The sequence below is a fragment of the Rhagoletis pomonella genome, unplaced genomic scaffold, assembly GCF_013731165.1.
Source record: "Rhagoletis pomonella isolate Grant_MI unplaced genomic scaffold, Rhpom_1.0 Rhpom_scaffold_00866, whole genome shotgun sequence".
NCBI classification, from domain to species: Eukaryota; Metazoa; Arthropoda; class Insecta; order Diptera; family Tephritidae; genus Rhagoletis; species Rhagoletis pomonella.
In genome coordinates this window covers 1-59,409 of record NW_023459420.1, presented here as the reverse complement: position 1 = coordinate 59,409, position 59,409 = coordinate 1, and the positions used below count along the sequence as shown (strand labels likewise).

Sequence of the window (59,409 nt, the reverse complement as noted above, 5' to 3'; positions counted from 1 at the left end):
ATGCATGCATATGTCGTCGAGTATGATTTAATATCAAAAAAAAAAAACATTAATTAGCACTTGATGAAACAAAAAGTTGCCGAAAACAATGCACGTACATATACATGCATAAAGAAAAAACAAAAGACTTAAGCAGCGAACTTCAGTTATTCACCCAACACCGTTGGGGCGCCAAAAAAAAAGATATACATATGTACATACCTACATTCATTTGATTTTTGCTTTTCGCTCAAACCTCCATTTTCTCACCACTCGTTGACGAATTTGTAAAACTAAATGAAGAATATAAAATTAAATTTGTTCTAATACTTAAATATTAAGATATACATACACACATACGTATATACGTATTTATGGAAACATATAGATATGCATGTATGTATGTATGATCATATTCCAGCACAATTACAAAGATGTTCTTAAAAATTAACAATTTTTATGGCTGATTTTATCAACAACAAAAGAGCTAAAGATACATTGACGTAAGCAGCACACAAAAAAAGCGCATGGAGTAGAAGAAATTCTTCGAACGAGTTTGATCAGAACTTGTAGATAGTTAATGTTTAAAATGGTTTACACAGTTGCTGATGTGTTCTTTTTTACATATTTTTGTCTATAAAGACAATAGCTAGAGCTGTTCTGCGTTTGACAAACGTCTCAACGAGTTTGGTGCTTGGTACTTGGTTTTTTTTTTTTTTTTTGAGAGCTTATTCATTCGCTTTTGCTTTTCAACCGCATAGCGAGCCTGAACTTTTGCTTTTAAAACAACAACAAAACAACTGTAAGCATTAATTGGGCAAATTATGCATGGATAATAGCAATCAATAAGTTGTAGCAATTCGTAATTTGGTTGATTGTGTGGCTTTGGAAAGTCTTTAGAATACAGACATTCATATGTACATTTGTATATACATACCAGGGGCGCACCCAGGAAAATATTTTGGGAGGAGTTTATACTTCTGAAAGTTCGCTTAAGATAATATGCTCTTTAAGGTAGATTTATGCAAGTTTTTTCGTAAATTGCACTTTATTTACATAAAATTAGCAAAGAACTCAAACATTTGTAACCGACTTCGAAAAAGGGAGAGGTTGTCAATTCGTCGGAATATTTTGTTTTATTTTTTGTGTATGCTACCGCATAACTTTGAACCACGTGAACCAATCTCAATAATTCTTTTTTTTTATCGGAAAGATGGTACCTCAAGGGTCGTCCCGTAATTTGAAAATTACTTGTTTAATATAAAGTTCTATAAACACAAGATGCGCTCAACTTTCAAAAGTAATAAAAAAATTTAAAAAAATGTTTTAATTTCCATTTTCCTCAATATCTGGTTTCTGGTTTTCGATTGATTTGATGATTTTTGGGAAAAATTAAATGGACTTTCATTTTTATTATTTAGGTAATTTTGGTGGAACGAATTCGAAGTTGGTAAATTAAATCTTCGAATCCTTGTTAAGTACATATCAGTGGTAAACTCTTTTAGGCTGTAAGGTGTAAAAAACAACAGTAAGTGAGTATGCATTGCATATTTTTAGGACAATGGTTTCATTCGAAGTTAAACTTTTAAGAGCTCTCAATAAAAACGAAAAATTCATATAAAATTACGCACAAGAAATGGAATAGAAATTTTCTTCTATCAAAATTTCTTAAATAAGTGTGCATCTCCCAAGAAAAAAATGCTCGTATATTTATTTCTTCAAGAAAATTTACAGCAAAAGCAAAGTGCTTTTTGATAAAAAATATTTCTTGTTATTTTTCTTGAGAGCCGGCTTTAGGATACAGTTTGTATTTCAGGTTATTAGATTTAGGGGGGGTTTGAACCCCAAAACCCACCCCTTGTGTGCCCTTATGATACATACATACATAAAAATGAGCAGAAAGTCATATATAATGTGAATTGAATTGCAAATTTCACTTTTAATAAACGAGTCACAGAGTTAAGTATAAGAAGCAAAGAAGCTTGTTGTTTTTGCTTTCACGAAATAATAAAGCAGGGCGTGCTGATAAAAGGCACTAGCTTCATAATCTATTACGTCACAAGTTACTTTTACGCATGCGGAATGACTTTAATTTGTTGTAATCATTCTAAAAGTGACACTTTAAATAGACGCTCATATGAAACAACAGCGCCACCTACCATCCGTGTCATTTCATAGACTTAGACCGAACACAACTCTCGCACAAAACTCCAAAGATGCATTGACTGGATTCGGGATTGAACAACTCAATTCGGAGCTATCCTTTCTGCTTCCAGACTAGGCAAAGACGTTTGCAATTACGGAAATAGTTAGGTACATCATGCAAACACGAATGGTTGGTTGGTTGCAGTTCTTCATAGTAACGCATATTGCGCTACTTTGATGCACTTTCGTGGGAATTCTAAATACCTATGTACATATGTCTAGATCTCTCTGTCAAACCATCTTAATTCCTTGATTAATTTTCCTATATAATCTATAGTAGATGCTGATATATCTGCTAGCTTTATTTATATGTGACTTCCGAGACGCTGGGCCTTGGCATTCACAAAGGACTTGCTGGACACTTCCTTCTCTACCTTCTAATTGACACGTTCTATTAGAATTCTAAATACTTCTGCCCTTGATCTATTAAGCATATCTAGTGTCTTCATCCTGTTTTATTTAGGCCAAAGTTCCTTGGCTATTTTGCAAGTCTTTATATCCAACTACCTTTTCCTTGCCAGTCCAAAAAAATTCAAACCAATTTCTCTTTGAACGACTGCGCAGCAGCACCCAAGTGCAACAGCTTCGGAATCCTCCAAGTAGGCTCCTGTCTTCGCCAATTCATCGGCCTTCTCATTGCCTTCAATGTTCCTACAGCCGGGAACCCAGACAAGAGCGACGATTATTGACGCAGACACTGAAGATAATTCCATTTTACACTGCTGAACTAGCTGGGATTTGGTGATCGGAATTTCTGGTGCTCACAGCGCCATTTGGCTGTCAGAGTATATTGTTGCTTTCTTTATTCTACCGATGCCGTTTCCTATAACCTTAGAAGCTTCAAGATTGCCTAAGACCTACACTTGGCAGTTGGTTGCATCATTCCCTAGATGGAGAGACAAGGAGACGCCGAGTTCCTTGGAGTACAGAGCTGCCCTCTTTATCTGGTACTCTGCCCCCCTTCCACTCTCTTCTGGATGGGACTCTCACTGGTGTGTTTTTTAAGCTGATGTTGGATACCATATTGTCGGTCTGTTGTTGTGATTGCATTTCGTTGATGATCGTTCCGTGCGTGAATTTGCGAGTTCTCCATAATCCTGCTTCTCTGAGTCTCACTGCATGGCCCGTGGCGCCGTTATGGATGATAGACGCAGTCCCATTGGTAGCCTGAATTATTCTATTGTATAGCATCGTTCGTATCCATCTGCACACACTGTCATCAACATTTAGTTTCTGTAGCGAGTCTACAATGGTATTGATCTTGATATTATTGAATGCGCCTTCAATGTTAAAAAAGGCAGCTAGAATTTATTGCTTGAAGGCTTAAAGGTCTGAAATCTTTGTAATCTCTTTCTTGAATTAGGCATTCTTATCTTATTAAATAACCACTTCGACCCTTGAAAGTTAATCGCCTTTTCCTTTTATACTTCTATAAGTGGCATTCAACCATATATGCCTAATGGCTAATAATCTAAACAGGCAAAAGCAATACAATCAATAAATGTACACAACAACGCATGTACATACATATGTAGTTGTCAGTAATTTATTGGAAAAATATAAAATAGGAAATTAACGGAGGTACAAACATGCAAATATTAGCACGTACGTATGTACATTTATAAAATAAAACACTCATTTTTAATTTAGCAGAATTGGAAATTGATTCCAATGCCAAATATACATATGTACACTGCCGGCAAAATGTATTGGCACAGCAAATTTTTCACAATATATGCAAAAAAAAATTTCTAATATTTTTCCGCCAATTGTTTATAAAAATATGGTTCGTTCTACAACAAAAAACACTAAAATATAATTCCTAAACTTTGTGCAGCTAATTTTAATGCAAATTTTCAACTTTTTAATAAGATTTATTTTGGATTTGTTTGAGTATGCAGGTTTGTAGCCTATTCAATTTTATTATAACAAAGTACAAGTTTTAATTAGTTTGGAATTATTGTTGATTTTTGGCAATTATTTTCACGCAGTCTCTTCCATACAAAGAATTTTTTTCGAAAATACTTTATATGGAAAAAAATTCAAAACACCTTCAACAAAAAAAATTCTCAAAAATCAATGCGATTTTTGACTAACTCAGAGCTCACAGTTTTTTAACTAGAATTTAATGGGCTACAAAACTGCATAAAAATTGAAAATTTCCATGAAAATTTGCTGAATTTTAACAAAGTTTAGGAATTATATTTTTATGTTTTTTTGTTGTGGAAAAATCATATTTTTATAAAAAATTGGCGGAAAAAAATTTATGCATATATTGTGAAAAATTTGCTGTGCCAATACTTTTTGCCGGAAGTGTATTTATATGTATTTGTATTTAAATTCCAATTTCATGAATCACTAGACAGGCTTATTTCGTTAAACATTTAATAATATTATTTATTATTAATATTCTTTTTCGGTTCTTTATTTGCAAGAAACTCGTTTTTATATCGATTACTTCAAAAAAAAAAAAGTTTGATTGACTCAGGTTGACAAATCCTTATAAGCTGTTTTAAGACTACGCCAAATAAGGAAGTGAGAAAAATAAGTCTACAAAGCTGAGTAATAGAGTAGGCATAAATGAGATATTATGCCGCGTAGGTGGTTTACATTAAAGAAAATGTCGAAATTATTTAATTTATTTCCACTTAAACGCGCACTAAATTCAATTTTAAAGCGTGTATACCTAATATTTTTTAAAGATAAAACGAAAACATTCACTGGATATGTTTTCCTAACTTTTAGAAATTCTTTAAACACTTGAGGAGGGTTTATACATATGACTGTATGTATGTATTTATGTACATAAATTTGGCAAAACCAAACGTCCCATGCCTAACGTTTATCACTACAGGAAATCTCTCAAATGTGAGAGGTTGGCATTGAAAAATGTTACTGACTGCCGAGTTCATTAGAACTAGCCATTTTGCTGTTTTTAATAATCATTTAAATTAAATCTTTTTATATGATTTGAAGATGAACGCAGATTTTATGTTAAACATAAGCAAAGCAAATTCATTTTGGGCTTGAATGAAAAGTACAAACTACTCAGCCAATAGCTGGGTTGGCTACGAAATCTTCGGTAGCTAGTATGAATGAGCACAGTTGGCATAACATAACGCTACTTAAATTGCGGACCAATTTATCTTACTACGATTAAGGTAAGCTTTAAACAGCGTTATTTATTTTGGCGCAGCATATAACGATGCCTGCGTGGAAGATCGGGCTATCTTGGCAGCTAGTTCGAAAATGTCGAACACCCTACTGCAGAATTTTAGTGAAGGACGCCCTGCATCAGCTGCCCATTCAAAAACGCCCTATCTCAGCACATTTGCAATGTATTTTTAGCTGAGATAGGGCATTTTTGAACCGAATTCTGAAATAGGGCGTTCTTCAACCAAATTCTGAGATAGCGGATTTTTACAAGAACATCGGAAATAGGGCGTTTTTCAATCAAAAAGTCTGAAGTAGGGCATTCTTGAAAAGTTTTCTTTGATAGGTCGTTTTCGAACTGGCTGCCGAGATATGTTCCCCTCCGGTGACGATATATTCACAGTTAAATATGTACATAAATAAATTTTGTTCAGCAAAAGTTCATCCAAGAAGAAATAAGTACTTTTGACTGTGCGAGAATATGAAGAGAACCTGCCTATACGACGCTATGACCAATTTTGGTATCCACATTCGACTAATATGGTTACGTGGTTATAAGCTGCTTCAGCTTTGCACTGTACGTATATTTGGCAATTCTTCTGAATAATTTTTAACAACAATAGCTGTTGAAGATGTCATAGCATGCCTTCTGGCGTACGCAAATTACAACGATACCGTTGGCAGAGCTTTAAAAAGGCCCAAAGGATTCGTGGAAAAAAATTAAATTTCATTTTTAAAACTTAAAAGAGAGCTACGCAATTTGCTCATCGCTGTTCAAACACACATTGAATTTCTTGCATATGGGGTGTTCCATACCAAAACAGACGGGATTCACACTTGTGTGTTTGATTTGTTTCAAATTTTGAGGGTTGATGCTTTAACATAAATATGAAATTTGAGCTTGTTTAATACATATTTAAAGTTTTTACAGCACAAAAGCAAAAACAAATCGATTTAATAGTTTTCCAAATATCTCGAGAACGGGGCAAGGAAATAATTCGAAAAAAATCACACGTAGACACATCAAAATTATATATGAAAAGAAATATTTAAAAAAAAATTTTCTTGAAAAATTTTTCACATACAAATTTTTTGATAAAAAAATTATAAAAAATAATAATTTTTTGTAAATATGCCATCTCAAAAAAATTAAAAAAAAAAATCACAATGGTAGCTCTGAGCATTATGCAATATTTAATTATAGCATTATGGGGTGCACTCTACAATAATTTGAGTTATGCATTTTTTTACACCGAAGTTGAGTAAAATGAGTATATACAAAAATAAAAATTTTTTTTAATTTTTTTGAGTATGCAGTTTTGTAGCTCATTAAATTTTATATACAGTGCAAGTTTTAACCGATTTTAACCGGTTTTAATTTTTTTTTTTTCTTGGAAAACGGTTTTGCTCATTTTCTTCCATAAGAAAAAAGTGAAAAGAGCCGTCAGCATAAAAAATATTAAAAATCAACTTCAGTGTAAAAACAAAAATCATAACTCAAATTATTGTAGAGTGCACCCCATAATACTATACTTAATATATTTACTCAGAGCTATCATTGTGATTTTTTTAAATTTTTTAAAGATGGCATATTTTCAAAAACTAAATTTTCTATCAAAAAATTTGTATGTGAAAAATTTTTCAAGAAAAATAAATTTCATATTTATTTATTATTTATGTTTATACACCAACCCCGTCCGTTTTGGTATGGAACGCCCCATATGCATTCATAAATATGTTAATGTCGAATGAATACGTATGTATGTATGTATATACATATGTGGAAATGCGTAAAGCAGATAAAAATTCGTCTACGCTTTTATAGTAGTGCCATCTATCTTGGATTTTATATTTTTACCATTGAGGTAAAAAACTAAATATTCTGCATAATTTAGAGGATGTTCGTTCACCCTCATCAAGGTTATGCGTTCGCACATTTTTATCATATTATATTAATCTATTCATATGTATATCTTTTTTTATTATTTGCTACAGTTCTAATTCGAATACCAACGTCGAACTCACAACGCTTATGGCAATAATTATGTATGTACAAACATACGTACATACATACGTATAAGCTGTGAGCTTATAATAAAAACAGCACTAATGGTCCTTTATGGTTTCAGTAAGACTGTGAGTGGTCAAACTCTGTTTGCAGCTGAATGACAAATGTTTAACGTGAATATGTATGTACACATTAAAGCGAAAGTGCTCTAGCAATAAATAACGCAACAAAAACGGACAAACTAGGTAGACAAAAAAAGGCTAACTGATGTTAAACTGAAGCTAAGTTTTATTACCAGCAATTATCGAAATGCATAAGTACATATATGTATGTATGTATATGTATGTATGTACATATGTACGTATGCAGTTTATTCTTATGTCAAAACAACTAGAAATGCTTATGAATTCATAAATGATTATATCATGGGAATTTTCATCTACACCAAATATTTGTTGCATACATTAAATAATTCTCCCAGCTATGAACTTATTATGAGCAGCGCATCATTAAAAAGTAATAAGTTGTGTAAAAAAAAATGTATTCGTAAGACGGCAATTTATTCACATTTCGAAATGAGAACTCAATTAAAAACGTAAACATCTTGATTTTTTGACACCTTAGTTTTTCACGTGAATTTTCTATCAAAAAAATATCATTAATACTCACAGTTTGCTTAAATAAATGAAGTCATGTAAAATCGACCATTTTTGGTTTAGATGAATTTTGGTCAGAACTTTTCTTTAATCATATGACGAAGTTTTACCAAAGGAAAAAAAATATTTTTTTTAACCGACTTCACCAAACGGAAAGGTTATCTATTCGTCGGAAGTAATTTGATTTAAATCCGAGCATTATGTCATGAAGAAATCGGCAATAATCTTAAATTTTTAGATGAGAATTGAAGTCGGTTTTTTTTTGCTTAAAAATTACTTATTTTTTTTTTAAGTTAGGGAAAGTTCTATATTTAAAATTTCCTGAATTTTGCAAGTTCATTTTTCTAATATCTGGAAAACTATTACGGACCCAAAATGGTTTTAATGTTTTAATGGTGATATTTGTGACTATATAAAAAATCTAAAAATAAAAAAATACAGAATTTTTAAATTTAAAAAATCGTAAAGGCAAAAACTTTTATAAATTTGTGGCTCAATTTTTATACAATACGTCTACCTGATCCCAAAGGATACTAGAATTTTCAAGAAGACTTTATTTTTAAAGATATTAAATTTTAAACTTAAAGAAAAACAATTTTTTGCAAACTCTAAATTAAAAATAAATTTTAATTATATGAAAATTGTTAATCATACTTTTATTTAAAGTTTGCAAAAGAAAAAAATTCAAAGCTAAAAAATATAAGGACATGGAAAAAAAAAAACAATTGGAAAATTTCGGGATCTTATAAGCTCAGTTAAACGTATTGAAAACAAAAAATTGAGCTAACAATTTTTATATGTTTTTGCTTTTAGAATTTTTTTAATTTAAAATTTTTATTATTCCCATTTTTTTATATATATTCTTTTATATATACAGTGGCGGTCAAAAATGGATGAATGGTGTTTCGTTTTTAATATTTGGAAGGAAGAAGCGTTGGAAGGGATAATAGGTCATTGGAAGGGATAGAAACGCATTGCAAGGGATAGGAAGGCACTGTTAGGGATAGGAAGGCGTTGGAAGGGATAGTAGGTCATTGGAACGGATGACCTACTGGTCATTGGAAGGGATAGAAATGCATTAGAAGAGGTAGAAAGGCGTTGGAAGGGACAACTTAACCCTTCTACAATGATAAGGTCAAAATGACCCAATTTTCATGAAAAAATTCTTTATTTACAGCGTTAAGTAATTTTATATAAGCTGCGGCGTTTTCTATTCTAAAAATAAAAAAGGCTTTTTATTTTATTTTGCTTTCTAGAAGATGAGATAGTTTTTCCATACACCCAGCGTGTTTCTGGGTCGTTTTTACCCGAATTATTATTTAGTATTTAAGTGCAACTTTGAACCGGTAAGCATACAGCACTTGTTGGAGTTGGAGTGTCTGCATGTGATAAATAAAATATGAACAGAAATCATATTGGGTTCAAAATGACCCAAAACATTATTGGAAGGGTTAAATTCCAAGCACTGCAGAAGGGTTAAACATTAGCTTGGAAATACATAAATATCTGCACACCTCTCCATTAATTCGCATTTGCATTTAGTTGACCGTGAAATAGCTTTTTAAACAATACCAAAATCTTCGACACGAAATAGTATGTTTGTAAATTCCCATTTGGGAATTGGCATATGGTTTTTATTTTGTTGCTTCGATGATGTGATTTTAATAGCGCTAAGTGGGTGTAGATTTTCGGTTTTTTTTTTCTGTTTTCGGAATTTACTTATCTATACTTAAACGTGCCTTTTCAAATAGCCAGCAGGTCGCGTTTACTGTTACTTTCTCCAGCTTTTTATTACTATTTGTCTAACAGTAAAACAAAGCGTTGAAAGGTAAAATGATGTTTTATAATTTTCCGGTTTTTTAGAAGTATTATCTTTTTTTTATTTTTGCCAAAACCATTGAACGTAAATAGATGAGATATTGTTAATGATAATAAAATTAAGCAAATAAGGAGCATTTTCAATTTATTCATTCGAATATTTTGAAAATAAAGCAAAACCTTGCATCGAAAATTATTTACAATTAATTGGTTTTTTTTTATTTTAAAGTGAATTTTAGATTCATTTCATTTTTTCAAAAAAAGAAAAAGTAAGTACGCCTGGGCCGCACGGGAGAAGTGAAACTTACGTTACAGATCTATTTTGTCTCATAACCAATATACATACATATGTACGTAGATACATACATCTGCTTTTGCTTAAGGTTATATTTGTTGTATTTTTTCTATCTAGATCTATACGTCTACCCCTGTTCTTTGTAACTACATTTACGTTATTCGGTTTTCCTTTATCTTTATCTCTATCAATAACAAAATCGATAGTAACATCCAACAAAATATCGATAACAAAACCGATAAAAATATCGATAAACAATCGACGACAAATTCGATGAAAATTTCGATTGTAAAACCATAATAATATTAGTAGCAAAACCGATTAAAAATATCGATAACAAAATCGATAAATAATCTATAACAAAGTCTATAACCAAAATCGATTAGAAAATCGATAAAAATATCGATAACAAAATCGATAAAAATATCGATATTAAAATCAAAAACAATATCGATAACAAAATCAATAGCCAAATTGAAAATTAATCGAAAAGATAAGAAAATCGATAAATGATCGATAACAAAATCGATAAATAAACGAAAAAAGGTCGATAACAAAACCGATAACAATATCGATTATTATATCGATAAGCCCCGAGAATGCCGAAAGTCTCTAAAATCCCAAAATAGTTCCCAGATTGATACTACGTTTATACGCACAGAATAATCGACTTAATTGAAAGCGCATTGACACCGTACACATTTCGCTGTAGTGTTTATACTTACGGCTTTATATCGGCATCAAAGTAACCGTCTTCAAAAGCAAACAAAATTAGCTGTTTTCATTTGACATTTTATAAGTTAACATAGTGGAAAGTGATAAAAATCAAGTTTTATTCGGCATTATAAAATCGTGGAAAAGAAAATGAACGATTATTATTAATCAGCTTTTAAATACTGATCCGATTATTTGGAATTTGAGCGGAACAGCTGATCTCCAATTCGCTTTGAGTGAGAGCGGTGTTTATACACTCTTTCTAACTGTCTGGAGAAATAAACTACAGATTTGAAATGGAGTGTGAGCCAAAACACTTCGCAATTTCAAAGCGAATTGAAATTCAGTTTATACATATGTTTTGAATCGCGGCGAAATGAATTAAAGCGACTTATGCATGCGTATAAACGTAGTATGAGTCTCTGTGTCCCTATCTATGTATATCCTTTTCTCTATAATTACCTTTATTTTAATCTTTCTTCTTCTATCTTCATCTTTACTTTTATCGGTATCCTCATCCTCATCTTTTTCTTTATATTTATATTTATCTTTGTTTTTACTTTTATGTTTATAATTTTCTTCATCTACATACATATTCCCCTTCACATTTGCCCTTATATAAGTAAAGTGTTTAAATTTACCTTGCATCTTTGTTTTTGTGACCTACAGTGTTACGCCGACACCGAACGGCAATTGTATTTTTATGAGAAGCTCTTGATTTTGGTCGGAAACTGGGCTGATAGACAATTATTGTTTTAAGTTATATATGTAAATAAAATTTTAAAAAACAATCGATTTTTTAAAATAATTATTACTCAGTCCCACATTTTTGCTAGGATGCAGTCTCTTTTAGTTCCAAAGATATAAAATGAATGAAATGATATTATAGTTGCAAAGATATAAAATAAGAGAAAATTGTAAGCCGAAGCTAAAATGGGAAGTCTAAAAAGTGTACGATTTATGAAAGAATAACCCATTTGAAGGTTCTCTATACTAAGGCACATCGTATTCATTAGATTTCTTAATAAAAATCGGCTCAAGAAAATATAGAATTCGGTCATTTTTGCTTTTTACTTTCGGCATGAACAACATAATGAAATGCTTCGTAACTTTCTGGATTTTTCGGCTTTTCTTTTTTTCAAAAATTTTCGGGGATCTTCGTGGCATATTTTTAGGATATGTCAGTATTATTCCGGCAGTTCGGAGCAGGTTTTCCGTCGGACTTATAAAAATTATTTTATTTTTTATAAATGATAGAAGAGTTTTTTTTTAAAAGGTCTGCACAAAAATTTTGAAAAATTTTATCGACGGACTTAAAATAATGAGATTTATGGGGGTGTTTTCAAATCGGTTTAGTTTACGTAATTAATAATAACCATGCAACATTTTTTGGTGAGGCACACTACTTTATGTACATAGTTCAAACAAAATAGTCATTTGATGAAATCTTAAAACCCGATATCTCACATGTAAAGGTTATTTTCGAAAACTCAAAACTCGAGGACATGGTTTTTGTATGATTTCAAAAATTTTCAAGTTGGCACTTAAAAATCCCAGCCCAATATGTACATATATCAAATTTGGTACATTTTAGTGAAGTAATTTCTGAGATACACATACATATTTGATATAAGTGAAATTTTATGGAAAACCAATTTTTTGATCAAGAACCATGGTAAATATCAAATCCGCTTATATAAGATTTTAGGCACCTACATATTTGACATGTTTTGCCACCTGGATATTTCGCTTTTGTTTTTCCTTGCATGCTTTTCCTTTTATTCGTGGTAGTGCAAACAATTGGTTTTGTTATTACTTTTTTATACATATGTATATATATATATAGATATACATGTATGTAGATATACATGGGTACATATCACCAGCTTCGAACGAAAAGCCGTTAAGTTAATTTTTTGTTTAATTTTACAGCAGAGTAAAAAACTTGAATACAAAATATTTGCTTATTCAAAGCAAGCCAAGCCTCCATACGAATCGGAAGAATGCCACATTAGTCAAAGGTTTTCGTATGCCTTTAAACTTTCTAATTTTCTTTGCCTTTTTCGGACTTGGAAAATTTGCATTTGTCTGGTAGAAATGCAACTGGTATTTCGACCGTTAAAACGGCGCATGCTTAGTTTTCCTTGCCTCCTTCAACAAGAAGTGGCTTTTTATAAAAAACTACTTAGCAGTTTTTCACTCCAAGCTTGCGACAAGTACACACTTTATGCAAACAAAATTCTAAATGCTATAGATTTCATATTATGATAATTCCATGCATTCGCGTTGTGCATAAAGCAATTTATTATAGTATTCAAAACTGAAGCATAACAAATTGGTTAGAGATGAAATCAGCTGCTTGACGACATCAAATTAAATTGTTCTCATTTTAATATATCTTATTGAGTAGAGTAAGGGTAAAAAAATGAAGAAAACTGTTAGTATTACATGGTGGGCAATCCTTTTTGAACACGTCTGTATTTATATACTTACTTACTTGAGTCACTCTTTGAAGAAGAATATTATATACATACATATGTATGTACATATGTCCCTACATATGCACATATGTGCATATGGACATATTTCTCTGAGTCAAAAAAAAAATATTATTTATTTCTTATTTTTGTTCCCCTAACACCAATAACATTAGCATTAAAGTTTGCAAAAATCATCTAATTACTATAATTATAACTATTGAGCCTATAACTTAATTTCAATAATAACACCAAAATGAGCCGCCAAAGACAACAAACGACAAATTCAAATACGAAAATAAAAATATTAATTTAACACAATTAAGTAATTATGTAGGGTGGCTGACTGACATTGTGGCAGCATACAACACCAGCGCCACCACCGACAAAGCAAATTTTTTCGCGTCTACGACCACCTAGAAAAGAAAGATGTAATTATTCTTAAAAAATATTTTTTGGTAAGCTAAAAGAATCTCATGACTAATAATTATTCAAGCGCTGGCATTTTTTAGATGTTTAACAGTACCGCCAACAGTAGTTATACATACGCATGTATGTGCCATGCAGTGCCGGAGGAAATGTGCCCCATAGCGATTATTGAACGCAAAGCCGTTAAAAGCTTGCAATTTACACAATTTTTACACTTTCTGATTCTTAAAGTTTGCCGCGCAATTTCGTTTTTGGTTGGAAATATTTCCCATCGTCAAAAAAATCTTACTGGGACCTCATCGTGTCGATCTCCTTGTCCCTGGAGTTGCGGCTTAAATTATGATATGTCAATCATACTGGTGTGCCGGGCACAGCACCACGCACCAAGGGGAAAAACCAAGTCTTCTGGAGTGGCGCTCAAGTCGAGGTAAAACAGGGCTGTCTTCATTCTTGACAAGATTTCCAAGAATGCAGTAGCCGGTACTGTGCACCACGAGGATGAGGAAGACAGTCGCGGGTACAATAAGGTGGTGGAGATGTACAGGAGGTGCCTTATTTTAAAACTAACGTAGAAACCTGAGGCCGTTAAACGAAGTAGACAAGAAGAAACGTCGGCGAAACGGCGATACTGTGAGGTGGCCAGGGATCACCTTCGGGTCACCACAGGCAGATTTTCAATTAGAGAGATGAGTTTTCTAGGGAATTCCACGGCAAGGACATGGCCGAGCTCGGCAATGCCTGGAAGGGTTTGAAGGTCAAAGTAACCCCGGCCGGGGAGGAACCTAGGAGACCCAGGGCCTTCATTTCGCTGCCGAAGATGGTCATGAATAGCGGCAAACTGATACGTCATTCGTACCGTCATTCATACCTTCTGAGGCTTAATGAACAATGTACTAAGTCATTACGAAAAATGGACAAAAAACTGCTCTTCGGAGTGAGAATGGCCAAACTATAAATATTCCGCTCCAAAAAGTCGAACCCGGAGGCTGATATCGAGGACGCCAAACAGATGTTGGGCGATATGATTTCAAGGCTATCGCAGACGAAGTGGTCGCCAAGTGGATGCCTACCATATATATATCTTGAAGCTATGGGCAGTTTACCACATTTTTTAAGTATCTAATAATGTTTTTCAAACTGATGTTGCCCACAAGTTGAAAAACGTAGTAAAAATAATATAAAGCAAATTAAAAAAAAGAAATATTTTAAATCGTAAAAAATCGTAGCAAAGTGCCAACGCTGGAAACGTCAAAAAACGGAAAGATTGTGAGCATGCTGTCTGGCGAAAAAAGTTCTTTAAGATTGTACCACAAATTTTGATATGGAGGTCCATTGGTTGTGATGGCGCCACCGGCCCATATTTTAATCCAGCCCTGGTGTCATGCATTGTGCATAATATTTAATCTAAAATTGTGAACCCTAACGCTTACTAAATAAATGCTAGGCTCTGTAAAGGTACAATTTGACTATTGCAATAGTTTTTAATCGATTTGTAGTGCAATTCGCGACAGCGCCATTACTTACTTAGTACTCGCACATCAAAATCAAACGTTTATTATCTTATGTATTCATACATAATTACATAGATATCTACTTATTGTTGTATGTACAAGCTATCTTATATACACGTAAGCATATTTTAAAATATTTGTAGAATCTTTGCAATGAAAAGCTTGAAATGCAAATATTCCAAGGTCATTGAAATATTGGGGTTCATTGCCCAGATATTGCGAACGGAGACTGGTATTCAATTAGACTTCTTGGCTTCGGTTTATTTAAAACTTTTTCTGGTACAGTTTTTGTTTTTTGAATATTCTAGTTATTACTCAAGTTTGCTGTTGCTAGTAAAGTTCATATTTGTTGCGATTTCGGTGTACAACAACAAGCAAATGAAAACCTCTAAACATTTCATTTGAATTTAAATCAAATAAAATTTACATATGTATGTAGTTTCTAGTTTTGAGCCTATTTACACAAAAGATGAAAACGAATGAACCATTCAAAATGGCAATTAAGTAGGATAGATTTATATACTTAATATAAATAGAAGATAGTGGAAAACATAAATTTTGATTTCAAAAGCAGTAAAACGTGATCAGATAATAATTGCGTGCATAAATTAATAATTTGCTAATTTAATAAAGATCATACTTCTACAACTGTTTGTCGATTTGGGACCACAAACAGGGTTGCCGTTGAGAATTTTTAGAAAGTCGCAAAAAAGGCGCCATTGACGCAAAAAAGGGTCACCATATTATTTTTGCTTTCCTTTACTAGTAAAAGAATAAATCTGAGAACCAAAGTCAAAATTAAATTTACATGTATAATAAAGCCTTTTCGCTGCTAGAACGTTCTGCTGTTGAATTTAAAAAGAAAATAGCGGGACAAGCTTTGCACAAAACAGATTTGCAAACTTACACAGAAATCGAGTTGCATTTCCTTTAAAAGTTTTAAGTGATTCATTTTTCGTTCTTACAGTAGGAAATATTTTTTAGTAGCACGGCTCATGGTTAACATTTCCTAAAAAAATCTCTGAGAAGGGGCAAAAGTCGCACATAATTTCGGTAAAGGATCAAAAAATCAAATTTATCAAAAAGTCAAGTCAAAGGGTATTGGCGCATGAAAAGGGTCAAATTGCCCCTTTAGTCGCACAACGGCAACACTGACCACAATAGCATCTCTCCCTCGCAAAGTTGCGCCAGTTGCTTATCGCGAGTACAAAGAGGTCCTTCTTTATACACATGTTCCTTTCATTGTTTTTGTGGTGGGACGCCCACCAGTGTGGAAAATTAATTTTTTGTACCGAAATCTAATATATTGATAACGAGAACAGCTTGCGAAATAAATTTTACAGTATTTTAAAGCTTTTGAGATGGAGAACTCAAGAAAAATAAACTCGTTGGATAAAAGAAAATTGACTTGGCCTTTTAGTCAAAAGTAGAGATTTTTAAATTTGTTCCCCTTTATTGACCTGAAAATAGTATGAAATTAATTTTCTAACAAGTTGTAAGTATGAGTTTTTGCAATACTAGCGTCAAAGAATCCATTGCCATGGCCCAAGGAAACCAAAAATTGCATTTAAAATTTTGTTTAACTGTATGCATAAAAAAATTTTACTTTTGAGTGTCATTATTAACGTCAAAGTAATTTTTCATTCAATAAAATCTTCAAAATTACCTTCAAAAGTAATATTTTTGACTTCAATTCTTGTTCTTTCCATGGAAGTCGATTCCTTGACGAAAATATAGCTAAAAAGTTCATTTGAAACTATTTAAAAGTTCATCGCATACTGTCTTCAGTTCAAAAAAAGACAGGGAATTTAAAACCTATTTTTTTTTAAATCACATGAAAGGTCAAGGTAATTTCCTTTATCTTAACAGCTTTAAAATACTATTAAATTAATTTTGCTGGCTGTTCTCGTTCTTGAGATAGTACATAGATTTTGTCCCAAGAAAGTTCATGGTCCACAATGTGTACCCCTGCTTCATCCATACTTACGAGGTGACCAGGACAGCGCAATCATTGCATTTTTTGCTCTTAACTAGAGTGCCCATGTCCATTATAAAGCACTCAGCTTAAAGGCTGGTCATCCCTTCTTCTGCGATTCCCCTTCGACTACGCGGAAACAGTTAATGCTGGATCCTAGGTAAGCAAATTCTTTCAAATTGTAACTGCCAACACAGACGTGTCTTCTAAAACGCGAAGATAATTTTGTCTCTTTTTCTAAGCTGAGAAAAACTGTGCAAACTGCGCCTAAGTTAAGACCGACCATGTTAATGCAAACGCCAGCAGTCGAACAACGCGAAGAGGTTTTTGCGATTTGGAAGGTGCAAAAAGTTTAGCTCAACGTCACTCTGCATGCAGGGATCCCAAATTTGGAAATAGTTTGAGGAGGTGTCTTCATACGAAATATATATTTTGAAATTGGCGAAAAGGCGCGTGATTGCTTATTCAAGGTCCTTTTCAGGATTTGGCGAGCTTGTCAAAATCTTGTCACTAATATATTTTCCGGGTCTGAAGCCACTGAAGCTGATAAGATCCAATTAGGTGGTTTATGAAGAGCTCAGTCTTTCACATTACTTTCACGCGCTAACAGCTGGTATATGCGCCCTTCGATTTCTTCTCTGCCGATTTTGAACAGGCTTCCCCGTTACTCCATCCGCTTCAGGCTCTTCAAGTCACATTGAGTCAAACCACGCCAACTGTGTCAATGAATTTTCATTGATTTTCTGGGAAGTGAAGACAATTGTGTGAATCTGTAGATAATTATAGAACAAAAATACACTTTGGACGGTTTTTCGAAATTGCACTTCGTTTTTGTTTTTTTTGGTATTATAAGAATATTGCAATTTTTGAGAGAAAATTTCGTAACTCGCGACCCATTTGATGAAATTTAATGAAATTTTTTTTTAGAGTTGCCGAAGCTTTTCCCTTTACAATAAAAATATTTGCGGAATAAGAGTGGTAAATAAACATTGATGTTTCAAGTTATACGTTAAATAATGTACGTACTTGTATAATTATTCATTAATTAACATAAAAATGCTATCACTCACACAAGCTTACATGAAAATAGCTATTTACTCAAAGCTTAAAGGTGAGAAAAAAATCGATAGCGACTGTCAAAATTGGAAAGACCAATTTTTTCTTTTTGGAATTTAAAAACAAGAGTTTAGAGTATATTGTGCCAAAATTTCACTGCAATCGCGGGCCTAGAATATATAAATAATTGCAATTGTTTAAATTATTGTTATTAAAGAATTAATTGTTTTGCAAATTTTATTCTGCAAATATTTTTGTTGTAAAGGGAAAAGCTTCAGCAACTCTCATAAAAAAATTCATCAAATTTCATCAAATGGGTCGCGAGTTACAAATTTTTCTCTCAAAATTGCAATATTCTTATAATACCAAAAAAAAACAAAAACGAAGTGCAATTTCGAAAAACCGTTCAAAGTGTATTTTTGTTCTATAATTATCTACAGATTCCCACAATTGCCTTCACTTTCCAGAAAATCAATGAAAATTCATTGACACAGTTGGCGTGGTTTGACTACATAGCTCTGGGCTCTGCTTCATCAAACTCAACAGCTGTATCGCCATTCGGAAGCATTAAAAAGTGTTCCCTCCATATCGCCAGTGTACCCTCGACGTCCGTTTCCAGATTCCCATTGTTGCCTTTTCAGGAGCTACCCATATCACCGGTCTTGAAATCATTTGTTTACTGCCTTATTGTCTGTTAGAGCCAGGGGGGCTACTCTGTAATGCGATGCGAAAGAGAAATGCGATGCGATAGGCAATTGCCACAGCGTATTTCTTACGACATATTTGCCTATGGCATCGCATTTCGCTTTCGCATCGCATTACAGAGTAGCCCACCAGGTCTTTCTGCCTCTCTTTTCTGCCCCTTAGAAAGACCTCTTTCCCCCCCTTGCCTGTTTTCCCGGTACCACACAATTTTCACGCGCATCGCTGTCGCATAGAAGCGGCGCTCTTCGTCATACCAGTTGTATCTGCAAGACTGATAGTAACCAACAACTATTCCGCAGCAGTACCAATTCTCTGGGATATGGAGACTCACTGTTCATACATACATACATACCTATATGTATATGTAATAGGGTGATCAAAAAAAGCTTAAAATGTAAAAAAACTCTCAGCCCCTAGGATAAGATTTTTATAAATGGAAAAAAAGAATAACCGCATGTTTGTGTTTAAAAAATTTATATTTAGGACTACCTTAAAGCCCATGAAGTTTTCTAAGTATTTTATATAGGGAAAAACCACTTTTCGTAGAAATGGTATAGAATTCCAGAAAATCAATACTTTTCCAATACTTCCAATAATAATATATAATTGTTTATTTTACGATTTTTTAATACGAATGATATTTTATGGGTCTCCACTGCATTTTTTAGGACAAAAAAATAGTCAATATTAAAAAATGGTTAGATTAACAATTTAAACAGAAGTTTTCGGATGGAAAAAATATTGATTTTCAAAAAGTCTATACCATTTCTACGAAATAGTGTTTTTCGCATATAAAATACATGGAAATCTTCAGTAGTTCTAAATATCATTTTTTTAACATAAAAATACGAGTATTCTTTTTTTCATTTAGAGCGTGAGAGCCTAAAATTTTTTTTGGACCAACCTAATATGTAATCACGTATGTACGCATTTTAACAGAAGGCATACTTTCCCATAGAACAGAAGCCAATACACCAACTTTTTCAAAATCCAGTTACTGGAAAAATCTATTCGTTAATTATTCAAAATATTTAAGTAGCACTATTCTAATTATTTCGCTTCTAATAATTTGTTTATAGCTTGGTTATTGTCATTAATCAAAGTCAGCTTAATATTCCAACTCGCTGTGGTTTAAATGAAGAATATATAAGTTATATTATATAACCAATAATTAATACATATCGTCGTTTAAAATACAAAACCGCGTATCAACAAAATGCAAAACCAAGCTCTTGGCTCAATCCTTATCCATTCGTATTGAAATATACTAGCCAGAAATGCGATTGCTTTATTAAAAAAGAGAACCATTTTGAAATATGAGTGTTATTACTCTCTTCTTCTTCTTCTTGTTTGGCGCTGTAACCGCCTAGGCGATTTTGGCCGAGTTCAACAAAGCACGACAGTCGTTTCTTTTCTGTGCCAATTCGAAATTGCAAGTGAAGTCAAGTCCTTCTCAACCTGGTCTTTCCATCTCAGTGGGGGTCTTTCCTCTGCTACCACCAGCGGGTTCCGAGTTGAATATTTTCAGAGCTGGAGCGGCGGAGTCCATAATCGTTGTAATGCTCATACAGCTCAACGTTCCATCGTCTGCGGTACTCGCCGTCGCCAACGCGTAAAGGTCCGTAAATCTTCCGCAAAATCTTTCTCTCGAATACTCGAAGAGCCGCCTCATCGGATGTTGTCATTATCCATACTTCGGCGCTATATATGTATGTACCAACACGGGCATGACAAGTGACTTACAGAGTTTGGTTTTCATACGTCGAGAGATGATTTTACTCCTAAATTGCCTTCACAGTCCAAAGTAGCACTTATTGGCAAGAGTGATCTGCGTATAAGCAGCTCCTTTTACTGTTATCGAAAGCGGCTTTGAAGTGGACAAACAGGTGGTGAGTGTCGATCCTTTTCTCGCGGGTCTTTTCCAAGATTTGGCGTATTGTGAATACCAGGTCTATGGTGGATTGGCCAGGTCTAAAGCCACACTGATAAGGTCCAATCAGCTCATTGACGGCGGGCTTCAGTCTTTCACACAATACGCTCGATAAGATCTTGTAGCCTATGCTTTCTTGTGTATTGGACAGAGCACACTTAAATTCCAGTCGTCGGGCATGCGTTCATCTGACCATATTCTGCATAATAGTTGATGCATGCACCTTATCAACTCCTCGCCACCGTACTAGAATAGCTCAGCTGGCAGGCTATTAGCTCTAGCAGCTTTGTTGTTTTTCAGCCGCGTTATTGCTATTCGTACCTCGTCATAGTCAGACGAAGGAACATCGACTCCGTCATCAATGGCTGGGGGCTCGGGTTCTTCTTCTTCACAACTTTCCTTGTTGCTACTATTCAGTAGGGCAGAAAAGTGTTCCCTCCATAATTCAAGTATGTTCTGAACATCGGTAACTAGGTTTCCATTGTTGTTCTTAGAGGAGTACGCCATGGTATTGAAACTTTCCGTAAGTCGCCTAACTCTCTGGTAAAATTTCCGGGAATTCTTCCTGTCGGCCAGCATTTCAAGCTCTTCGCACTCACGTTTTTGGGCCTCTCTCTTCTTATTGCGGCAAATTCATCTCGCCTCCCTCTTCAGATCCCTATAGCGGTCCCACATAGCGCGCGTTGCGCCCGATCGCAGCGTAGCCCTGTAGGCGCTCATCCGAGGCATCACTGGAAGGGGTTTTTACGTGGCGGGGCCCAAACGCACAACCCATTACTGGGACGGCGGTGGTTTCGCAACCAAATACACGTTTATATAGCGAGCCGCTTGCTCCAAAAAAGCCCCACCCGCTTGGAGCCGCACCACCTACTTAAACCGAATAAGTCGGAGTGGCTCTACCGAAGCTCTGTCTCTTTCTGCCGTGACCCAAGGCTCCACTCGGATTGGTTACCGCATCTCGCACATGGTTTTCTCACGTTTCCCAGAGTGACGCGGTTTGCATTTTGTTGATACGCGGTTTTGTAGTTTAAACGACGATATGTTTATATTCTACTCATAACTCTTGGCAGTGACAGGTGCAAATATGATGGATTTTAAAGTCACCCTAAGTGCAAAATATAGGTGTGTTTTATGTCAAAATAGTATGTAGCTATTAACGAATTGCTAGTAAGCACGCTCCCGTTCCAACGGCAATAGTCAAATGACCTTGTAACTTATGCGCACAGTGTGGATATGATTTAGCAGCAAAACGAGATCATCAGCTTCTGCGTCAGCAATTAGTATGCAATATGTGTGTGTATGAGCTTAACAAAGTCTTGTACGTTCTCGTGCTATAAACTAAATAAAAAAGATCATTGATTTTGTTCGAGTAGCATTTATCTTCGATGTTGATATATTAACAATAGTGAAATTATAGATTTAAACGGAACCAAACCCATAAGCGAAATGTTCTTTCAGTACGATTAGGAATGTAATAAGCACATGTCGCTCGCTTGCAGGAAGAACATCATAATTCTACAGTATTTTTATTTTTATTTTAGGAATGCAAAAATTACCGTTAGCTCTTCTTGTATTTTATAGTAAAAATTCATTATGATACATTCATATCTGCCATTTCGATATCTTAAGGACAATCAATATCACTTAACAATGATGAGGAATTCTTAGAGCGTAGCTGACGAATTGATGACAAATAAATCTTTGTCAATTACCTGGGTTATAATGCAAGGAGCGGAACGTAACAAATCGTGAGGGTCTGTTGATTTTAGATCTCCCTCGTCATGAATATAGTGCTGTGGCGTCATCAGAAGGCATCCAGTTGCGATCTGGAGTGCCGCATTCTGGCATGTCTGTAATTTCATCCTAGTCCCCGGCGACCACACCGACGCTACATAATTTATAACCAGCCGTCCAATTGCCTTGTATGTTGCCAACAACGTTTGTTTGTCTTTGCCTCAGGTGCTGCCGGCTAGCGACTTGAGGGCCTTGTTGTGGTTGTATGCACCGCGAAGGAGAACAGACTATCGAAGCTAACTCCGAGGACTTTTAGGGTATTCACCGCTGGATATGGTTCGCCATTGACGTCAGTTCCCAGCTGTAGTCTGACCTCCTTTTTCCAGCTTGCAAAAATGGTTGCCAAGTGGATTTCGTGGAGGAGAGGGTTAGGCTGCTTGCAGTGAAGAAGCGAGAAAGTTCAAAGATGTAACCGTTTACTTTCGAGTACAAGTCATCGATTGCATTCCCGGACGCCATTAGCGACCAGTCGTCTGCATAAGAGACAACAAAGTCTCCCTCTGGTGGTTAAGTGAGCTTCAAGAAGTACCAGTTAAACAGTCAATGTCTTCTAGTATCGTGGAGTGGCTGACGGTATCAAACGCCTTTGACAAATCCAATGCCACTTGGAGTGTTCTCTCAAAGGCGCGATTTCGCTACAGGCCACGAGATATCTGGGAGTTTAGGACGTTAAGGGCTATAGTTGTGCTGTGCACTTTACGAAATCCATGGCGATGCCTCGCTGGGGTTTCCCAGATATCTCGAACGATGAGAGAGTCACAGAGTGGTGTTGTTAAGAAATTTTTAACGAGACAACTCTCCAACCATCACCACTCTGTAGCGGTGAAAATGGGCAAATCCCTGTACATATGTATGTAGATACATATCGTCGTTTAAATTACAAAACCGCGTATCGTCATTCTGCAGAACCGCGTAACTAACATTGGCTGCCAAAAATTGGATTTGCTCACACAAGCTCTTGGCTCGAGCCTTATCCATTCGTCCTAAAATATACTAGCCAGAAATGCGATTGCTTTATAAAAAAGAGAACCATTTTGAAATATGACTGTTTTTACTCTCTCTAGAAAATAATTTATACAACCTCACATACGCGGTTTTGCATTTTGTTGATACGCGGTTTTGTACTTTAAACGGCGACATGTACATATGTATGTACATGTACGCATTTACCCGGGTGTTCCACAAGAGCCCGCGGGTGCCTAAAACAGCCGAGAAAGCGTTCCCCACACTAGAAAAATGGGTAATAGAGAGCGAATATCTTCCACTATTGGATCGTAAATGTCTTCTTCTTCGTGCCCTAAACAGCCCGGACTTTTTTTTCGGGCAGAAATGTGCAAGAAGTCAATTTTAAATAACAGCTTTTGTTTGGTTACATCCGATAGCAAATTTTGTAAAATACAAAAATGGAAAATAGCACTAAAGGTTCAGAAATGTATGCATTTGCTAATTCTGTGAAACAAACCTATATATAGTAACGTATGTATTACGTTTCTGGCCCGCACATTTTGAAAGCCACTGCATATTGGGGCATATAAAGCTGAAATTAGTCAAGAACGCAGAACGTATACTTAAACGCAGTCTGTATACGCAGATTTTGTCGATTACTGTAGCCCTCAGTGTTGCTTACTACAGTGTTGCCACTTATCAATGCCTTTTCATAAACTTACCCTTTCAACTACAATTTTTCGTGCTATACTTGATTGTAGCTACATATAAACTACTTAGTTTTCAACAAAAATCCTTATTCAATAGTAAATTTTATAAAATTGTAAACATATTCTGCCTTATCCTGAGTTTCGCCTGAAAAAAAATTCACCCGAAAATTTGTCATCCGCCCATAGTAAAACCATGGAAACCAAAAGTGAAAAGTGAATCGGTTCGGTGAAAATAAAACTCATGATAAGTCTGATTTTGAATAGGAACTTATAACTTTTTTACCATCTGCAAAACTGACGAAGTGGCAACCATCTAAAGATGGAAGAAATTAGCTGACACGGAAAAATCTAAATTCCACAGACTTCTGCGCTACGGGCTACAACTACAGAAAAATTCTGCGGTGTGGAGTTTTCATTTACATGGCGCTCTGGTAAGACAGATCGTGTGACTCGGGTTTACGTACCGGTATGTTTACGTTCCTGACTAATTTCAGCTTTAGTCTCTAACCGATTCCGTTAGAGCATTTTGGTCCCTAACCCAGGGATGGAATTTCAAAATGTGCCTAATGGACTGCGAAATAGCGCCGAAAAGGAGATGAAAAAGGCACAAAATTAAAATTGTTTTATTTTGAAGCTTTTTAACAAGAATATATTTTCCGAAATAGTATGGGTCTTCACACCGAGCTTGCCAAACTGGGAAAACTGAGAAATTACTTTTCTTTTTTGACTAATCTTCTCTACAATGATTAGTTCTTATGATTGCATCTAATGTCCCTTATTTTAATTTTTAATTGATTTTAATTTTGACTTCTCGAACCTATAATGTAATATATATATATATATGATTATTTGTTATACATTGGCAGAGTATGCTGAATTTTTGATTCTGAATGAGTTAAGCCGAAAGTGCCTCTGTAAAGTAAGGTGCCAAAAATGACACTATTGTGCCTACTTTTCCATCACTGCCCTAACCGATTCAGGTAGCACTTTCGGTGATTTAGTCCAGACGCGAACCTCTTAAGTTTTTTTGAAAAATAAATTTAAAGCTGCAAAATAAAGTTTTATAAGTAAAAAACGCTGTTAATAATTTAATAATTTTATAATAAACCACCTGTAAAAATTATTTTAATTTATCTAAAAAAGAACGAAAAGCATGGCAGCACTTCGTGTTGCGAACCGCACTTGTGACAGCTGTCAGTGTGTATAGCAACAATCCACCACTCCCCATAAAGAAAATACCAACAGTGCTTGTATCAAAACAATTCAATCGTCGCGTTCAAAAGCATGCAAAAATCCTCGCATATCGTTCGCCAGGATTCGGAAGAGCACTTGCCAACCACTCACTACAAAGTAATTGTTCCAACAATGAAGCGACGTACTTTGGCTGGCACCTTTGGCGTTGCTGTGTTTGTGATCGCATTCGCTGCAATTGCCATCTCTTTCGCCACACCCAATTGGCTGGCTAGTGATGACCGAATAACAGGTGCGAAATTGGAGCGTTTAGGATTATGGGTACACTGCTTCCGTTCTTTACCTGATGTAAATGATGACAGTCAACGTCGGTTCTTCGTTGGATGTCGATGGGTATATGATCCATTTACAACAGGTTATGACGAGATTCGTGGTTTTCTGCTGCCAGCATTCATGATTGCGACACAGTTCTTTTATACGCTTGCCTTCATTGGAGCGCTCGTATCGTGCGTTGGTGTTTTGGTATTCTTCCTTTGTGCCGGGCCGGATCAAAAGTACTTCGTTACGCTTATAAAGGTAATTGGGTATATAATGTTAGGCACAGGTGTAGCTGCATCTATTGCAGTCATCGTTTTTGCATGTTTTGGTAATCGTAATGGTTGGATGCCGGAGCATGCCAACAATTGGTTCGGTTGGTCATTCGTGTTGGCTTGCGTTGGAGCGGTGTTTTCTTTGGTTACGGCAATACTCTTTCTTACCGAACAAAATGTTCAAGCGAAAAAACGCATGCAATTCAAAGAATCACAGACACGTTTTGAGTTGGTGCAGGGCAAAGCCTAGGGGTGGCGTCACCTCTCGACGGAGCAGCTCACATTGTTGGAGCATAAAGTAAGTCGCAAGAGAAAACACTTGCATTTAAAGACAGAGCGGTGCACAAATGGCGCGGGCCTATAACAGCAAATCGCGTTCAAACCTATCGTAGATAAGAAAAGAATTAAGTTGACATATTTTTTAGATTCAAACCATATATAAAATAAGTTAAGCAGTGATCTTGGCTCTAAAAATGTATTCTTTAATGCACTCATACGCATTTAAACTCCGTCCTTTCTAAGAAAAAACCAGTTTTAATAAGTTTTATAAAGTAATAATTACGTATGTAAGTTTAAGGATTTGTGCAACTAATGCTACTAACATCAAAGCGCGAAAAATTGCAAGTTTATGCAATTTTGGACAGGGTTGAATCACTAGCATATACTTGTACAACAAATGCACATACATTGTACATACATACATATTTATGTACATAATAGTGATTTCACTTAATTCAGTACACAGACGGCTAAGAAACTCAGTTGGTACTTATGACATGCATTTACATATTTATATATATACATCATTTTTAAAGTCACTTAAGACTGAATTATGGAAAAAAGAAACCATTGCATTTGTCCAACAACGAATTTTAATTGAAATATCAAATCATATCTAATACACAATGTTAAAATGCAAAAGCAAGCATCAAAATAGCAAACGCGAACATTTTCAAAATCGATTTAAATAAAATATTAGTACATGTTTGCTGCTATACCTATGCTTGCAAAGCAGTCGCACCAGCCATTTGTACTGAGCTTGTGAGTCCCTATCGCTATTATGAGCACATTACAAAATGCATATTGTCGAAACCTGCAAATATTATGAAAGTAAATAGAACTTTAATGAATCTCAAACATATTTTTCAAGATATGTATTACAACTCCACTTAATAATGTGCCTTAAAATGCTAGACTAACGGCGCTTAATAAAGTATTGCACGCAATTTAACGTTTTTTTCTTCTGCCACAAAAATTGCATAAACTTTCGCTTTTTATTCATACCACCTATTCATTCCTAAGTATGCATACATGAATGTATGTATAGGAACATAGTTTTATGGCAAAAAAATAATTGAATGAACACAAATAAGTTTTCCTTTTGTAAAAAAAAAAAAATACAGCATAATATGTACGCAGGTTGTTAAAGCTTCGAAATCGCACAATAGTGGAATATAATGCGTATACATACGATAATTTAGCATTTGACCTTGACATCTACATATTTAGTAGTGCCTTAAAAATAAAATATTGTACAAATCTACAAATAAAAACATTCCAAATATATATCAGTATCGAAACCATTTCCGCAATTCTAACTATTTAGTGAAATTGAAATATTTTGAACTAGTTTTGTATTATTTATGTATGAATATTTGAAATTTACATAATACTTAAAGTTTATTAAGTTAGAAAAAATGTATATCCGTCCATATATCCACTTTAAAAGTGCGCCGAAATATGTATAATCAAAACATATCATTTAAAACAACTTCATATTTACGAAAACTATATATTTTCACCGTTGTTTGTATATTTTGCTCACACTCGAATTATTAATAAAATTTAAAAAACAAAAAGTACTGTTATGTATTTTTATTCCTACATAGAACCTAAGCAAAATTCCCACGCTGAATGCGATTTCTATTTATTTTTGTAATTTGTATGTACAGGTATATTCTTCACAGCACTCATTCCATGGGAATTTTCTGTTTCCGCTGCATGTGGGAAGTAATTTACAGTGGTGAAACCCAGGGGTAATTTATTCACACAGGTTAATTTACACATGCGAACTAACATTTATGTACATACATATAAGAATATGATCAACAAATGTAAAATTATGAGATGCACTTCTCCATTTAAAATTTAAAGGCATATCTGAATAATATCTTCGTCAATATGGAACTCTTGCGAGCTTCAAGGTTTTTGTAGCGACACTACTAAGCCATTCATAAATCGGCTAGTCTATCAATTGCCGTAAAGCTCCATTAACGGAGACTTGTGGTTTCGAAGGGGTCAGAATTGAATTTAGAAAAGGTAGACGGATGTTACCTGAGTGCATATCAGGGTACAAATGAAGACGTCTTTGGTGAATGTGGGACATTAGTTATGCCCTAGAGGTACGCGCGTCTCTCGTGACAGCTGAAGTTTTCCCGAGGATTATACTCTGAATGTCATATATGGAATGCAGTTACTTTGTTGTAGCAGCATACAAATTCATCAAAGAGTTTTTGTGGAATTAGCTGGAATCGCATTCCTTGACCAAATATACATAGATCTGGGTCATTGTGGCTACGTTCAGCCGACGGTAGTGGGATGGAAAAGCGGTACATCATTGTTTTTGTTGTAACAACATACAAATTCCCCCAAAGAGTTTTAGGGGAATGATGCAGAAGTGGCAGTCCTTGGCCAGATATGAATCTCGGCTGTTCCGGTTACGCAGAGCCGACTATCTTGAGGACGGTACATAGTCGGGTCAATTGAGGTTGAGCCAGCCATAGCTGATTCTAACGGCAACACTTTTTTAAACTTTACTAAGCACTAACAGATGTCGCTCCACTGACATTTGACAACTCTGACTTCATCCTGTGACCAGGGTTCGGACGTAAAATTCGTAAGCCGCAAGAATTACGACAGAATTAAAATGAATTTTTACGTATATACTAGGTTTTTTGTTTAATTCTTTTTTTAATTTACAAGCATATATGTACATTTTATACTAATAAGAATTGTTATATTTTAAAATATATTGTACATACAAATACATGCTTGTCATGTTGCTGAAACACATTTTACTAATTTAAAAAATATACATCTTTTCCATCGGCAAATTTATATATTAAAAAAAAGTAATAACTCAAATGGTGGTAAACAAATGTTTTTTGTCTTGTATTAAACAGAGATATACAAAAATATGTAATTCATAAAATAAATCGCAATAGATTAGAAATCCGCAGTAGAACATTAAATAGCGTAGTATATGTAGTGCAATTGCCGTTGGGTCCGAACGCTGGTCTTGTCAAATTCAGTGTATTCAGTGCAAAATTGTGAACTTATAAATTGGTTACAGCAATAATAATGGAATTTCCACCTTGTCCACCAACTTTAAAGCAAATTCAGCATTTCCTCAAGATAGCGCAGGAACATGATTCTCGTGATATTGTTGTAGCGTATTGGTCGCGCCTCTATGCTCTCCAAATTGGACTGAAAATCTCCAGCCAGCAACCAGATGAAAGCAAACTACTATTGGGTATGTTGGATCATTGTGGCGGGGATGTGCGCGGCATGGAAAGACTCTTAAAATGACTCATTTTTTTGTTTTGATTGCAGCAATAATGGACTGGTTGGAGGGTACAAAGAAGTCGCAGTTGGAAAACGAAGCTATCACAAATGAAGTAGCAGCACAGGCACATTTGGAAAATTACGCCCTGAAACTCTTTCTATATGCGGATAAGCAAGATCGTGAATCGAATTTCGGAAAGTAAGTTTGCCCGATTTCTGCATATAAATGTATTAAAAAGTTATAAAATTAAATTGAATCTTATTCTTTAGAAATGTTGTAAAAGCCTTCTACTCTAGTGGCGTTATTTACGATGTGCTCCAAACGTTTGGCGAACTTTCCGAAGAGTCGATAAACAACCGTAAATATGCCAAATGGAAGGCAGCTTATATTCACAATTGCCTGAAGAATGGCGAAATTCCATTGCCGGGACCGGCAGCCGACGAAGATGGTGAATTTGGTGCTAGTGGTGGCACAGAAGCTAATGCCTCAGGCGATGGTGAAGGGGATCCTGATATCACCGCCATACCGCAAGATCCACCAGCTGATGAAGAAACAGCTCCAACATCAATTCCAGATCCTTCACCACCACATAGCCCTCCACCTACTGTAGATGAGGTTCTTAATAACCCGAATAAATTGCCAAGTCCTCCTGTAGATGAAGAAAAACCTGGTGGTTTCGAGCCATATGTGCCTCAAGCACAGCCTAATCGAATATATATACCTCCAACGCCAGTTGCGGATTTGCAACTTACACCTGAGCAAATAATGAAGGCGCAGAAATACACGAAATTCGCTGGCACAGCTCTCAATTTTGATGATGTGAAAACAGCTATCGATAATCTTCAGAAAGCTTTAAAACTCCTAACTACCGGCGAAGATGAATAAATTCTTGATTTTGCGAATCAAGTAATTATGCTCTGCGTATATTGATGTGGAGCTATTGAAACTCACTAATATTTTTTTTTTGTTATATACTAGTCTGTATTATGCAGTTTATGTTAAGTAATAAACTAAATACTAAATTGAATAAGAAATACATATATATATATGTATACATAGTATATGGAAATAAATATGTTACAAATCTTTTAATTATTGACCTTAAAGCCTTTAAAATGGATTGTTATCAAGTATTATGCAAGAATAAAATATCTAATTTCGGCAAGCAAAACCAAATTTCCAAGTTTAAATTTTAAGGGTATTTTTTTTTTTTTGTATCAATATTTTGTTTTTTTTTTCTTCGGCAAGTGCTTTATATACCAGAAAATAATTCCACTGAGGTTTTCTACATATACACATATGTACTTACTTTTGCCTAATATTCTTCATATATCCAAAGAAATACTGAGCCTTGTTTTGAACCTTTTTATTAAAATTGCGTGCAGATTGTATTATAAAAGAAAACAAGTTCCATATCCAATTTCTACTTAGTCGTAAATGATGTTGCGAAAACTAATATACATTTAAATATGGGTTTGAATATTTTCATCTCGTATTCGGAGGAAGCATTCGATTAAAATCTTACACATTAATTATGGGTTGAATTATCTATGTAGTGTGTTTTCATTAAGTTTGCATTGAACACCATTCAAGGACTACTGTTTATTTGGGATTTACAGTAAGATTATGTTTAAAATAGAAAAGGAAAGAAAATAATTTGGCACATAACATAAAGACCGTTTTGTTGTTTAAACAAGAAATTTCAAATGTGAGAAGTTTTTTATGACACAATAGGATAAATAAATAATGTGTATGTTATTTATCCTTTTATGTATATGTATATGCATGTAGTATGTAATTGAATCTGATTGCATTTATGTGCTAGATTGCACCCTAGTCTTATGTATTAATGTGCGAGAAATTGCTTTTTGGTTTATGTTGTTATCTTAAATATGTATGTATGTATGATTAAAATTTATTGATTTTAAATTTCTTGTAAGTATTTTTTATGTTTTCAAGTTCTTCTTTTAGTCCTGCTTCACGCCATTAGTTTGTGATTGAGCGGCAGCGGCCAGTTCAGCATCTTTTCGACTTGTCTGTAATTATAATTTATTGTGGAGTTAATTTTTGTTGTACGTATGTAGTTGTACTAATTAATTTATATACCTGATACCAAACTACTAAACGTCCACCGAGCATGAATGTGAACACAAGCGCAGGTCCAGATCGCTCAAATGGATCGCTAACCATCCAATGCTGATAGACGCCCAAAATCATCAACAATAGTAGTATTATATTGGCAGCATTTTTTATTTTATCTACGAATAGAAAACTCGTATTTTTTAGGTGTACTTAACATTAAAGTTAAAGTTTTTACTATGACTATTTTCTGAGCAATTTCGAGGAGCCCTGCTTGTGTTAGAGTACTTACGATATGGAATGAGTGCCATAGCCAGTCCACAGGTTATCTCCAGTACGCCAACTGTACGCCGATACCACTTAGATGGTACCTTGAAACCAAACATTGTGGCCAATGGGAAAACTTTTGCATATTTTACGTATTCCGTTCGCTGAAAAAACGGAAAAATGTCAATTTCAATAGAATTAATAATCAATAAATCTTAATCTTTCATTGGAATACGGAATGCATAATTTATAGTTATTTAAAGATTGTTTACGAAGTGAAAAATTAACTGTCTAACCGGATATTATCCAAAAAATTTGAATTAATAACAGTGTAACCTCTTCTAACCGACACCAATGTACATACATACATACGCTGGACACTTCCTTTACGCCGACATTTTTTCCTAACCCAAGTCTTAGGTATAATTTTCGCAATGTTGTTGTTGTTTTTGTAGCGGCTACCACAACCCCGCCCAGATCGGTTAATATCTCAGTCGTTGTAGTCAAGCTCCACTAACGGAATCCCTAAGAAGCGTGCAGCCTTAATAGGGTCGGTCCACAGGGACAAAGGCGTTAGGGTTGTCGGATTTCCGACAACAAATTAGTATCTCTTGACCCGACTCGGACAGCAATTTTTTTAATAAAATTGGCACGATCACCTCCATTGCGCGAACGCCAACCTCTTTCCACGGACGTCAAGATCGCTATTCATCACTAGACTGCGGATGTTTATGCAGAAAACGAAGCCTCAAAATATGCACCACTTAACTATAAGTAAAATGTACAAATTTGTATACATTTTGTTTATAGTTATGTAATAAATATTTTTAAGCTTCGTTTTCTGCATAAATATCCGCAGTCTATTCATCACCAAATCAAACAAAAAACTCTCTTGAGCGAAATTTTTTTTATTGAAGTCTGAAACTATGCCATCGCTTATGGTCTTTGCGGCCACAGTTGCACAACCAAACTCAATCCTCACACTTGACGTTGTTGTTGTTGTTTTGTTGTAGCAGCAGTGCTCAACCCCACAGGTTCTGTCATGTATCGTCGTCTTCATCCTCCGACTCTGTAAGCCTGAGGCCGAGAAAGCGGGCAGCGTCGATAGGCGCGGTCCAGACCGCTTCTGGTGTCAGGGTCGTAGGGTTGGAGGTGCATGTGAAGAGGTGTTGGATGTCATGGGGACATTGCCCACATGCGGGGCCATGCGGGGGTTCTACGTTACCGGATTGACTCGGAGCAATCACTCCGACCAAGGACCATCACCACAGCAGCAACCCCCCAATTTTTTGTGTTGGCGTTCGCGCACCCTGGTCACCGGAGAAACGCATGAACGGGATGCGGTAACCAACCCGTGTGGAGCCTTGGTTCACGGCCAAAAAAAAACAGAGGAAGATTTGAAACTCTAACACACTCGGTTTATGGTTCCATCGAAGTCTACAGCGTCTGTGCGTCTTGCGGTGCGGCTGCAAGCGGGTGTCTGTCTTGGAGCAAGCGGTTCGCAATATAAACTAGTACAGCAATGCGGACAGCTACGGGATGCCCAGATGCTGACTGTGAGGCAGCACAGCATCATGCTCCACAATAGATTCCGTGTAGGTTGGTACAGACGTGAGCACCCGAACCGGCACTTGATTGAGGCGGAATATTCACCAAGGCACGTCAGAAGTCCTGTCTACGAACTGCAGGGTGAGGTCAAAAACTACGTATACGGCATTTACTGGGAAACCGTTATCAGTTCTCGTCCTGTGAATGTCGTAATCGTAGTAAAATCTCCACCAATTGCAGACGAAGATCTTCAGCTGCCTGGCAGATGCGTCATTCTGGCACAGTTAAGGTCTGAATACTGTAGTGGGCTGAACACGACACCAACCACCTCTTCACATGCCCACTCAACCCAATTCAACTTGCACCTCTCCCCCTCTTATCCGACACCGTCGAAGCAACACGATTACTTGGTCAAGCGTTGCTTTGGCTTGACAGCAACGATTGAGGAACTCTCCGACTCCAAGCAAAGCTAAGTATCGCTAGGTTTGGGACTCTCAAACTAATACAAAGCTGCAATGGAAAGGAATGTCCTATTCCTTTGACCAAGTCCCCTAAAGAAGTTTAAAGGACTACAAATTGAGGGCATGCACCTGAAATGCTTGAGCCTTAAAAGAGAAGGTACGTCTGCCCGGTTGGTTGATGTCCGCCCAAAGCCCAAGACTGACATCCCCGCCATCCAAGAAATGCGATGGACGGAGATAGGCAAGCATAAGACCTTGCGACTTATACTACAGCTGCCCTGTTAAGCAGCGCTGTAAAGAGGCTTCCTCGCATTGTTTTGAAGTTCATCGCAGCGCTTGAGCATCTTTCCACAATCCGCATCAAAATGAGATTCTTCAACATTTTGCTTATTTGCGCTCACACCATGACGGAAGAGAAAGATGAAGTGTTCAAGTGTTTATAAGGGTTGGGAGCGCGTCTACTAGCGCTGCCCTATCCCGATATAAAAATCTTGCTGGCGATTTCATGCCAGGATGGGCAAGAAAAGGATTTTTGGTCGAACTTCTGGAAAATTCAGCCTCCACGACGAAACGGCCTACTACGGCGGTGAGCGAAATATGGTAGTCTGCAACGCTGGGTTCCAACAGAAAAGCCAAAAGATAGCTATCTCCAGATCGAGAGACGAGAAATTAAATCGACGCCGTTGTAATAGACGGAAAGCACGTCCAGGAGTACAACGAAAGCTCAACGTCGAAAATCTGCAGTCACAACAGACGGCCAATTAATCCGCCACTCGATTCTTATACTTGAAGAGCACCCTTCAAGTAACCGCCATATGCGAGCAATGGTATCACATACGCTCTCTACATACTGCCTGCGAAAAAGTAAGTAGTTGGATTTCAGCAGGTAACACGAGCGAAGTCGCAGCGCTGCAGCTGAAGAGAGAACCTAGGCGAATTTTGCGTAACTGAAAGAGAGAGACCGAAATACGTGAGTGTCAAGAGCCTTAAAAGCTTGCCGACTGGAAAACCGCCCTGAAATTTTATCAGGAAGTTAAGCGACTTACGGAAGCTTTCAAGACCAGCGCGCAAGAACAACCACTCCAAGCTAGTGACCGATATCCAGAACGTTTTTCCGCGCTATTGAATGTTATAAAAAGTAGGGGAAACAACAAAGCAGTTGGAGCCTTCGGCCTGCCAGATGAACTATTCGGAATTTAAATGTACTCTCTCCAATTCACAAGGAAAACTACCGGATTAGCCTCGTAAATGTCGCATAATTGGGTCACCCAAGCCCACCGTCAACGCACTGGTTGGACCGTATCCTTGTGGCTTAAGACCTGGTAAAGCCAACATAGACCTGGTATTTGTCATTCTTTAAATCTTGGGCAAACACGTGCGAGAAAAATATCAACACACACCATCTCTTTATTGATATTGATATTGATATCCCCTACGCAACGCCACTAGCTTCATCACAATTGCGAAAGACCTCTCCGAGCCGTTGATACCAAAAGCGATTTCAGACAGAGGGACTCCACATCGTGAAATTTTTTTTTATCTGATTCTGCAGCGCTAAAGGTATTCAACGCGATAGCCGCTGATGGTAACAAAGAAAACTGGGGCCTCCTCTGCCATTTTCAATTAGCGCCGGGTGGCACAGAAGAGAAACGACTCGACTAAAATCGCTTAGATGTTTACAGCGCCCCAAACAAGAAGAATAAGAAGTTTCTTCCGAAACGAATGAACAACTGGCATTGCAAAAGACCATCAAAAATTCAAGTTCAAAATAAAATATTTTCTCTTTCCGCCAAATGTGTATGTATGTATGGACCTACATACATAAATACGTGTAGCAAAATGTATGGTTGCATGCAAATTTTTCATATCGCATCAATCATCGAAAGTGCATTAATTCAATATTTGCCATTATTTATTTTATGTAGCAAAAATGTTCCCATTTTAAATAAAACGAATAAATATTTGGTGCTCACAATTTTGCTAAGTGTTTGGTCAAGTTTCTACTCCAATTTACGGAGTGCGTCTTTAAGTTAAAAGACAAATGCAGTGATCTAAAATTTAACGCCGCCAGGGAATTTTGAGTTAATGCACTTTTGATGAATGCATGCGATGTGTAAATACTTATTTATGTACATACATATGCACATATCTGTGGACTTTTGACAAAACCACTTCTTTCGAGTGTTGTCATTTTCTCTTCAAAGCAATAATTCACTGAGTTCTCGAATGATATTTGTATGTCTAGTCATTAATAGGAGTAGTTCAAGATGCTATGTTAATAAAAGTTAAATAAAAAATAAAAGTTTTTAAATCGAAAATCCTTATAATTTACTCTAAATTGCAACCTACAGAAAGCACAGAGGTTGTTTTGTCAAAAGTCCACAGATATGAATATCGCTTGTGAATATTTATCGTAAACATTCAGATTCTCTCATAGTAAATACTTGTGTACATATGTACATACTTATGTATTAAAATACATCTAAGTGAATATCTATCATTTTTCACATATTTTAAGATCATTTCAAGAGTGTTTCAGTTTTCAAAGAAGTATGTGCATATAAGTATGCATATATCACATTTGTATACATGCACATAGGACCATAAATATTTATGTACACAAATTTGTATATATACGCTAAATCAGGAAAAAGACACGTCTCGCCAATGACCCCGCTCTTGCAATAGGAATACTTTCGAAAAAAATAATCATTTCCATTGAAACAAAAATATCTGTCATTGTTTGCAAAAGTGAAAATTTAAAAGTGAAAATCATTAAGCAGAGGAAAATCACAAAATTTCAAAACATTTGCATTTGCAAAAAGAATTGCGGTTAAATACATACATATGTAGTATGTATGTATGTACATTAGCGTGGTCCAAAAATGCATTTGAAAAAGTGAAGTCTGAATTTTAATGATCTTACCCCCTAGGATTGTTCTATGCTGAAAAAAAATAGACCCCTGTTTTTATACCCGAGCGTATTAGCGATTAGCGTTATATGGGATGTGGGTGTGGTTATTGTCCGATTTAAAAATTTTCAACCGTTTGGTATGATGTACCACGGCGCCAACAACTGTGTCAAATTTGGAAGATTTGGAAGAGAAATTTGGTGGAGCGACTACGAAGATATACACATGTAATCATAAGTGGGCGTGGCTACGCCCCTTTTCCAAAAATTTATAATATTCTTATTTTTCGACTAAAAATCATAGCAAATATCAATTTTGAGTGAATAAGTTTCAGTAGTAATGTGAACAAAGTTATAATACCCTTGTACACAAGTGCGCTCGGGTATAAAAATATGTATAGGTCGCTCAAAGCGCGCAAAGTTTTCTATGTATTTTATATGGGGAAAAAACAAGATTACTTAGAAATGGCATAGAATTCTTTATAATCAATATTTTTTTATCTTTGTTTCTCTTCAGGTAACTGCCAATAATAATATCCAATTGTGCATTTTCAAAATTTTGTATACTAGCGATTTTTTATGGGTCCCCCATTGCAAATTTTTAGGTGTTTAGGGTACTATATAAAATACTTAATAATAGAAAATGGTTAAATAAACAATTGGGTATTAGGTATTATTGAAATCTCCTGAAGAGGAACAATTTTTTCGGATCGAAAAATATTGATTTTCAAGAATTCTATACCCTTTCTACAAAAACTGGTTTTTCCCCCATTTAAAATGCGTGGAAAAATTTGAGCGACCTCTAAATATTTTTTGGTTTTTCGGAATAGAACAATCCTAGAAAGTTAGAGCATTAAAATTCCGGCTTTACTTTTTTTTTACCTCCCTAATGTACATACATTCATTCACTAAAACTTTTTTTAAAAAAATTTAATTTTTCACTATCTAACAAATGCGTATATGTATTCATCTTCAATACGTAATGGAAAAGCGTCACATAAACTGCGAAAAAAATTGTCCGTCCGACGGGTCGTTGAGACAGCTGCCAAAGCCAAAAGATTATGATCTTTTTTCCCCTGTGGCTGTCTTAAAATGTGCCTACAAGTTTTAGAGCAATGGTCATATGTACATACATACATATACACTACGTATGTATATACCCTGCAGAAAAAAATTTTCAATTGATAAAAAATAACCCCACTTACAAATAGCTAGCTCTTTTGCGGGATTTCTATAAAATATATAAGTTGTAGTTCGCTACAAAAAGGTAACTTGAAACTAGTTGACAAGTAATGCACTACGCAAATACTTTTTCGAATTGAGGACAAATAAAAGAAAGATCCAAATTTCATATTATCATTTTGAAGTTAAGTCTGACGGAGTTCGAATATGGGAATAACACAACAGCAGAATATGTAAACAAATATGAAATATAATAAAATTAATAAAGTAAATAAATAAAAACAAATATTTTGTTTTTCCTATTAATATTTTATGTCCAAAAGTAGTTAGTTACATCAAATGCAGAGGTAACCCACCCTTGACTATTTCGCGGCCATCCACATAGAAATATAGTTAGCTTTCGTCAAAAGAAAATGCAGATAATAGTGACTTTTATCTCCTTCCTAATCAACTTATAGTTAGATATATTTCCTTCAGGGTACAGGGCAGGGCAGGGTATGCATGGGTATGTATGTATATGAGTATGCACTCGTATGTTCATATATGTACCAAACACACACAAGTGTGTGTACACGTTTTATGTTAAATAAATAAATTTTCTGCAAATTTCTAAATAAATAAATAAATACATGAATTTTATGCGATTTTATATTCATGTTTTGGCGAAAAATTAATAGTCACAAACAAAAATAGAATAACAAACTACGAGCTATTCCTTGCAATTATGGCAGCAATACAAATTTCGATTTTCACCTTCACTGCAAACAATCTTTCACACATATGTAGATGCTTTATATGTTTTTTCGATTATTTTGCATTGAGCAATGTTTATTTATGCGGATATACTTATGCCCCGCCAAGTCAAAGTGTTTCAATATCAATTTGTTTACACACAATTTAATTGTACAACAACGATGAGCACTTCATGAGCTCAATAACATAAATTATTTTCGACATAGAAGTACTACTTACTACTAAAAATTGTTTTTAAAAGTTCTCGAGTGTCTTCTAAAAAAAAAATAAATAAGTAAAAGATGTTCTCAGCTGGAAGGTGTGTTTGCCGGAGCACATTTAGCATAGCTAACGTTCAAGGAAAAAAGCTATGAAAGTAAATATATGTACATTGTACATATGTATAACTCATTTAAATACAATTTGTTTATTTACTCAAATAGATTTTCTATGATTTTTTTTATTAATTTTGTGGAGTTCCAGATAATAAATAAATACGGAACGCACAATATTTCAGTAAAACTAATCCTCGTTTATTAGTAATTAATATTATATCAAAATGTGGTTACCAAGAATATTGCAAAAGCGCGTTGATCTCAAAGAAGGACCGGCCAAAAAGAAAGATTTTAGTTCCTTCTTCTGTCAAACTAACTTCCGCAGGGTTGCATTCTAGATCTAGTTAGGAGGTTGCCACAATTTCAATCACAAAAAATAATTGCTGTTCTTGGATTTTACTTTTCCGGTAATATATAGTGGCGGAAAAATAAATGGGAATGCTACATTTTAGCAAGTTTTAGCTATTTTGTGTTTTGTTTATTTAATATTTTTTGTTTTTTTTTTTAGATGAAACTTTGCAGAATTGTCATAATTTTTGCACCAAGTTTGAAATTTGAGTTTATATGGTTTTTTTTAGAGGATGTTCTAATAACAAGTAAGGACAGTGCTGTCTTCAGCTATGCCGAAGGCTTCATACCTTTCACAAATATCAGAAAATTTTACTTCAACCGATTACTGCATTTCAAACCATGTAGTTGTTTGGAAGCAAAACTTTTATTTCCACTGCATACATAATATAATAATGTTCAATTACTGGCCTTTTTCTAAAACCGTTTTTCGAGATATTCGAAAAATTGCAATTTGAAAAAAAACCGGTTCCCTATTACATAGTTTTCCTACAGTGTTGATATGAAGTCTTGACCAAAAACTACAATAAAACTTCTAACATTAAAGGTAGCTTTTATTTAAAAATGAGCAAGGCAAAATTAGTTGAAAGTATTTTTTAGATCAACAGTAAAACAAATAAAATTCAGTGAAAAATGCACGTTTCGGGTTATTTTAATTTTTTCGGATTTAAGTATTGCTCATTCCGCGTTAGCCGAGTGCTTAAAAGCGCCTACTTATACTCGGGAGGCCTATGTTTCTGTTCCCAGCAACATCAAAAATAGTTTTTTTCAAATAGCGATCGCCTTCGGCACATAATGGTAAACCTCCAAGTTTACTTCTGCTATAAAAAGCTTCTTTGGACGTAAAGCAAAAGTGTACATAGATCTGTCCATTAACCCCTAATGCCCTTAAACTGGAAAAGGCCTTGGAAAACTTCGAAAAACTCAAGACTCTAAGAGAGAGGTTAAGATTTGTATGAAATGAAAAAAAACCGGTTTGTCCTATTAAAAAAATCCGGTTTATTCGATATTCGAAAAATCAATAATTCAAAAAAAACTGAAAAAACCGGTGGAAACCTGTTTGGAAAAACCGAGTTAATCACCCTATTATTTTGGGGAATTCGATATGTAGGCGAGTTTGACCAAACGTTTTTATTGCGAATAATCTCAAATGTAATATGTAGTTAATTCTAGTAAAATAATTAAGAATTAAGTACTCTTCATTATACGTTAATTCTTAGTTGATTATTCCAAATTTTACCCACCTAATCAATAGAGAAATTTTAATTTTGACAGCTTTATTTTTGAAAAATTTCTTTAAACAAATATTTTATTACTTAACACATGCTTATCAATTCTCCGGAATATTTTTTTTTATGTATGTTACCGCATAACCCTGAACCACGTTAACCGATTTCTAGAATCCTTTTTTTCAAGGAAAGGTGTTACCTCACTAATTTCGTTTAAATCCGATCATAGGATCATGAAGAAATTAACGATAATCTTAAATTTTTATATGAGAATTGAAGTAGGTTTTGTTTTTTGCTTAAAAATTACTTGCTTTTTTACAATTTTTATTCTAAGCACTTTTGATATTTGACTTTTAATTCTAATATATAAAACTCTACTTTTCAGTTATATCAATTAAATTTTAACAGATTATATCATAACTGAAATAATTGTTTTGTATTTTTTTTTAAGAGAATCAAGTGTCTTTGATGAAAAAGAACCCAACCCAATGTATAGGATCATATCGACGGTTTTGATAGCACAAAGTGAAGCCGCCTCTACGATAGTATGTACTTTGGTAGCCCATTAAAGTTTATTACAATAAAGTGGAAGCTTGAAGTAAATAGGAGTTACTGTTGATATTTGGCAGTTTTTTTTTTTAAGGTGTTACTCATATTCTCAATACAAAAAAAGTTTTCCAACATCTTTTGTATGAAAGAAAATGCATGAACAAAAATTGCCAAAAGTCAACGGCAAGACGTAGCTTCTTCAAACTTGAAGTTTATTATACTATTTAATTTTAGAAAAAATGCCTTATGCCCAGAGATGGCAGCGATTACTCATTTGATCAAATTAATCGATTATTTTTGTCCAATTTACGACTTAATTGTATCGTAGTTTTGTTTTTTATAAACCGATTATTAATAGATTAATTGTAAAATAATCGTAAAAATGTGTTCAAGAAATAGGAATTTTGTAGTTGTCTAAAATCTATCCATCGAGCATTTTTTTTTTGCTAGCTGCATCAACTTCACTTCACTCACTTACATTTTTTTATGGAAAAGTGTTTTTGTGAATACCCACTGTAAAACAGTGCCTTTAAAAATTCCATTAATCGATTATTTCTCAATTGCAATTAATTGTTTTTTGGCTTGTGATTAATCATATGATTAATCGATTATTTTATTTTTATTTGCCATCCCTACTTACAACAAAACCTTTTCCACTTTGGTTAATGAAGATGAACGAGTAAACGATGCGTTCATATACAAATAACTGGCCATTTAAGCACAAGTGGTGTAAAGTGACTTATGCCACTTTCAAAATAAACGGCTGATATGTATATACATATGTATATCATGCATACCAAAATGTGTACATATATACATATATGTATGTACATAATAAATATGCGGATAGATACATGCATAATTATGTTGGCATACATATCTCCAGAGTTATTGATTTTTCACACTTGGAGGAAAAGTGGGTGTCTCCAACCACTTTGCATATACATATATGCATGTATGCATCCTTGTATATACACACAAAATGTTGAATTTTTAGCCACTTTTAAACTTAATCTATTGCTTACCAAATCCTTAAAAAGATCCTTGCTAATGGCTGGCGTCAATTTTAGTAATCCAACAAAAATGAAAAATAATCCAAGCAGTATTGAAAGACTTTTCAAAACTAACGTATTCGATGCGGGCATTTTGAGAAGTGTTTTTTTTTTGTTTTTTTGTGCAAATATTATGTTAAAAAACTTTACATAAGTATAATACAGTGTTTTCTTTTCAAGGTATAATACTTCCGATATTAAAGCCTTTACACTAATCACCCTAAAATACTAGTTTCACAATTTTCAAAATTTTTTAAAATTTTAATTTGTTGTGAGCACCAAATGCTTGTATGTTTGTATGGATGTTGTTGCTGTCTCTTCACAAACGCCGCACTGCAAATCCCTTATAGTACACGTAATAAATATACAGCCGTTTGGTCTATTTATAGTGTTGATCGTTGAAAATTTTTATTCAAAAAAAAATGCATATTCTCTTTTTACTTTGTTTTCATTTTGTATTTTAAGTACACATATTTCATTTATATATGTACTTTTTTTTTCATTCAGACAACAACCGGACCGGTGCGTTTATTTTAGATGAAACCAACGGCGCTCATGTTCGAAAATGACTGAAACGGTCGGTCTGTCGGTAGCTCGCCAAAGGTGGCAAATTGCTGGTACTCGTAGCAAAACCAAGTGGTTTTTTGGCACTGTCGAAGGGCGGTGGATGATAATGCTACATAACAATAATGATGGCTATGTTGATTCCCGCGGTGCGGTTAGTGGTGGTTGTGTATTTCCGAAGCTGTCTTCGTTTTCGAAGCGCAGCATCCTGTGAATCGATTGGAATACACACATACATACGTACTAAGTATATAAGCATACAATACAGTACAATATTTTGGGTTACTGTACTTGCACAGCAGGTAAGAAAAGTGAGTAACCAAAAAAATTATATTTTATTCAGCAAAACTTGGTATGCTTTCGGAAGCGTTTAAAAGTCTGATTTAGCTGGGGAAAATAAAGTACGTTGAACGCCTATCAGTACAACGTTGGGTCTAATGGCTGTTGTATGCAGCGCTGCATTTCGTCCCTCAGTTCGTAGAGATATATTCTGACGTGCCTAGCTAGGAGAGGCCATTTTGTTTCTAGCAAGTGAATGTTTAAGAGTTCACGTTGATAGCAGCCGATCAAGAACTGTTTGCTTCCTTTCTTTGAACACCTGCGCCTCGCTGCCTATAAGATGTTCTGGCGACATCACAAGACATCAGTAGCTATCCAAAGCTCTGTGCTTCCGGCGAGCGGATTGGGGACTTTGCTGTGACTCTGTATTTTGTGGGCGATTGCGGCTGTGCGCGTGAAGGAAGGGAGCAAGGGTTATCAGAAGTAACCTCAAGGACTTTCGAGTTGTTTATGGTTGATGGTCGGAATCGGTGTACCATAGAAATCTCGGCTGCAGTACGACCTCTTTCGTTCAGATGGTAAAGATTGTAGCCTGCAAGTGCGTCAATAGCGAACAATCAGCACATGAGTTCAGCGCTACTTCCTCAGGTGGATAGAGAGCTTCTAAGTATAGAAATAGAGCTGGCGTGGGGAAAGGACACCAAACTGTGGAGTCCCCTATTTAATTTTTCTCGGGTTCCAAGTTTGGTCCCGAATGCTAGTGGCTAGTCGCCGTTCACCGGTTGAGTCCCTGTGTTAGAGAAGAGAAAGAGAGAGAGACACGTTCGGGCTCTAGCAGCGTAGAGTGGAACATGGTGTCGAAAGCCCTTACACGGAACATTGCTACTAAGACGGTTCATTCACGGAAGCGATTGCGGTTAAGGCCACGAGTTATCTTGATGTGGAAACCATGTTGATGCTTTGCTGAGAACAGGTGGCAGATATAGCGTGGAAGCAGCAAGGCTTCTAGTATTTTTACTGCTAAGAAGAGAGGTATTATCGGGCGATAAGACTCCCTTTATTGGCTAGTTCTCAGGGCTTTTGTAGTGGATTTACTCTCCCTGTTTTCCGCAATGCAGGTATAAATACAGAGGCCATCGACAAGTTGAGGAGCTTGGTAAGTAGTCTGTTCCCGCCAGACCCATTTTTTAGCATCAAATGCTTATTCCGTTGTTTTAGTAGCTGCTTACTTAGCACTTAGTCCCAAAAAGTGTGCTATACCGACTAGTCTGTTGGACCAGCAAGAGAGGAGTGTTAGTTTAGTGGGCATGCGAAGAGGTGTGTCGAGCCATGGGATAACTTTCCGCAAGCCGAACATACGTTGCGCTTATCTGAGTTTATTCTACTCAGGTAGGAGTTTAACCTGCTGCAGTATCCAGAGCAGAGTTGAGCAAGGGTGGTGCGAATCTCACGATGCAGATGAACTTCTGTATCGTCCACGTCGGGCGGTTGTTTTCCTAAAACGGCATTCACAGGTGAAGAGTTGGTGTAAGTTTAGATCGACTCCTTGTGAATGCCGCTTATGGCCTGTCTGTACGCTGTCGGATACAGTGTTTTTTTTATGAACCTCTGGACCTCGTCCGTCAATTCGTATTAGATGCTTTCTGACGTTACTTGGCGAAGGCTCTGCCACAAGCAGATATCTTTTCGGGTGCCCACGTCTGTGGTGCGCTAAATAGGAACATATTCCGTTAGAAGCCATGAATTTGGAGTTTTTACCTTCCCAATTTCCGTCGGAAATTTACCGCTGGTGGAAGTTAGAGGCTCACTTTTTTATCAGTTTGTGCAGCTTTATAATCTCTCTACGTTTGGTGTTATCCATTGTTATGTAGCTGCATATTTGTACCTGAGGAGGCGGCATGCAGGCACCTTGCATCACAAGCTAGCTCGTCGGTTGGGGGGTTATTTCCGCCTGCCATGGTATTAGCTACACAAACCAAAATATTAGTCGTGCCTGATGTTGTAGTGAAATACTAGGGGAGGTCGCTATTGAAAGAAAAAAAGCAACAAAAAAAAGAGACATGGACGGACTAATGTCAGGATTAGGTGGCGTTGTAAGTAAAGGAGTCACGACAACGCCCAACGTTTCGCTTGGAGTTTACTTTGAAGAAGGGTGGGATGGCTCATTTAACCGGTTGAATAATCTCTGCAAATTTTAAGCAGTTGATTCAACCAGTTGCATGCCAAGTTTAATGGTGTGGGTGTTGATTTGTATACCATTTTTTATAAACGCATTTCGCAAATGCGACGCTGGCGAAATAAACTAAAATCAGCTGTCACTTTTGCCTGGTGTAAACAATTTATTTTCGCTGGAAAAAAAACAAGTTTTATTTCTGCCCTTTACAAATTATTTATCGGATTTTAAACCGCTTAAAAACATGTCTTTAGTTGCCTATGCGGCCAGCAGTGATGAGGATTCGGAATACAGCGAAGACGATACTCTCACTTCCAATGCAAAAGCCAGAGAAGGAACTGCCCCCCGATCCAATGGAACCAATGAAAAAATAGCCAATGGCACGATAAGTGACGATGAGGATGACTATGCACCAACAGAATTTACTGCGTTGCCTAATCCAGCAAAAATATCGCATGGCCTGTCGCTGCCTAAACCTAAAAACATAAATAATTCAAAAACCGAAGATGAAGAACTAGAAGAATTGGCTCCTAAATTTTCCAAGCTTCCTCTACCCAAAAAACAAAGTAGACAGCAGCGTAATTATAGAAGAAGACGATGAGTTTTTACATAAAAAAGCGTCACTACCTGTTGAAGAAGTGAAACCTAAGCCTGTACTAATAGCGCCTAATAAAGGTCCTGTTAGAATTACTATACCATCATTAAAAGAATTTAATGATGTTGATCAAGATATGGCAGGCAAAACTAAAATCAAGTCTTTACCAAAAGGGCAAAAGAAATGTAGTCTGCTGAATATGTTACCGCAGGCAAAATCAGAACAAAATTTCAGCAAAGCTACAACTGCGAACAAACCAGATAGTGGCACAAATAATAAAGCGAATGAAATGCCAAAACCCACAGCAGTTAATCCTTTTATTCCGGATACTGTAAAAAATCGACGCCCCGCACATAATACCGAGTGTGTGGATGGTATGAAGATAATTACGAAAAAATCGGCAGCCAAGCCAAAAATAACATTAGTTGAATGTAGCAACAGCGACGAGGATAGTGATGAAGGTGGCGACTTCTTTTCACTTAAATCTGAAGATAAACTGCCTGAGGTTAGCATGAATGAAATAAAGGCAATAGTAGCGCAACGTGCAGCTAAAATGGTCAATGCAGCTGCAGAGTTCTTGAATAAAGCTGCTGAGCAAGAAAAAGCCCAAGTAGAAACTATGGAAATAGATTACGAGCAACTTTCGGCTGAACATAATCATAATAAAGCCATATTGGACCAAACTGCCATACAAGCATTAGCTGGAAGTACTGCAAAGCGAAGAAGAAAAGAAGAGAACATACAGGTCGTCGATATTTCAAGTGCTGAAGTACTACCAAGTAGAGAGGAATGGATGCGAACAGCTTTAGCATCTTCTACTGCCTATCAACCCACTGGGGTGCTAGTTGATGAAGAGCCAGCAGCAGGCACTAGACGAAAACATCAAATAACTTATCTGGCACATAAAGCGAAGGCCAACGAAGCTGAATTACAGGCAATGTGGTCTGCAAATCGTCAAACTCGGCGAGCTACACAAAGCAAATATGGTTTCTAGAAGTTAATTGTATTAATTTTATTGCATAGCATGTTTTATCTAAAAAAAAAATAAAGTAATGAAATACACACATACATACGTATAAGAAATGAGTTTACATAGTGCACATGTATCACCAAGACTCAATCTTGTTCAATCGCCCAAATACGTACACAATGGACGCTGAAAGCAATATCCAAATGGGTACCATTGTTACAAAAATTGATATCTCCCATTGTGGATACTCCAACCGCAAACAGATCATCAGCTGGGAAGCAATCTTAAGCAGCACACCGCATATGTACCACTGGTAGTAGATTAACAACTCTTTGAGACGTTTCAAATTTCGCCATTTCCGTATAATTTTAATAACAACGTAAATAATTAATATGCCGTCAAACACCCATAGCGGTATGAATGTAACAAACCAGCTCCAGTGCGTTCGTGGATCCAAACGTAAGCACAGTAAGATTAGGAAGACAAGCACAATGAACCAGGTGAAAAGTGCGCGATGTGCTAGTGTCATGGCGCAGAAGTGCTACTCCTAAATTGCTATCATTTTTCTTTAATATTTTGATGAAAATATTTTGTTTATTGGTTTAAATTGCGGTCCAGGCAACAAAACTGAAGAACTATTTTGATATACAATTCAGTACAGTGGAACTTGCATACAACGAACTGTGTAATAACAACAAAACCTGTTGTTAATGCTGCCACTCGTCTAAAAAATCAAATTTTTTTTCGCTTTTCTTTCAATGGCGCGAATATCGGAAACACTAAACATGTTTTCCACAACCTGAATAGTTAATTTTTATTTGAGTATAAATTAACTAGAATATAAAGGCATCGGCAGATGGAAATTCTTTTTGCGTCACAGGGATGCTTTTAACTGGCATCTACGTTCCCACCATGATTGAATCATGCGTTCCCACGACAGTCGGGTCAGTCATTTTATTTCGAAGGTATGGCAAGTTCTAGTTTGATAGATGAATGTAGTAGTAGAGCAAAATTAACTTGACGTGTCATTTTTTCATCTAGGGGAGGTATATTTTTCTATCGGTCCAATTTTATAAAAACTGTGTTAATTTGCTATACATATTAAGCTATTCCACAAATTATTATAAAAACAGGAAATATAGTGTCTAAAATATAAACATTTAAAATTACAGCTCACATAGTGTAGAAAGGAAGAAAAAAACTTAACTGCCGACAACTCATCAATCAACGGGACGAAGGTAATAGTGAATCGGTGCGACCACCACACTTGTTCGTAAAATCGAAATATAGCGCATGAAAATACTCCAAAGATGTTGACCAACTTTGAATCAAAGTCAGCACGTGTTAAAGGCTTATCTTTTCACCCCAAACGACCATGGATTCTTGCCAGTTTACACACTGGTGTTATCCAACTATGGGACTACCGCATGCACACCTTGCTTGAAAAATTCGATGAGCACGATGGCCCTGTGCGAAGTGTCGCATTCCATCAACAAATGCCACTGTTTGTGTCCGGAGGCGATGATTATAAAATTAAGGTCTGGAATTATAAACAACGCCGTTGTATATTCACTCTCTTAGCTCATTTGGATTACGTGCGCACGGTGGCTTTCCATCATGAGTACCCATGGATTCTCAGCTCCTCAGACGATCAAACTATTCGAATTTGGAACTGGCAGTCCCGTAATTGTATTTGTGTGCTCACTGGGCATAATCATTATGTGATGAGCGCACAGTTCCATCCAACAGAAGATCAAATAGTGTCTGCTTCGTTGGATCAAACAGTGCGAGTTTGGGACATTTCTGGACTGCGTAAAAAGAATGTTGCGCCTGGACCCGGTGGTTTAGATGACCATTTAAAGGGACATCCGGGCGCTACAGATCTTTTCGGCCAAGCCGATGCTGTAGTCAAACATGTTTTGGAAGGTCACGATCGTGGTGTTAATTGGGCTAGTTTCCATCCCACTCTGCCACTTATTGTATCAGGAGCAGATGATCGTCTTGTAAAACTATGGCGTATGAATGAATACAAAGCTTGGGAAGTGGACACATGCCGCGGTCACTACAACAACGTGTCCTGTGTGCTTTTCCATCCTAGACAAGATTTAATTCTTTCCAATGGTGAAGACCGTAGCATACGGGTTTGGGATATGACTAAGCGCCAGTGCTTATACACATTTCGACGTGATGGTGAACGTTTCTGGATACTTGCTGCTCATCCAACCTTGAACTTGTTTGCCGCTGGACACGATGGCGGTAAGAAATTGAGATAACACATTTATGTTATTGATTATAATTCAATGATTTTCCTTTTCAGGTATGGTTGTATTCAAATTAGAGCGCGAACGTCCAGCTTATGCCGTGCATGGTAATTTGCTCTATTATGTAAAGGATCGTTTTCTACGCAAACTTGACTTCACAACTACTAAAGACACAGTTGTCATGCAATTACGTGGAGGTGGTAAATCGCCAGTGCACAGCATGTCTTATAATCCGGCATTAAATGCGGTACTCATTTGCACGCGTACTAACAATTTAGAGAATAGCACGTATGACTTATATCAAATTCCCAAAGATTCTGAATCGCAAAATGAGACGGAATCAAAACGTTCATCCGGTATAACCGCAATCTGGGTGGCCCGTAATCGATTTGCTGTACTCGACCGTAATCAGCAGTTGGCAATAAAGAACTTCAAAAATGAGGTTACTAAAAAAATACCAACCTTCTGTGAGGAAATCTTTTACGCTGGCACTGGAATGCTGTTGATACGTGATCCAGAATATGTCACCCTTTATGAGGTACAGCGATTAGTATCTGTTGGTTGCATCAAATTGGCCAAGTGTCGTTATGTTGTTTGGTCTGCCGACATGTCGCTGGTAGCGTTGCTCTGCAAGCACTCAGTTACCATTTGCGATCGCCGCCTGCAATATTTGTGCACAATCCAGGAGAACTGTCGCGTCAAGTCAGGTGCCTGGGATGACTCGGGTGTCTTTATTTACACCACCAGCAATCACATTAAATACGCTATCACAAACGGTGACCACGGTATTATCCGCACACTTGACTTGCCCATTTACTTGACTCGTGTTAAAGGCAATCAAGTATTTTGTCTGGATCGGGAATGTCGTACACGTGTACTCCATATTGATTCGACAGAATATAAATTTAAGCTGGCTCTAATCAATCGTAAATACGATGAAGTATTGCATATGGTGCGTAATGCACGCCTTGTGGGCCAGAGTATCATTGCCTATCTGCAACAAAAAGGATATCCTGAAGTGGCGCTACATTTTGTCAAGGACGAGAAAACGCGATTCGGTTTGGCCTTAGAATGTGGCAATATCGAAATTGCATTAGAAGCAGCTAAGGCACTCGATGATAAGGACTGTTGGGATCGACTAGGGCAAGCCGCATTGCTTCAGGTAGGCATAGGAACTGATATTTTTTAATTTTAATTCAGCATTAAATAATAACACATGTGTATGTATGTACCTTGCATTATAGGGTAATCATCAAGTGGTCGAGATGTGCTACCAACGCACCAAGAACTTTGACAAGCTCAGTTTTCTATATTTAATAACTGGCAATCTCGAAAAACTTAAGAAGATGAATAAGATTGCAGAAATTCGCAAAGATGTTTCAGCCCAGTACCAGGGTGCCCTGCTGTTGGGTGATGTCAAGGAACGCGTAAACATTCTTAAAAACTGCGGCCAACTTTCGCTGGCCTATCTTACCGCTGCGACGCATGGTTTTCAAGAACAAGCAGAACAATTAGAGACAACGATCACCCAGGAAGGTAATGAGTTGCCCGTGGTCAATCCAAATGCAACGTTGCTCCAGCCACCTGTACCTATTCAGCAAGTGGAAAGTAACTGGCCACTACTGACCGTGTCGAAGGGCTTCTTTGAAGGTGCCATGATTACACGTGCAGGCACTAGTGCCACTGCACGGCAAGCGCTTAACGCCAATGCCGATGCAGCTGTGTTGGATGATGTCGGCGCAGGTGACGGTTGGGGTGCAGATGCAGACTTGGGTCTTGGAGAAGACGGTGACGATGAAATGCATGACGCTCTCGATAGCGAACCTGGTGCAGAAGGTGTTGGGGAGGAGGGTGCTGGCTGGGATGTGGGTGATGAAGATTTGGTAGTGCCAGAAGAACTTGCCTCGAAAATTAAAGCTTCTGCTTTGGATAATGGCTTTTATGCTGCACCAAGCAAAGGGCTCTCTGCTCCCCAGCACTGGGCTAATCATTCGCCTCTTGTAGTAGATCATGTTAAAGCTGGCTCCTTTGAATCGGCATTCCGGCTACTCAACGATCAATTGGGTGTTATTAATTTCAAGCCTTTTAAAACATTATTTTTGCAGAATTACACTTGTGCACGCACAAGTTTTACAGCTATGCCCAATTTGCAGTCACTGTCCGCATACCCGCTTCGCAACACCGGCGAAACCAATCCGAAAAATCAACGCCCGGCATTGGGTGTAAAATTAAACGATTTAGTGCAACGGTTGCAAGCCGGCTACCAGCTCACCACAGCTGGTAAATTTACAGAAGCTATCGAAAAATTCCATTCCATTTTGTTACACATACCACTGTTGGTGGTGGAGACAAAACAGGATATCGCAGAAACACAGCAATTGTTGAAGATCTGTTCCGAATACATACTTGGCTTGAAAATGGAAACCGAACGGAAGGGTATGCCAAAGTCTACGTTAGAGGAGCAAAAGCGCCTCTGTGAAATGGCCGCCTATTTCACGCATTGCAAACTACAGCCTGTCCATCAGATCCTTACATTACGCACAGCTTTGAATATGTTCTTTAAGCTGAAGAACTATAAGACGGCTGCATCTTTCGCCCGACGACTACTTGAGTTGGGTCCACGACCAGAAGTCGCACAACAAGTACGCAAAATCTTGCAGGCCTGTGAAGTTAATCCCATAGACGAGCACCAATTGCAGTATGAAGAGTTCAATCCATTTAACATTTGTGGTATAAGCTATAAGCCGTTATACCGCGGTAAACCAGAGGTGACGTGCCCATTCTGTGGTGCCTCTTTCGATACGCAATACAAGGGACAGCTTTGCACCGTCTGTGAAGTGAGTCAAATTGGCAAGGACAGTATTGGGTTGCGCATATCGAATTTGCAATTTCGCTAAAGAAGTGCATTGAAGCACACCGTTAATTTTAGTTCATAACTTTATACATACATATACCAGAAATTTTTATGAAGATGTGGTTTTGTCGATTACAAACTTTAATGTTATGTTAAACATATTCCATTAAAACTGACATATTTAACCTGTACGAAAATATTAAATAAAGTAAGATATAAAACACTTTTACGCATTAATTTAATCGTTAGTGAACAGGTAGCATTTAAAATTATTCAACCATCTATATGACGACGCCTTCAAGCGTGTCAGGCGTTCCCACGACAGTCGGGTCTACGTAACCGGAACGACCCAGATTTATATTTGGCCAAGGACTGTCACTCCAGCAACACTCCCCAAAAACTCTTTGGGGAATTTGTATGCTGCTACAACAACAACAACGCGTGTCAGGTTAACCGTCCTGGACCGAATGTAATCACTATCAATAAGTTAATATTATTAAATGATGGCAAGGTGGCGAAAGTCATAAAAATAATTTTGGAATAATGAAATCTCCGTACCCACTGAAAAAGAAACCAAGCGGGGAATAAATCAGAGAACTCCTTGGTCCGGCGGCAGTCCGGCGGTTTGAATACAAAAACTATAGCAACAACCAGTGCCGGTCGCAGTAGCCGTCAGAATGCTGTTGTAAACATTTTGCTACGACAGGCGCTCAAGCAATTTCCTCGTATATGAAGAAGAAAACTGTCGAAAAAAGAAGCAAAGTTTGTAAGAAAATCACACGCAACTTTCTCAACAAACAAAAACTAAACGATTATAAAATTCTGTATTGCTGACACATAGCAGCCTAACCTATATTTCAAATAAAATAAACTAAAAACTACTCCTGGATAATTTTACTCGTACAAGAAACTTTAATTAAAAAATATAGGTAAAGCAAAAGTGTACGAAATAATACAAAAGAAGGTTTAACTTAATAATAGTAAAAGTTTGAATATCAACTGCCACAACTTATGCTTATATTTTAATCAATAAAATTTAATTAGTACATAATAATTATTGATAATTGATTAAATTGTTGATTGAAGCATTAGATGAATATTCGAGTATTTAGTTTGGTTTATATTTATTCCTAACCACAACACTCTTACAAGTTTTTATAGTGAATGGATCTTTTCGCTCCTCTCTCCAAACCCATTAGGCCTCATTCAACGCCGCCACATACTAGCACCTACACCAATGCCACCTGAGGGCACACCACGACGTACAGCTTCCATATCAACTTCTGGTCGACTATCACGATATGCACGTTTTGAGTCTTCAAATTCTCGCAGCCTTAAATTGTATCTTTCGATCTGCTCCCGCAATATTTGATCTTCGTGCATAGCACGTCGTTCATCGAACTCTAGGCAGCCCGAACCATCTAAACGCTCCAAGTCTAGCCAACCTCGAAAACGTACGCACACACCATTCATTATGAAGTACGACTTTATGTACACTTTACCGTGCTCCTTGTCAAAGTCGCACTCTTTATCGTGCAAGTACGGATTCTGTGTTGCATTGAAAACTAGCTGCAGATTGGTGCCCGATGCAACGAACGAGATCTCGGTATGACCCTCGCGACAACCGTTGTGGAAACGCATTTGTCGTTCCTCCAAAGCACGCTCGCGATAGCCAGTATAGCGTATCTCGCTTTCGCGGCTGAGACGACGAAATAGTTCGTCGCTTTCAAATTTAGCCTTTTGATCGGGCACCACACGCGGCATTTTGAAAATAAAACGTGGCCTGTAAGCATAAAATTAGTGTAAATTATGATGATTTCCTTGAATCAAGGTACATGTACCTGGGCTGCTCGTAGATGCCTATGGGATCGTTGTAGATCATACTTGCCAAAGCTGCCTCATTCATTTTATCCAGAAATGGTTCCACCTCCTTGGCTTATTATGCACGGATTATATATGGAATCTTTCTTATGCTCCTTTTAGTTTAGGTAACAATTTTGTACAGGAACCGCACTGAATTTCACTTGGATCACAATTAATTCAACATACACCTGAAAACACGAAAATTTGACCAGCCTGGTATTTTTCGTTTTCTGTTGTTATACCAACATTTTTGCGGTTTGAAGGGCTGCATTTTTATGTAGCAACTGTAATACCTTGTACCTTCAAGAGTCATACCTAAATAAACGCTCTTCACTTATCAGCAGGACTTCAATGCTGAAACTTAGTACTTGAAGGAGGCCTTTTATTGCAATGGACAGTTATTAAAATACAATAGATTTTAAATTATAACTGGTTATGTAAAAGATAGATGAAATCAGAAAAGTTCGTATTCAGTACATTTTATGATCGATTATTACTGCGAAAACCCCAAACATTTTCTCCCTCAATTCACAGCACTGTTGACTTTTGACTTTTGACAGTTGACATTTTACTTCATCGCACGTGTGTTATTTCTGTTTTTGGTGATTGGGTTTGCTTATTTCTGGCATAGTAATTTTAATTAAAATAATTGTGATTGTTTTAAAATGGCGCCGCCAGCAGCATCAGGCATCAGCATCTCAACACAAGCCCAAAATAAAAAGATTGTATTCGATGACGACGGCCAGATTTTGGAAGAGGGCGCAAGAGGCAAGGACTTGAAAGGAGCGAAGAAGGAGGGCAAGAAGAAAAAGTTAAAAGGAGACAAAAGGAAAGGATCGCATGGACTGCAGGAAGAGCACAATAAGCAGGAGGACACTGAGAATGATGAGAATGACTACTTTGCCAAACGCGAAAAGAAGCGCCAACAGCAGAAAGATGAAAAGGATGATGCTGATACAAATAAAAAATGGTTTAATGTTGTAAGTAATCAACTCATACAATTTGCAAGAAAAACATTTAGAATGTCGCCTATAATTTAGTACCCTGAGTATCCTTCATCGGAAGAAGTACTGGACATGAAAGAGTCTGAGCAAATGGAATTATACAATTTATGCAAAAATGCATTCGAAGCCGAACTGACGGCTTTTTCCAAGCGTGAGTAGTCATATAAAATTTACTATTTCCATACATAGTATGTGGCCTATAACCGTGTAATATCTGTTTTTTTTGCAACAGGTGATGCCTCAGATGCCCGTTGGCTGCAAACGGCTTTGCGTAAGGGTACTGCAAAAGATAGAGCCAACGCTGGCGCCCTTCTGGTTACTAGCAATCCGTTGGGTAATTTGGAGGCATTGAGCACACTAATTGGCTTTACTAAACAATCCAATAAAGCATCAAATGAGGTTATGACCATATTAGTAGATTTATGGAAAAAGGTCCTACTGCCACCGCATCGAAAACTCCTATCCTTGCAAATGCGTGGCGCTGATTGGAAGTTAGTGCGTAAAAATACGACATTAAGTAAAGATAAACAGCGACGCATTTATGCATATTGGTACTTTGAGAATGAGTTGAAAGACCAGTATTTTGGTATGAAAATACTCGTATATTGTTAGCCTTTAAATTTAAAAATAATTACTCTCGATTTTTTTTTTTTTGTAGAATTTCTAAGAAATCTTCAACAGGCGATCCAAACAGGTCAAGAGCACAATAAAAACGTGGCGATCGTTGCCGCATCGCAACTATTATCTTTTGCACCTGAAAAAGAACAAATGATACTCACTTTACTTATTAACAAACTTGGTGATCCCACAGCGAAAGTGGCATCAAAGGCATTGCATCATCTTAGTGAAGTTGCCCATCGTCATCCAAATATGTGCGGTGTTATTGTCGCAGAATCCGAGAAGCTACTTTTCCGTAACAACATCTCTGAAAGGGCTCAGCACTTTGCACTTTGCTTCCTAGCAAGTATCGCAACTTCAGGCCGCCCAGAAGTTTGCACTAAGTTAGTAAATATTTGTTTTGCGCTGTTTAAGGTGCTTGTAGAAAAAGGTGCTGTCAACAATCGGACAATGCAAGCCATTTTACGTTGTTTACAAAAGGCGATTTTAGAGGCAAAGCCAACAGAAGGCTCAAGTGAAATTCTTAGCAAGGATATGCAAGACACAATCTATCGGATGGTACATTTGGCTGATATCCGCGTTTCTGTGCAGACACTTGGTTTGCTTTTGCAGCTAATGACTGTGAAAACGGAGAAATCCGATCGTTTCTACAATGCACTCTATAAGAAAATGCATGACCTTGAAGTCATAAACGTGGGTGTTAAAACAGCTGCGCAACTACTTCATATCATCCATCGGGCAATACATATAGATGGAAATGTACAGCGTGCGCAAGCATTTATTAAGCGATTGCTGCAATGTGCACTTTACATGCCGCCAAATATGGCTGCCGGTTGTCTTATAGTGATAAACAAATTATTACGTAGCCGCAAAGAGCTGGCAGGTGGTGTAAGTCCGTACGAAACTAAAGATAATTCCACCAATGTTGCACCAACTGCACCTAAAGTGAAATCCGACGATGCGGAGCTGTCCAAATTTGATAGCGATGGCGAAGAAAAGTATGAGGATATACGCGATGAAGAAGAAACTGCAAATGAAGAGAATTTGGAAGAACGTAATGATTTGGAAGAATCTAAAGTAAACCCGTCAACGATTTCCTCATGGCATCATGCAAAATTAGAATCATCTGTAGCCGATGCAAAAGTACGAGATATTGCACCAAACAAATATGACCCTTATCACAGAGTGCCCTCGTTCGCTGGCGCTGAATTTGCATTGCGACACGAGTTGTTGCTGCTCCGCGAGCATTTTCATCCTACCGTTCAAGTTTTTGCGAATAATATTTTGCAACGTAAGTAGATATACGATATAATGTGATAATTTTTTTTACAAATTTATTCACATGATTACAGAAAAAAGGATCGATTATTATGGCGATCCATTGCGCGATTTCGGCTTACCACATTTTCTTGAACGTTTTGCTTTTAAGAATCCAAAAAAATTGGATCAAAAAGATGAGGCCCCCATAATCACACATAAACGCTATGTGTCATTCGGAACACGTGGAAAACCGGTTAAATCTCTAACGAAAGCAAACTGCACTGAAGACGAAATGTACATTTTTAATTTCCTGGAGCAAAAACGCCAACAGACTGTCGTTAATAAAATAAAGAAGAAGGAAGTTGCTGAAAATGAGGAAGATGAACAATTGAAAGAAGGCGAGGTTGGAGACGATGAATTTGAGGAATATCTAGGTAGCTATTTTGGCAAAAAAGCTAAAGCAGCAGCCGATGCTGAGGACGGAGAAGAAGAGCTTGACTTCCTCAAAGAGCTAGGCGGAGAATTAAAATCTGACAGTAAAAAGAAAAATAAAAAATCCTCTAGAGATGATGACGAAGATGATCTGGAAGATATTGATGCAGATTGGGGTGATGATAATATAGAAGAGGGTGATCTTGCCGGAGATAACGACGTGTCTGACGATGATGACCGTTCGATTGATGGCGAGGAAGATGATGATGCTGGTTCAATATCATTTGATGAGGAGGATGGCCCAGACGATTTAAGCGACGATGGCGAAGAGAGCATGTCGGAAGATATGAGTGATGATGAGGGAGATGATGATGATGATGATGATGATGAAGACGGCTTGTCAACTACTCGAAAGAAAAAGTCTCGCAAACGACCAGTTGCATTGAATGAAAAGAGTTTCGCAAAGAAACTTAAGCATAGTGATGGTGAGTACAATTAAATATTGCTTTATGCTCTCTCTATTTAATGTTGGCATTTTAATTTGTAGATATGAGTTCACTGTTCGCCGCGGCTGATGATTTCGCAGAACTGCTAGAAGAAACGGGTAAAACGAAGGGACATGGTACCTCAAATGCCCTGTTCAATAAGGACAAATCATCCGCAAAACAAATGAAATGGGAAGAAAAACGGCACTCCAATTCGAAATCGTACACAAAACGTTCGAAAAAAGTGTTTGCTGGTCAAAGAAATACTAATAAGAAGCGAAAATGAGTTTGTGCAGTAATTGATGTTAATTTTGTAAAAACAAAAATTAAATAAAACAAATTAGTCCTAGATTTCAAATTTCAGCGTTATAATAGGAATCCTTGCATGCAATTTTTTGGGAAATATGACACATTTCTAATGCACGTTTAGCATTTTTTGCCGTTGCGACATCGTTAGCAAATTGCTTTTGTTATGATAACAGCATACTTTTGCTAGGGTATTCGCCAATACACAAGCATTTCACATCTGTTTTCTACTCAAACAAATTTGAATTAAAACACATTTATGTTAGTATTTTTTCTGTTTTGCTATTGTTAATCGTATATAGTAATAACTTTCTTCTAGATGCAATATAGATACATATATACATTATTTTTCTAATAAGTACAATTTTCTTTTTATGTATGTAGTATATAATTTTTACTTAATAATATTGACTATACTAGCTTTCATACTATGTTATATGTTAGTTGCTAAAAAAAGTTATATTCATATATTACACTACTTTTTTTTGATATTAAAATAATAGTTTTTTTTTTTATAATATAATCTTAACCAACTTGATATATAATCCCGGTAATTTATATTACTTCTGTTATGTAGAACTTATAGTAGTTTTTATCGGATTTCCGCACACACATATATGTATATGTATGTATTTGCATACAAATAGATAATTGGGGTTGTACAAGCTCGCATTTATATATGTATTTTTTTTAATTACCCTATTAAACGTCTCTCATTCTAATAGTAATGTCTATATAGTTATCATAAAACGTTGAAGTAAACGAGCCTATTCCTGTTGGCGCTGTCGTTTGAAAACGAAATAAAAACGACAATTTGACATCACTGTTGGCGTTATCGACATTTATCGCAAATACATATATCGATATTCTTCATTTTGAAACGAAAACAGTTCATTGACGACATAGAAAAATTCGTTATGCCATTAGGTGTTTTTCAGCTCGACCACGTGTGCGCTGATTTTGGCCAGTTTCTTCACTGTTGTGGGAGTTTTCATTTTTACGCTCATTTGCTCGAAAGTAGCCCGAAAAAAACAGTCCCGATTATTTGTTAAGAAGTTCTCTACTAGAGTCCGACCGCTTAATCGACATCGGCAACGGCCGTGTTTGGTCGATTCTTTTTACTGTTTTCGCACTTCATTCCATGTTATTTAATTTTTATTTTTTCCTCCTGTCATAAATGTGTTCTCATGTTTCGTTTTTATGATGTACGGTGGCGAGAATGTAAATAGAGAAGACACATTTTAGCAAGTTCTGGCTATTTTTCTTTGTTTAAAAAATGTTATTATTAAAAAAAAATACTTTTTTATGAAAATATCAGATGTAGATCAAAATTTCAAACTTTGTAG

General features: G+C 36.4%; 7 protein-coding genes across 7 annotated transcripts; 5 read left to right on the top strand and 2 right to left on the bottom strand.

The window, feature by feature from the left end:
- Nucleotides 1–25,572: 25,572 nt before the first annotated feature.
- Nucleotides 25,573–28,003, top strand: LOC118751633. The gene has a single exon (XM_036486451.1). The coding sequence runs from the start codon at nucleotides 25,645–25,647 to the stop codon at nucleotides 26,389–26,391; it is 747 nt and encodes a 248-aa protein (XP_036342344.1). The 5' UTR covers nucleotides 25,573–25,644; the 3' UTR covers nucleotides 26,392–28,003.
- Nucleotides 28,004–29,423: 1,420 nt separating this feature from the next.
- Nucleotides 29,424–30,779, top strand: LOC118751631 (vacuolar protein sorting-associated protein VTA1 homolog). Its single transcript, XM_036486449.1, has 3 exons — nucleotides 29,424–29,673; nucleotides 29,754–29,904; nucleotides 29,976–30,779. The coding sequence occupies exons 1-3, from the start codon at nucleotides 29,502–29,504 to the stop codon at nucleotides 30,589–30,591; spliced, it is 939 nt and encodes a 312-aa protein (XP_036342342.1). The 5' UTR covers nucleotides 29,424–29,501; the 3' UTR covers nucleotides 30,592–30,779.
- A 463-nt stretch (nucleotides 30,780–31,242) lies between these two features.
- On the bottom strand, nucleotides 31,243–43,063 carry LOC118751632 (transmembrane protein 35A). The gene is made up of 4 exons (XM_036486450.1): nucleotides 42,373–43,063; nucleotides 32,078–32,216; nucleotides 31,813–31,964; nucleotides 31,243–31,742 (listed from the first exon to the last, which is right to left on the bottom strand). The coding sequence occupies exons 1-4, from the start codon at nucleotides 42,490–42,492 to the stop codon at nucleotides 31,674–31,676; spliced, it is 480 nt and encodes a 159-aa protein (XP_036342343.1). The 5' UTR covers nucleotides 42,493–43,063; the 3' UTR covers nucleotides 31,243–31,673.
- A 2,513-nt stretch (nucleotides 43,064–45,576) lies between these two features.
- Nucleotides 45,577–47,078, top strand: LOC118751630 (proline-rich protein PRCC-like). The gene is given in 2 exon segments (XM_036486448.1): nucleotides 45,577–45,968; nucleotides 45,970–47,078. Coding segments are annotated over 2 exon segments (1,344 nt in total). The 5' UTR covers nucleotides 45,577–45,659; the 3' UTR covers nucleotides 47,005–47,078.
- Nucleotides 47,079–47,937: 859 nt separating this feature from the next.
- On the top strand, nucleotides 47,938–52,320 carry LOC118751629 (coatomer subunit alpha-like). Its single transcript, XM_036486447.1, has 4 exons — nucleotides 47,938–48,026; nucleotides 48,153–49,236; nucleotides 49,298–50,403; nucleotides 50,486–52,320. The coding sequence occupies exons 2-4, from the start codon at nucleotides 48,291–48,293 to the stop codon at nucleotides 52,136–52,138; spliced, it is 3,705 nt and encodes a 1,234-aa protein (XP_036342340.1). The 5' UTR covers nucleotides 47,938–48,026; nucleotides 48,153–48,290; the 3' UTR covers nucleotides 52,139–52,320.
- Nucleotides 52,321–52,987: 667 nt separating this feature from the next.
- On the bottom strand, nucleotides 52,988–54,178 carry LOC118751627 (protein big brother). The gene is made up of 2 exons (XM_036486444.1): nucleotides 53,937–54,178; nucleotides 52,988–53,878 (listed from the first exon to the last, which is right to left on the bottom strand). The coding sequence occupies exons 1-2, from the start codon at nucleotides 53,999–54,001 to the stop codon at nucleotides 53,302–53,304; spliced, it is 642 nt and encodes a 213-aa protein (XP_036342337.1). The 5' UTR covers nucleotides 54,002–54,178; the 3' UTR covers nucleotides 52,988–53,301.
- Nucleotides 54,179–54,500: 322 nt separating this feature from the next.
- LOC118751628 (CCAAT/enhancer-binding protein zeta-like) lies at nucleotides 54,501–58,100 on the top strand. The gene is made up of 6 exons (XM_036486446.1): nucleotides 54,501–54,938; nucleotides 54,999–55,113; nucleotides 55,195–55,548; nucleotides 55,621–56,871; nucleotides 56,933–57,757; nucleotides 57,820–58,100. Exons 1-6 carry the CDS (start codon nucleotides 54,624–54,626, stop codon nucleotides 58,041–58,043), a joined length of 3,084 nt encoding a protein of 1,027 aa, XP_036342339.1. The 5' UTR covers nucleotides 54,501–54,623; the 3' UTR covers nucleotides 58,044–58,100.
- Nucleotides 58,101–59,409: the final 1,309 nt, after the last annotated feature.

Bases quoted from the DNA above. Each gene is read 5' to 3' on its own strand.
- LOC118751633 (XM_036486451.1), top strand. From the start codon at position 25,645: ATGCAAAAATCCTCGCATATCGTTCGCCAGGATTCGGAAGAGCACTTG.
- LOC118751631 (XM_036486449.1), top strand. From the start codon at position 29,502: ATGGAATTTCCACCTTGTCCACCAACTTTAAAGCAAATTCAGCATTTC. The intron at 29,674-29,753 runs GTATGTTGGATC...TTTTGATTGCAG, and splicing joins TGAAAGCAAACTACTATTGG to CAATAATGGACTGGTTGGAG. The intron at 29,905-29,975 runs GTAAGTTTGCCC...CTTATTCTTTAG, and splicing joins CGTGAATCGAATTTCGGAAA to AAATGTTGTAAAAGCCTTCT.
- LOC118751632 (XM_036486450.1), bottom strand. From the start codon at position 42,492: ATGCCCGCATCGAATACGTTAGTTTTGAAAAGTCTTTCAATACTGCTT. The intron at 32,217-42,372 runs GTAAGCAATAGA...CCGTTTTTTCAG, and splicing joins AGGATCTTTTTAAGGATTTG to CGAACGGAATACGTAAAATA. The intron at 31,965-32,077 runs GTAAGTACTCTA...TTCTATTCGTAG, and splicing joins TATGGCACTCATTCCATATC to ATAAAATAAAAAATGCTGCC.
- LOC118751629 (XM_036486447.1), top strand. From the start codon at position 48,291: ATGTTGACCAACTTTGAATCAAAGTCAGCACGTGTTAAAGGCTTATCT. The intron at 49,237-49,297 runs GTAAGAAATTGA...TTTCCTTTTCAG, and splicing joins TGCCGCTGGACACGATGGCG to GTATGGTTGTATTCAAATTA. The intron at 50,404-50,485 runs GTAGGCATAGGA...CTTGCATTATAG, and splicing joins GGCAAGCCGCATTGCTTCAG to GGTAATCATCAAGTGGTCGA.
- LOC118751627 (XM_036486444.1), bottom strand. From the start codon at position 54,001: ATGAATGAGGCAGCTTTGGCAAGTATGATCTACAACGATCCCATAGGC. The intron at 53,879-53,936 runs GTACATGTACCT...TTATGCTTACAG, and splicing joins GGCATCTACGAGCAGCCCAG to GCCACGTTTTATTTTCAAAA.
- LOC118751628 (XM_036486446.1), top strand. From the start codon at position 54,624: ATGGCGCCGCCAGCAGCATCAGGCATCAGCATCTCAACACAAGCCCAA. The intron at 55,549-55,620 runs GTATGAAAATAC...TTTTTTTTGTAG, and splicing joins GTTGAAAGACCAGTATTTTG to AATTTCTAAGAAATCTTCAA. The intron at 57,758-57,819 runs GTGAGTACAATT...TTTAATTTGTAG, and splicing joins GAAACTTAAGCATAGTGATG to ATATGAGTTCACTGTTCGCC.